At 47.7% G+C, this 71,916-nt stretch overlaps 3 protein-coding genes across 3 annotated transcripts; 2 read left to right on the top strand and 1 right to left on the bottom strand.

Annotated features, from left to right (window-relative positions):
• Window positions 1–20,497: 20,497 nt before the first annotated feature.
• LOC142002750 (olfactory receptor 52P1-like) lies at window positions 20,498–21,421 on the top strand. Its single transcript, XM_074979120.1, has one exon. It carries the CDS (start codon window positions 20,498–20,500, stop codon window positions 21,419–21,421), a length of 924 nt encoding a protein of 307 aa, XP_074835221.1.
• A 15,433-nt stretch (window positions 21,422–36,854) lies between these two features.
• On the top strand, window positions 36,855–37,826 carry LOC142007651 (olfactory receptor 52N4-like). Its single transcript, XM_074984340.1, has one exon. It carries the CDS (start codon window positions 36,855–36,857, stop codon window positions 37,824–37,826), a length of 972 nt encoding a protein of 323 aa, XP_074840441.1.
• Window positions 37,827–45,806: 7,980 nt separating this feature from the next.
• Window positions 45,807–46,781, bottom strand: LOC142002743 (olfactory receptor 52P1-like). The gene has a single exon (XM_074979111.1). It carries the CDS (start codon window positions 46,743–46,745, stop codon window positions 45,807–45,809), a length of 939 nt encoding a protein of 312 aa, XP_074835212.1. The 5' UTR covers window positions 46,746–46,781.
• Window positions 46,782–71,916: the final 25,135 nt, after the last annotated feature.

Raw genomic sequence — 71,916 nt, 5'->3', positions numbered from 1 at the left:
GTGTTCTATTTCTAATTAAGAGTGTAAGGCGGAAATGGCGGTTACCATTATTCTCTACTTTTAGAGCCTTACAATAACAAACTAATTCAACACAAAATATAGAGATAGACTATCATGACTGAATGCAATTATCATATAATACTCTTTTGTTGTTTTTCCATTGAATGTGTCCTGGATTACTGTGTGCTATTTTTAACATTGTCATTTGCCAGTGCGTGTGCGTGTGCGTGTGCGTGTGCGTGTGCATGTGCGTGTGTGTGTTAAACATCTTTGTACTCTCAGTCAGGATAAAAGCACCAGTACTGGGATTTGGATTTTGAATTTGTTTGTAATCTCATAGCTTTGCTGTTAAAGTGGACAAACTCCTGATGTGGCCTTTGACTTATATTCACAAACAAACTCAAAAACATATAGTAGGCATCTCACAAAAAGACTCCATGTGTTACTTCACATAAAGATCAATGTGCTGTTAAAAAAACAAAGAAATAATTAAAAAACACTTTATTTAAAGCAAAAGGGCTCTTCACTTACGTTTTAAGTAGGGCTGTTGAACAATAATCGCACGGTTAAACAATAAGAAGAATGCTATCCATTTAAGTATTTCTGGAATAATTGAATACATTCGTCTGTGTACTCAATATATTTGTGTCCTATTCAAACAAGTCCTTTTGTATCTCAGCCCCAGCTGTGGGTGGCACAAGACCAGGGTGGGATGGACTCAGAGGTGGGCAGAGCAGAGTTCTGTGGGACTCAGCCCTGGGATGGAGGGGTAGACCCCACCATTGGTAGTGCAGAGATCAGGAAGAGGACTCAGTGCCAGACTCAGAGGTGGTGGGAAGGTCAGTCCCAACCCCAGGAGGCAAAGAGAGTGGCTCTGGGTGATCCCTGCAAAGGGTGGATGGCTTGGGCAGCTGTCCAGGCTGCATTATTTTAAAAATGTGGTCCCCTGGAAGGGGAAAGGGATGTGCATCAGGTTCTTTACTTCCTGTTTACTTCTGTGCAGGAGCTGGAACAATGCTGCTTCATTTTCTTGTGCGCCCTCTCGTGGCCCTTTGCTTACTGCACCTTGCCAGAGACCATCTCTGGGGCAGCTAATGCAGGTTCCCACCCTCTGCGACCCCACAATGAATGCACATTCATTTTTTTAATGTGTTAATTATGTCCTGAGTTCATTGCAACCTTTAATGTGCGTTAATTGGCACCCCTAGTGTTAAATGATTTGGGGCTCTCTGAGCTATCAGTGCAGCAGAAATGGCAAGATGAGCTGAAGGCAGAGCAGCAGAAGGAACCAGAAACAGGAGGGCCTGAGAAGGAGCCCCGAAGGCAGAGCTCTGGTGCACGCAGAGCAATGGCACACACTGCAGGAGAGAGGGCTGGACCGCAGGCAGAAGAGTGGTGCTGAGGCAGAGCTGAGGAGCTGGGTCTGGCCCAGACAAGAACCAGACCTAGATCAGCATGAGCCAGCCATGCCAATGGGGAGCCAGGGATGAGCTGCAGTGGGGAGTTGTGGGGCCAGAGCCAGGGTTGTGGATGCCGGCTGTGCCAAGAGTCAAGTAACAGCCAGATACAATGTGCAACACAGAGAGAAATCACCAGACAAAAGGCTCAGAACCCCAGGCTCAGAACAGGAAGATGTGACTGCATTGAGAGGGGATATCCTGGGGATAGAGGTCCTGCTACTTAGATCCTGAGGCCATGTGGTCACTGCCAGAGCAGGTGACTTACCTGCAGTAAGACCACAGTACAGCCAAGGTCTGATAAGAGGTCCTGAGACCTATGAGATTCAAACTGTTAACTCTCATTATATCCAAGTGTGTGATGTCCCCCTGCCCTCTGAGCCGGTTTCCTTGTTTCATTAAATGTTCCTCATTTCCCTTACTTGTATAATTGCTGTTTAATAAATTATATTTGGTTTGAATTTAATGTAGTGATTACTGGGTGAAAGATGCAGCAGGTGCGAGGAACATAGAGTGGGGACACCCTATCCCTGTCCTGCATTGCCATTATGTGAATGGGATTTCCTATGACTCCCGATGATGTTGCCATTACAATGACATAGCCCCATGGGAGTGTGGAAAGGGAGTCCTTGAGATCAGGAAGGCCTCTGTGTAAAGGAAGAGGAGATGGGAACTCAGACCCTTTATCAAGTAAATTCCTCAGAAGAAGGTCAGAGAGAGGGAATCTTACAGCATTTAAACTGGGGAAGAGAGACAAAATGACTTTCCCTGACAGAGTCCTTGGGACATCTGTAGGACGTGATAGCAATCGGCTGAGGGAAAACCGCCTTACATAGGCAGAGGTTATCATAGGCTCAGGAAGGCTTAATTTTCCCTATGGTCCAATGGCTTATGGTGGCCCCACCAGATCTTTGCCCCTGTTGCCCCTTCAAGCTTCTCCCCCATTGCCCCACCTGTGCTCCAGCTCTTCCAATTCCTACTCCAACCCTCCACTGAGACTCTGGCTGCTTGTCACCGAATCCTCCCTTTCCTTCCCTAAGAAGCCTACCCCTTGCAAATCTTCTCTCTCCTCTGTCTCCGTTGCCTCTGTGGTTGACGTGACATTCACTGACCCCTCACTCCCTCCTTGCCTTCACCCCACCTTACGTGCCCTGCCGCCTGCCGCTCAAGGACACGTTCTTTTACTCCACCCACCTCTCCCATGCCCCCACCCCACCAACCCTTTGTTACCCCCTACTGGCTGCTTCTTGCCAGTGAAAAAGAGTGGCACATTTAAAAGTAGGACCTAGCCTGCTGGTCCCAAGTGTTCCAGCCCCCGTCCTACATTTTCTGGGAAAACAATAGTGCTGAGACCTGTGGAAAAAAAAGGTAAAATCTGTATATGACCGTGAGAGCGGCAGTGACACCCTTCCCCGCCCCCACCTCTACTATCAGCACCTGTGCCCTGAGATGAATTGCTTCAGCATCATCACGCACAGCAGCAGGAGGAGTTGCAGAGTTCGGCCGGGTGGAGGAGCCAGACATCAGCCAAACAGCAAGGCCCTTTTTATAACTTCACCCACGTGGAGGGAATCCCTTTGTTTTCCTGGTGTGACAGTATGACCACGACGGAGCTTTCCACATGAGCAAGTCGCCCATCCGTGCCTAATTCCACCGCACCCAGTTCCTATCTGCTGCTCTGAAAGTTCACAGTGAGGTTCTTCACATGTGGATGGTCATCACCTGAGGCCAGTCATGAGTCAAGTACTCTGATTCACTTGGCTGGTAACCCTTTCACAGTAGGTTAGCCAAGCCTCCTGAGGAGGTCTTCCTGAAGCAAACAGACAATCCCCTAACTTCAAACACAAACATCATCTCCAGATCTGAAGAAGTGGGTCTACCCCACGAAAGCTCATCACCTTATAAATGATTTTGTTAGTCTTTAAAGGGCTACTGGACGGCTGGTTTGTTTTCTTAGGACACAACCTAACACATCTGCCTCCCTGTTACAAAAATGATACACACACATGAATGGGATAACCAGAGGAGCCCAGGCTGACAGGAAGAGCCTAGCCACAAGGGTCACCATAGGGCTCTACTTTAGTCCCGTGCAGGGCTCTCTTAGCAGCTATGCCATATCAGATGGCTCCTGTATGGCTATCCCCAGGTATTCGAAAACAAACATAAAGTCCTGCCAACTCTGCTCACAGGTCAACACCAGTGACATCATCACAGGACCTAACACCAACTATGCCATCAGGGGCTCCTTTACCTGCACGTCTACTAATATAATAAATGCCATCATGTGCCAGCAATGCCCCACTGCAATTTACATTGGCCAAACTGGACAGTCTCTCCATAAAAGAATAAATGGACATAAATTAGGCATCAGGAATGGTAATGTACAGAAGCCTTGGGGGGGAACATTTCAATCTCCCCACACACTCAGTGGCAGATTTAAGGGTGACAACCTGAAACAAAAAAAAAATCAAAAATCAAATGGAGAAAGAAATCTCTGAGCTGCAACTTATTTGCAAATTTGACTCCATTAACCATGGATTAAACAGAGACTGGGAGTGGCTCGCAGCTTACAAAGGCAGTTTCTCTGCTGTGGGTATTAATATCGCCCCATTAGACTCTGACAAAGGCTCACATCCCCCTGTCTGATCTGACTTGCTTTTTCCTCTTTTGATACATCCTATTGATAATGGGCCATTTCCACCTTGCTGAATAGACCTTGTCGGCTCTGGCCTTCCCTCTTACTGGGACCCCACTCTTTAAATACCCCTCTGAAACCCCGCCCCCACACTCATGCATCTGATGAAGCGGACCTTTGCCCACGAAAACTTATGCTCCAAAATATCTGTTAGTCTATAAGGTGCCATAAGGCTTCTTGTTCTATAACATCTTTGGCAGCAGCAAGTTAACAGTGAGAAAAATTGTCCCTAAGAAACAGACCCTTTTAGGCTACGTCTACACGTGAAGCCTACATCGAAATAGCTTATTTTGATGTAGCAACATCGAAATAGGCTATTTCGATGAATAACGTCTACACGTCCTCCAGGGCTGGCAACGTCAATGTTCAACTTCGACGTTGGGCAGCACCGCATCAAAATAGGCGCTGCGAGGGAACGTCTACATGCCATAGTTGCACACATCGAAATAGGGATGCCAGGCACAGCTGCAGACAGGGTCACAGGGCGGACTAGCGCTTCCGGGGCAACAGCTAGCCGCTCCCTTAAAGGGCCCCTCCCAGACACACTCAGCCTGCACAGCACGCGGTCTGAGGAGCCATAGGCACACAGACCCTGGGCGACGCAGGCATGGACCCCCAGCAGCAGCAGCAGCAGCAGCAGCCACAGGTCCACCCAGCCCTCCCGGCAGGAGCAGGGCTCGCCCTGATCCATGCCATGCGGGAGGCAGCTGAGCACCTCCTTGCTACACCGGAGGAGGAGCTGCCCCCAGGGCAGCAGGGCTCAACCCCCAACCCTGCAGCACCCCGCCCCCCCGCCTCAATCGCCGGCGGCTGTGGAGCTACCCCACCAGCACCGACTGGTGGGAGAGGCTGGTGCTTGAGGAGTGGGACGACGACCGCTGGCTCAGGAACTTCAGGATGAGACGGCAGACATTTATGGAGCTGTGCCAGTGGCTCACCCCCGCACTCAGGCACCAGGACACCGCCATGCGGCGTGTCCTCCCTGTGGAGAAACGGGTCGGCATCGCTGTCTGGAAGCTGGCCACTCCAGACAGCTACCAGTCCGTGGGACAGCAGTTTGGTGTCGGCAAGGCCACCATCGGGGCTGTCCTCATGGACGTAAGAGGACCCACGGGGGGAGGGCAGGGGAGGGGAGGGGGGACCGGGCAGAGGAGGGCAGGGCAGGGCAGGGGAGGGCAGGGCAGGGCAGGGCCATGCTCACCCCTCATTGGTGCTCTCCCATGTGCTTTCCCTGCAGGTTGTGCATGCCATCAACACCATGCTCCTGCACAGGCTCGTGAGGCTGGGGGACCCAGATGCCACCATCGTGGGCTTTGCCACCCTGGGCTTCCCCAGTTGCTTCGGGGCTCTGGATGGGACTCACAACCCCATCCGCGCCCCGCATCACAGTGGAGGACGCTACTTCAATCTCAAGGGCTACCATTCTGTGGTCCTCCAGGCCTTGGTGGACAGCCGGGGCCGTTTCCAGGACATTTATGTGGGCTGGCCTGGCAGCACCCATGACGCCCGGGTTTTCCGGAACTCGGGCCTGTGCCGCTGGCTGGAGGTGGGGACCTACATCCCCCAGCGGGAGATCCCTGTGGGGGACACCACCATGCCCCTCTGCGTCATCGCAGATGCTGCATACCCCCTCCGGCCCTGGCTCATGCACCCGTACACGGGCCAGCTCTCCGCTAGCCAGGAGCGCTTCAACCAGAACCTGAACCATGCGCGCCAGGTGGTGGAGTGCTCATTTGGCTGCCTGAAAGGACACTGGAGATGTCTCCTGACCCACCTGGATGCGGGCCCCAACAACATCCCCCTGATTGTGGGTGCCTGCTGCGCCCTGCACAGTTTGGTGGAGAGCAAGGGGCAGGCCTTTTTCCAGGGCTGGGCTGTGGAGGCCAGCAGGGCCGACATGCAGCCACCCGCTGCCTCCAGTCGGCAGGTGGACCCCGAGGGGACTCGGGTCCGGGAGGCCCTGCGGGCCCACTTCGATGATGAGGCCGCGGGGTGAACTCTGCCAGGCCTCCCACTTCCCACCCCTTCCTCCACCACACTCCCTGCCCCAACGCCCACACCATGGAGCACCCAACCGCACCCCCCACCCCACTTTTCCTGGACAAATGACAGCACACACTTGTGGCTGAACTTAAACTGCTTTTTCTTTCAGAACTTTTTTTTTTTACTATAAATATGAAACAAGAACAAACTATATGCAACATGTGTGGAACCAAAGTAATATGTACAAATAAAACAACAGTAACAAAAAAGTTTGTTCACTAATAAAAAGAAAACCAGGGATGATAAAGGGGAGAACTATTTACATGGGGGGGACGGGGCAAACGGGGGGCACAAATTAATAAGTCACAACTATATACAAGGGGGGGCACGTCCCGGGCCCCTCGCCCCTAAAGTCCAGCACTGGGCGTGGGCGGCTGGGAGCCCCGCCGCGGCCGCAGCCCTGTCCGGGGCTGGCTGGGGGCGGGGCAGACCAGAAGATATGCCCGGCGAGTCTCAGCTGGCTCCAGGGGTCCCTCAGCGCTCTGGCCCTCGGTGGTGGGTGGCGGGGAGACGGCGGATGGGACGGCGACATGCGGAGCAGCTGGTGGTGCGGTGGGTGGAGCAGGCAGGGCGGGCGCTGCGGCGGCCAGCGTGGCATGGGGGGCCAGGTAGTCCACCAGGCGGTTGAAAGTGTCCATGAAGGCCCCCCATGCCTCTTGGCGCCAGGCCAGCGCCCGCTCCTGCAGTTCGAGGCGGCGTTGCTCCACCCGCAGGCGCTGCTCCGCGACCTCCAGCTGCCGACGGTGGATGGCCAGCAGCTGGGGGTCCGTTGCCATCGGCTGGTGGTGTCACGGGGTCTGCTGTCTAGCCCGCCGTGGGGCCGGTCGGTCCTCGGCCGAGGGGCTTGCCTGGAGCGATGGCCCCGGAGGGCTCTCCGGGACCACTGATGCCTCGCCGGCGCTCTCTTCCGGCCCTTCCGATGGTGCAGCTGCGGGACACAGGAGAGGAGGGGGGGAAGAAGAATGGAGACAAGCGTTAGTGTGGGCCCCGAGCCATGGCCTTTGTCCCCCCAGCCCTGTGCTGCAGGTTCCCCATCCCCGTCCCCGGGAGATGCTGCTGTGATGGATGGGGTTCAGGGGTCCCCCTGCACTGCACCCCGTCCCCTGGTGGGAGCGACTCTCACTTCACCCCCCAGTGTCTGACAGGAAAGGTTTCTTAGGCCACAGATGCCCAGTTTCTCCCAGGAGTGACAGCATCAGCTGTCAGAAGATACAGTCCTTCCAACCCGTCCTGGGGAGAAGACCCCAAGGGGTGCCCCTCTGGGATGCAGCTTTCCCCCTCCTCAGGCTGGCTGCCTTCCAGCTCTCCCTTTCCCTAGCCTCTACCTGAGGCCCCCGCCCCACCCCCCGACTCAAAGCCAGCTTGGCTTCTCCCTCCTCTTTGTTCAGGGCAGAGGTGTCACCTGCCAGCTGTAGCCTCACGATCCTCCTTTGCCCCTGGGAGCTATTCGGCTCTTGTTGCTCATATCTATTACCCCCACCCCTCAAGCCCAGGGGTGTACACCAGAGGGGGGTACATACCTGTCGGTCCACTCCCACGGTCCGGAGATCCCCGGGGGGCGGAGGCCCGGCTGCTGCTCCGGGATGGCAGGAGGAGGATCTGCAGCCCAGATTCTGTGGAGGAGGAGTCCACCTCCTCCTCCTCCTGCCGCGATCGCCCAGGGGTGGGCTCCGGGGGGGGGGCCCCCGGGGTGCGGGGCTTACCTCCCGGGCGGACTCCGGCTGAAGGGCCTACTGGGGCTCGTTGGCCGAAGTATCAAGGGTGGCCGGAGGGGAGGAGGTGTGCCGGGGGCCCAGGATGTCCCTGAGCTCCCTGTAAAAGGGGCAAGTGATGGGGGCGGCCCCAGATCGGCCGGCCGCATCCCGGGCCCGGGCATAACCCTGTCGCAGCTCCTTCACCTTACTCCTGACGTGATCAGGAGTGTGGGCAGGGTGACCCCGGGCAGCCAGGCCGTTGGCCAGCCGAGCGAACGCATCCGCGTTCCGCCTCTTGCTTCCCATTACCTGGAGCACCTCCTCCTCGCTCCAGAACCCCAGCAGGTCCCGCAGCTCAGCCTCCGTCCAGGAGGGGCCCCGCTGCTGCTTGCCAGCCTGGCTTCCCGCCTGGCTGGGCTGGCTGCCCTGGCTCCCCTTGCGGGGGGTGCCCTGGGGGCACTGCGGGGGCTGCCGGGCGGCCATTGAGGGTCCTGTGGCTGCTGAGGGACGTGCAGGCTGGCCGTGTATCTGAGCTGCTGCCTGCACATTCCCTCAGCTTCCTGCACAGGAAGGGAGCGGGAGGGGACCTTTAAGGGGCCGCTCCACGCGGCCACCATTGAGCTGAGGGGCTGGAGAGAGCGTCTCTCAACCCCTTAGCTGATGGCTGCCATGGAAGACCCCGCAATTTCGACGTTGCAGGACACGCAACGACTACACGGTCCCTACTTCGACGTTGAACGTCGAAGTAGGGCGCTACTCCTATCTCCTGATGAGGATAGCGGCTTCGACGTCTCGCCGCCTAACGTCGATGTTGACATCGAAATAGCGCCCAACACGTGTAGCCGTGACGGGCGCTATTTCGAAGTTAGTGCCGCTACTTCGAAGTAGCGTGCACGTGTAGACACGGCTTTAGTGACAAAGAGACCAAAGTGTTCAACACAAATTTCAGTGAGGACAGCAACAGAGGTTCCAGGAAAACACATGAGATATAATGAACTTTATTTCAAATCCATAAATCTATTTTTCCCCACACAAGAAAGTCAATTAGTTGGGACAAAAAAAAGTTCTTGAAGTGCCTAGCACTGTCCACATGAAGGATACTGAGGTCTCATAACATGCGGCCCTGTGTATTGCCAAAGCTGCTAAATCACAAACCGAAAGTAAGATGCTACCATCCCCACCTCCAAACTAGAAGTGTTGGTGATGAGCAAAACAGCAACTTAACTAGACGTGATCCCATTTTTTAATGACAGTTACACACTGTATTTTGGAGGTGGCCACTCGTGTAAAAGAGTGGTTTCTAGGAAGAATTTCTCAATATGCTGGTACTATCTGTTGCAGAAGATTTTTGGTTCTGTATCTTCTGTTTGCTAGGCTGATTGCTCAGTTTATGCTGACAATCTCAGACCTGGTCCTGGCAAATCATTTATTTAGTCCTTGGGGAATCTCTCATGATGAAGGTCTCCAGGGTCTACTTTCTGCTTCTTCCACAGTGAATTCTGGCCAAACTGCCAGTCCACAGGGGCTGCCCAGGTGAATAATAAAGGCTTTTTCCCAGATCGGTAAGTGTCTTTCATTAAATGTATATGTTGAATCTCAGGTTTGTGCCTTCCTTTGGCTGTAAGCTGTACCTTCTGGGTGGATTTCAGTGAGTTGCATGTTACTGCATGACAGTTAGTCCTAAGGGCTCAGGAAGGGTTCCAGGGATGAAATCAAGAACCATTCAAGCAGCACAGAAACTTGAGCTGCTTTACTGTTTTCGGAAACACCAGAGAATTTATCTGGTAAAATAGGATCTATATGGGAAATAGTTTAGAAAAATACTTGTTTTTAAGATCAGTCCCTTGTCTCATTGTTCTTTCTAACTGCCTCTGTACCTTGCGGGATGGTTATTTATGTATTTATTTATTTGTTTACGGTTGATTGATTTTTCTTCTCACTCACTCAAGTTTTGAAGCTCAGAATCCTCACTGCCCTGTAAGGAAGTGCAGCCACAGCCCTGGCAGTGGGTATCTGTGTTACCAGAGGTTTCCACCATGGCTATGGTTACACCGACCAGAACCACCAGCAGCAGTATGCAAATGGCCAGTCTTGAAAATACAAATGGTGCTCATCTGCATATTCACCCGTCAGACACTGCCACTGGCATAAAAAAGCTGTGAGAATGTGGCTCTGCTGGCGAAACCACCCCTTTGTTATCAGCTTCTTATGCCTGGAAAATATCAGGCATAAGAGGCTGCTGACAAAGCTGCTGCGGGTGGGGTTGGGGGGCGGGGAGGGCGCCGGCAGAACCATGTTCACACAGATGTTTTTGTGCCAGTGGCAGTATCTGCTAGTGAGTGAATATGCAAATGTGTCTCTTTGCATTTTTGAGACAGGCATACTGCTGGTGGTGGTTTGGATCAGTGTAACCCTAGCCAGTAAGAATAGCTCACACGTTAGCTACGTTCTGTACTCTGATTGTGCCTTCATGGGGTAACTCCAGATTTCCTCTCCCTGGCTCTTTTTAATCTTCATGATTTCTCACCATCCCACCCAGTCTGTCTGTCCCTCTCTGCCCTGAACAGTCCAAACAGCTGCAGCAGTTCAATTTGTCCCCCGGAAGGCAGTTCAGGAGAATCTCCCACTTTTCCATGGAGCAGGTGGACTCTGTTTAACTTAGTCTGAGTTGCTTTTTCAGTCAGCTGCAACTGGGTGGTCTGGCACCGTGCTGTGGTCCTGTGTGAGGGGCACCCTTGTGTGGCTGGGTTCAAATATCTAGGGGTGGGGCACCTAAATGAACAACCAGCCAGCGCCGGGGACTGTGTGGCAGGCAGTAGGATGTGCATGGGCGGATGGGTAACACTGAGGCTGCGGGGAGAAGCAGGGAGTTGAACACAGCGAATGAGGGATGTGGGGTCTGCCAAGGGGTGTACAAGGACAAATGATTGCTGGGCAGGCAAGGGGTGTATGAAAAGGCAGGCAGCACTTGCAGTTTTGGGGGTGCAAATAATCTTGGGTCTGAACAGGTGAGCAGAGCACAAAAACGTAGTGTTCCTTATTTTTTTCAGTGTGATTGTTGGTCCAAGACCAGCACTGAGATCTTTCCTGCTCCCAGTTGCATTTGGGTAGGTCTCAAAGTCTCTTTGCTCGAGAAAGACACAGAAAGATGGCTGAGATGTCCCAAACTTCACTCAGTTTTATTTATAATTGTTGTTATGTAACTTCAGGCATTTCACTGGTGAAAAAGAATTGTTGATTGTTGTGTGAACCTACCCCATATTCTTCCCAGGGATATCGTTATGATATGATTAGAGCACAATTATGATCCATTATGATCAAGATAGTGACGTACGATGTCATTGGAGAAGTTATGATTTGTTAAATATGATTGTCCTATTTTCTCATGTGTATCATTTTTGAATCTGAATTTATAAATATTAACTATGCATCTGTACTTCAAATGTAGCTACACCAGGGTAATGCCCACTAGGCAAGATGTTTTTGCTTTAGACAGCTGGTTAGGAAAGGCCAACTCAGAACAATGAGCTATTAGGAAAACAGTACTGGGGTGAAACTGGTCTCTCGCCAGGTGAGGCTTCTTTAGAACACTTCAGAGACCTGATCAGTAAAGCCAAGATTTAGCCATGGACATTTCAAGTAAGAGTCATGGAGTGGTCACAAACAATAAACAAAAATTCCCAGACCCATGATCTGTCCCTGACCAATTAGATGCGACAGATTAAATCTTTGGCATTCTGTGGTGGTCTGGGGGACATATGTTACTCCACAATGAAGGTCGGGGCACGTGCTGATGCTGGGGACTTTAGGAGAACAACTTGTGATGTCAGGTGGGGAGTGGCCTGGGATGGCCAGCAGTACTGCTGAAAGTGAATGCTCCCTCCTGCCATGGACCACAGCAACAAGTGTTTATACAGGGCAGCGTGGGGCCCCAGCACTGATTTTGTAGGGGCTCTGCTCTGCACCAGCTGCTGAAAGGGAGTGAGCGCTGCCAGACAGGACCATCATGCTGATGCGGGCAGGAGGCATCCGAAGGACACTGCTTCTGTTGGCTGGAGTAAACCCAGGAGGTTGACTGTGTCTCTTGTGTCTGTGTAGGGAAAGAGAATGAAATGGGCCTCAGGGCTGCCTGAGGATGTCCAGGGGCTCAGCTGGGAAATCTCAGCTCAGTTACCATCTGTGTATTAGCAATGAAGGGTCCTGTGGCACCTTATAGACTAACAGAAAGTTTTGAGCATGAGCTTTCGTGAGCACAGACTCACTTCATCAGATGCTGGTCATGGAAATCTGTAGAGCCAGGTGTAAATAAGCCAGAGCAAGGGTGGGGATAACAAGGTTAGCTCAGTCAGGAAGGATGAGGCCTACTACCAGCAGCTGATCTGGAGGTGTGAACACCAAGGGAGGGGAAGCTGTTTTTGTATTTAACCAGCCATTCACAGTCTTTGTTTAAGCCTGAGCTGAGGGTGTCGAATTTGCAGAATTGTAGCTCAGCAATTTCTCTTTGGAGTCTGGTCCTGAAATTTCTTTGCTGTAGGATAGCTATTTCTAAGTCTGCTACTGTGTGGCCTGGGAGATTGAAGTGCTCTCCTACGGGTGTTTGTATATTGCCATTTCTGATATCTAATTTGTGTGCATTTATTCTTTTATGTAGAGACTGTCCAGGTTGTGCGACGTATATAGCAGAGGGGCATTGCTGGCACATGATGGCATATATTATATTGGTAGATGTGCAGCTGAATGAACCCACGATGGTGTGGCTGATCTGGTTAGGTCCTGTAATGGTGTTGCTGGTGTAGATATGTGGGCAGAGCTGGCAACGAGGTTTGTTGCATGGATGGCTCCCTGAGTTAGAGTGACTGTGGTGAGGTGTATAGTTGCACATTTACCAGTATAATTTATGCCATCATGTGCCAGCAATGCCCCTCTGCGGTCTCAGAAAGTTTATCTACAGCCACTATTCCTGGGTCTCAGTTTTCTGTGCTATTTGTCTCTAATTTACTTCTAACTGTTTTCTAAAAGCCCAGTAAGCAGTAACTATGCCATGAAGCCACTGAGAGCTCCATGCCAGTCGCAAGCATGGATGAAGGAGGAGGGTTGGTCAGATGTGTGTCGCTGCTCTGACTGTCAAACAACAATATAAATGAAATCTGATTCCAGTACAACCAAATGTTAAAAGATGCTGCCTTGGACTTGACCCGGATAAACAAAGTCCGTCATACCAATTGAGCAATCAGGCTTGGGTCGATAAGTTGGTTACCAAAAGAAAATTACACCTAACACATATGGGCTACGTCTACACGTGCACCCAACTTCGAAATAGCTTATTTCGATGTTGCGACATCGAAATAGGCTATTTCGATGAATAACGTCTACACGTCCTCCAGGGCTGGCAACGTCGATGTTCAACTTCGACGTTGCTCAGCCCAACATCGAAATAGGCACAGCGAGGGAACGTCTACACGCCAAAGTAGCACACATCGAAATAAGGGAGCCAGGCACAGCTGCAGACAGGGTCACGGGGCGGACTCAACAGCAAGTCGCTCCCTTAAAGGGCCCCTCCCAGACACACTTTCCTTAAACAGTGCAAGATACACAGAGCCAACAACTAGTTGCAGACCCTGTATATGCAGCACGGACCCCCAGCTGCAGCAGCAGCAGCCAGAAGCCCTGGGCTAAGGGCTGCTGCCCACGGTGACCACAGAGCCCCGCAAGGGCTGGAGAGAGAGTATCTCTCAACCCCCCAGCTGATGGCTGCCATGGAGGACCCCGCTATTTCGATGTTGCGGGACGCGGATCGTCTACACGTCCCTACTTCGATGTTGAACGTCGAAGTAGGGCGCTATTCCCATCCGCTCATGGGGTTAGCGACTTCGACGTCTTGCCGCCTAACGTCGATTTCAACTTCGAAATAGCGCCCAACACGTGTAGACGTGACGGGCGCTATTTCGAAGTTACTGCCACTACTTCGAAGTAGCATGCACGTGTAGACGCAGCCCTACACGGCAAAGTAGCACACATCGAAATAAGGGAGCCAGGCACAGCTGCAGACAGGGTCACGGGGCGGACTCAACAGCAAGTCGCTCCCTTAAAGGGCCCCTCCCAGACACACTTTCATTAAACAGTGCAAGATACACAGAGCCAACAACTAGTTGCAGACCCTGTATATGCAGCACGGACCCCCAGCTGCAGCAGCAGCAGCCAGAAGCCCTGGGCTAAGGGCTGCTGCCCACGGTGACCACAGAGCCCCGCAAGGGCTGGAGAGAGAGTATCTCTCAACCCCCCAGCTGATGGCCGCCATGGAGGACCCCGCTATTTCGATGTTGCGGGACGCGGATCGTCTACACGTCCCTACTTCGATGTTGAACGTCGAAGTAGGGCGCTATTCCCATCCGCTCATGGGGTTAGCGACTTCGACGTCTCGCCGCCTAACGTCGATTTCAACTTCGAAATAGCGCCCAACACGTGTAGACGTGACGGGCGCTATTTCGAAGTTACTGCCGCTACTTCGAAGTAGCGTGCACGTGTAGACGCAGCCTACATGTCCTCCAGGGCTGGCAATGTTGATGTTCAACTTCAACGTTGCGCGGCACCACATCGAAATAGGCGCTGCGAGGGAACATCTACACACCAAAGTAGCACACATCGAAATAAGGGTGCCAGGCACAGCTGCACACAGGGTCACAGGGAGGACTCAACAGCAAGCTGCTCCCTTAAAGGGCCCCTCCCAGACACAGTTGCACTATACAACACAAGATACACAGAGCCTACAACTGGTTGCAGACCCTGTGCATGCAGCATGGATCCCCAGCTGCCGCAGCAGTAGCCAGAAGCCCTGGGCTAAGGGCTGTTGCCCACGGTGACCATAGAGCCCCGCAGGGGCTGGAGAGAGAGCATCTCTCAACCCCACAGCTGATGGCCGCCATGGAGGACCCGGCAATTTCGACGTTGCGGGACACGGATCGTCTACACGGTCCCTACTTTGACATTGAACGTCGAAGTAGGGCGCTATTCCGATCCCCTCATGAGGTTAGCGACTTCAATGTCTCGCCGCCTAATGTCGAAGTTAACTTCGAAATAGCGCCCGACGCGTGTAGCCGCGACGGGCGCTATTTCGAAGTTAGTGCCGCTACTTCGAAGTAGCGTGCACGTGTAGACACAGCTATGGAATCCATTGGAACATGGAACATCCGAACACTGTGGGCAACTGTAATATTAGAGCTGCTTCAGAAGGAAATGGGGAGATATCAATGTGATATACTTGGACTGGCAGAGATGCGTTGGACGGGATCAGGAGAGATATGCAGTTGTGAAGTCATTTGGTCAGGAAATGAAATGAAGCATGAAGCAGGAGTTGGATTTCTTCTGAGCAAAACAGCTAGAAGAGCGTTATTAGGATACAAACAGGTGAGTGCAAGAATGATGGTTGCACAATTCGAAGCAAAACCATTGAACATCTCAGTCATTCAGGTGTATACACCTACATCAGACAGTACGGAGGAAGAGACTGAGCTATTTTATAAAGACTTGACAAAGATGATGGAGGAGATATCGAAGAAAGATGTGTTGATCATCGGAGGAGATTGGAATGCGAAGGTTGGAAGAGATGATGAAGGTTGGGAGAGAGTCATCGGAGGGTTTGGATATGGAGAAAGAAATGTACAAGGTGAGACATTGTTAGAGTTTGCTACAGAGCATGAGATGGTGATTTGCAACACGAGATTCCAACAAAGAACTGTAGGAAGTGGACATGGCGATCAAATGATGGGAAGTCCAAGAACATGATAGATATGATTTTAATAAGAAGAAGATGGATAACATCAGTACAGCAGTGCTGAACATTCCAAAGAGCGGATATAGACTCCGACCACAGTCTAGTGATCGAAACATCAAGATGAAACTCAAAAGAAAATGTAAGACACAGTTTAAGAAAAGAAGAGACATGGTGAGGCTATGTGAGGAAGAAACAGGGAATGCATACACGACAGCGTTCGAAGAGAAGATTAAGAATATCACCACAGAGAAAGACCTAGATAAGATAGTTGCAGGGATAGCCATTGCTATAGAAGAGGCAATTGAGCAGACTGTTCCAGAAGAAAAGTTCAATAAGAAGTGGATTACCCAGAAGACACTGAAGTTGGTTCAGGAGAAAAGAGAGTTGAAGATCAAAAGAGATGTTTCTGAGATGGCAGAACAGCAATATAGGATGAAATGCATTGAGGTAAGGAAAGCAGCCAGAAAGGATAAGGAGAAATGGTTAGGGGAGAAATGTGAAGATTTTGAGAGGTATTACGGCGAATGTAAGACCAGAGAGGTGTATAAGACAATGCGGAATATTAATAGGAAATGGCAACAGAAGCAGATGGCGGTCAAAGATGAGAACAAAGCGTGCTCTTGAACAGGGAGAAGATTGTGCAGTGATGGACGAGATATTGCACTGATCTATACAAAGCACAGTTGGAACCAAGTGTCTCAGAGAGACTGATTGAAGAATTGAAAGAGATATCTGCCCCGAGCACGGAAAGCGCGACCGATATTTCAAAGGAGGAAGTAGAAAAAGCAGTGAAATGACTAAAGAACAACAAGACCCCTGGAAATGATAAGATCACGGGAGAGATGATCAAATATGGAGGAGAAAGCATGATTCAGAGAATACACCAACAATGTAATATATCATGGAAAGAAGGGAAGGTACCTAAGGAATGGACAAAATCTGTGCTAGTGACAAAACCCAAGAAAGGTAGTACATTGGAGTGCAAGAACTACAGAACAATTGCCCTAACGGGTCATCTAGCTAAGGTGCTGATGATGATACTGACTGAGAGATTAAGATCGCAGATGGAAGAACATATAGCAGACAAGCAAGCAGAGTTCAGAAAAGATAGAAGTACTATACAGCAGATATTGGCACTAAGACTGATAGCGGAGAAAGCTCGACGAAAGAACAAAGATGTATACACTTGCTTCATCGATTTTCAAAAGGCATTTGACAGTATAGTTCAGAAAGTAACTTGGGTGGTGTTGGAGTCATATGGAGTAGATAGCAGACTAATATGGTTGTTGAAAGATATCGGTGATAATGCAGAGGCAGCGGTGAGAACATGAGGGGAGATGGGAAGTTGGCTTAAAACTAGTAGAGGTAACTACTAAACTAAGCCACTCTGCACTGGATAGGGAAAGATGGAAGGAAATAGTGAGAGAGGCATCAGACACCAACGGGCACTGAGCCCACAGTTATTGATGATGATGATGAGTAAGCCTTGACAGTGTTGCTAATGCTGCTAGATAATATTGACCTGCAGTGGTCCAGCAAATTCTCTGGTTTAGTACCCGTAAGGCTCCAAGGGTGCCAGACAAGAGGTGTTCAACCTACATTAAGTATTGGTTCTTCCAAATAGGCATTTCCAAACTGTAATCAAGCCACCTCTGCACAATTTTTGCCGAATTGAACGAATTGACCTCTCTGAGCTCAATACTGTGCAGAAGGTTGTCTAATTTTTCACTATTCAGATTTGTCTCTGAACTCTCTTCAATGCATATATATTCTTCTTTAATTGTGGCTACCAGAACTGAGCACAGGATTCAAGCAGTCATCGCACCAGTGTCAAATGCAGAGTTCAAACAACTGCTCTAATCCTCTTTGAGATTCCCCTGATTTTCTAATCAAAAGCTGTGTCTAGACTAGCCCCCAGCTTCAAAGGGGGCAAGGTCAGGAGGGTGTTGGGAGATTACTAATGAAGTGATGCAGTGCATATTCACTGCTTCATTAGGCTAAATCCCCACCCCGGCAACTTCAAAGTGTGAAACTTCGAAGGGCTGGCTTGCGTGTAGCCGTGCGTCAGCCGTGGGTACTTTGAAGTTCCTGAACTACTCCAAAGTCACTTTATTCCTCAAAATGTTGAGGAGTAAAAGGACTTGGAAGGGGCGTGAGCACTTCAAAGTGCCCTTGGTTGACCCGCGATGACACACAAGCTGGCACTTTGAACTTGCCACAGGAGAGATTTAGCCTAATGAAGTGCTACATATGCACCACAGCACTTCATTAGCAATCTCCCGACACCCTATTTACCATGCTCCTTTTGAAGTTGGGAGCTAGTGTAGATGCAGCCAAGGTGACAGTAGTTCGTTTGGCCCCCGAGCTCCCCTGGAATGTCATGTATATCTAATCCCTTCATACTCCCAAGTCTTATTCACAGACATTGTTCTTCTCACAATAGCCCCCCAGTGTATAACTATCACATGCCTTCTGAAGAAGCTCTTCCAAGAGATTTGGAAAGGCAGAGAATAGTTCAGTGGTTGGAACATTGGGTTTGTAAATCCAGGACTATTAGTTCAATCTGGGGGTGGGGGTTGTGCTCTTAAGGGTCTGGGGCAGATTAGATTAAAAAAAAAAAAAACTGCCAGAGATGGTGATATGTCCTGCTGGTGACTGGACTCCATAACCTCTCAAGGTCCCTTCTAGCTATATGAGATAGGGTTGATCTCTTCTGAAAAACCTCCATAGAAGGAGCACATCCACACACAAAAAAGTGGGTTGAAAATATTGGACTGCGCTTTTGATAGACAGTGTCCACACAGCCTTTGTTCTTTCAAAAGAACAGACCAGGGATAACAAAATCCAGCACCACGGAGGACTGCTTTTTTGAAAAAAGTGGCCCTGGGACATCTACACACATTGTTTTCTGAAGGAATCTTTCAGAAAAAGGCACTCTTCCTCATCTGGGAGGGGAAGAGGGTTGCCGGAAAAAGTGCCCAATTCTTCCAATTTAATATCGAAAGAGAGCATTTTTTATGTAGACGCTCCATGGGATTTTTTGAAAGAGCCCTGGCTTTTTCGGAAAAAATTCACTAGTGTAGCTGTAGCCATAGTTTTTGCTTTGACAGAGCTTACCAGGCAGGTCAGTTTTCTCAAATCAATTACATGCCTATGGCTCTTTTTCATCGTGAGAGATGGCGGTTAGCAGTCGCGGAGAGGATCTGTGGGCAGTGTTTGAGTTGGCAGATTCTTTTATGGCTTAGCCATCCAATACTGGATTTGCATGGTTGATTGCAACAACCTCATGTCAATCTACTTCTGAAATCTTGAGTATGAGAGTTTTTCCTCTTTATTATGTAGGAACCCTCAGTTGTTGAGTCCTACGTAAAAAACAATATTTGGGCATGAGAAAGGTTAATAGGTGAGTTGCTGACATGTCTTTACTTGCTGTTGTCAATTAACACCCATAAAAAAAAGCAGTCCAGTATCTCTTTAAAGACTAACAAAATAATTCATTAGGTGGTGAGCTTTCATGGGATAGACCCACTTCTTCCAATCATAGCCACAGTGAGTCTGTTCTGGTATGTCTATGGTCTGAGGAAGTGGGTCTATCCCACAAATGCTCACCACCTAATGAATTATTTTGTTTGTCTTTAAAGTGATACTGGACTGCTTTTTTGTTTTGATAGTATATAGACTAACACAGCTATCTCTCTGTTACCAATTAACACCTGTAACTTAAGACTCAGACAAAGCTGAATGCTGGCAGGAAATGTCTCACCACAAGAAATGAGAGAAGGTAGGTGCTGTAGTTGTTAATAGCAAGACCCTTCTGCCCTTCACGCTCATTCTGGTGGTCAAAACGTTAGAGGCCACCATGAAAATGTCTGTTTCTAGGAAGAAAACTTGCCTCCCTTCTGACATAGGAACTGCTTCATGAATGAGACTTATGGTCCATCTAGTCCAGTGTTTTTCACTGAGAATGATGATTGCAGGTGATGTAGAAGGTTGCGTAAGAATCCAACAGTAGGTGAATGGTGGCATGAACAAACCATCCTGAGTTTGTCACCAAATTTGCTTAACAGAGACTGAAACGTGGGCATTCAGGTGTTCCAAAATAGTACCTGATTGACTGATTGATTAATTAATCCATGTAAATCTCTTACTGTTTCTTAATTATCTCAGTGACTCAACAATACGTCCCTCAGTCTATTAGGTGTTATGTGCAGAAAGTATTCCATTTTAATGCTTACTTTTCTCAGGGTCTCACCAAAGGATGTAACACCCCAGGTTTTTCATGCTCTCTAACAAGGAGAGTTCCCCTCTGGCCCTTAATGCTTCTCATTGCCCTTGTCTTAAGACTTCTAATTCAGCAATATTCCATGTGGAAAGAGATCTTAGTACTAAACAGAAGACTCCCCTTCCCACTGCTCCGTTATTTCTATTGGTACTTCCTCTGTGAGCATTTCACAGAACTGTATTCCATGATGCCCCTATCCCTGTTCTGAATTCATGAAGTTAAATTTGGAACCTACTTGTGTATTTGAGGAGATCGAGCTTTTCCCTCTAATGGGTCCATATACTGACATCAAAGTTAACATTCCATCCTACTGCTTATTCACCTGGAAGGGTTAGCTGCCCCTGAGGACTTCGCTGGACATGGGCATTGCTTACATAACCTGACGCTATCTGTAAATAATGCCACCTCACTGCTCAACCCCCTTTATACATGGTGTCAAATTTAAAATATTTACTTTTATCTTTGTTATAAGGTGTGTAACTCCCCTCACTGTGCGTCTCTCCCTTTGCAGGTACATTGAACATCTCTGAGCCCAAGCAGAACTGGGAACACCTAATGGGAGTTTTCAACCACACTCCTTCTGATCCCTTAATATTTGCCCTAATGGGCATCCCTGGCCTGGAAGCTGCCCATGTCTGGCTTTCCATCCCTTTCTCTACCTTCTACATTATTGGTCTGTTGGAAAATTTCACTATCCTGTTCATTGTAGGGAAAGAACCATCCTTGCATAAGCCCATGTACCTGCTGATCTGTATGTTGGCACTCACTGAAATAAGCACATGTACCTCCATCATACCAAAGGTACTGTGTATATTTTGGTTCAATTTAAAAGATATTACTCTGTGTGGCTGCCTCACCCAGATGTTCTTCATTCATGCAGGTACGGTGATGCACTCAGCCATCCTCGTGACAATGGCCTTTGATCGCTATGTTGCCATTTGTAACCCTCTGAGATACACCACCATCCTCACTGATGCACGAATAGCTAAACTAGTGCTAGTGAGTTTGATAAGAGCTGTTCTCTTTATTCTGCCCATACCCCTGCTCCTGAGCAGAAAGCCATTCTGTGCCAACCGTGTTATCTACCACACGCACTGTGATCACATGGCTGTGGCAAAGATATCATGCGGGGACATCACAGTCAACAGGATGTACGGCTTGGTGATAGCATTTGTAGTTATTGGGTCAGACCTGACACTCATTGCCACCTCCTACGGTCTGATCATCAGAGCTGCCCTCAGAGTCTCCTCCAAGAAAGCCCACAAGAAAGCCCTAAGCACCTGCACAGCCCACATCTGTGTGATGATGATGTCTTATCCTGCCTTCCTTTTCTCCACGCTGACATACAGGTTCGGTCAGGGTATTTCTCCTCAAATTCATGTAATCTTGTCCAATCTCTATGTTCTTCTCCTCCCTGTGCTTAACCCCATTGTTTATGGGGTCAAAACCAAAGAAATTCGTGAGAAATTGAGCAAATAAACCTGCTGCAGGTGAGATCCTGTGGCCACTGACTTTAAACCTGTCTGACAAGAGAAGAGAAGGACCTCTCCTCATGAATCAAGTGACCTCTGTCCCTCTCTGGCTGAGAACCTCCTCACACCTAACGTCTTATCACTCCATCACAAAGCACAGCTCTCTTGGTTGTTGAGTTCCCTCTCGCTTTCACCATTGCCTGATCTATTTTAGTGTCAGCTATCAGTCCCCATCACCACACAGCCGTCCCTCAGCCTTTCAGAGACTTACAGATCTCCAGAGGATACTTCAGTCTTCTGAAGCCAGGTTTTCCATGAGTATCTATGTGAACGCAGCTCATCAGCCTTTTGATAAAATGATGCTATACCTTCTGGTAATCAGACAGAAAGGCTGTGTGTACACTCCAGCTCTGTTTCGAAGGACGGCTTTTGAAAGAGAACATCAGAAGGTGGCCTTTTGAAATGCAGCATCCATACACGCAAACAGGGACCGGAGGTTTGAGCCGTTCTTTCAAAAGGTCCCCAGGGCACTTTTGAAAGAGAGTGTACACACGCCCCAGCGCACTCTTTGAGAAGAACAGTGGCAGGAAGCACCACGCTCAGAGCTGCATGGCAGATGAGCCCTTCCGGGGCCGCCACCTGCTGTCCCTTCAAAGGGCCCCCCCAACACATGCATCAGTCTGCACATGCTGAGGGCCAGCAACCCATCCCCAGCATTCACTAAGCAGGAGTAGAGGAGGCATCCCGGGCCCCCATGGACCCTGAGCAACATCCACCCTCCATCGGGCTGTCGCCAGTGGGACATGGTCATTGCCACTGTGCTCCAGCAGCTCTGGGTGGCCACCCCAATAGCCACACTGCTGGAGGCCATCCCCAGGGTGCAACATCCCCAGTCGGTCCCCTGGGTCACCCGTGCTTGTGGAGCTTCCCCACAAGTAACTGGTGGGACCAGCTGATGCTGGAGGACTGGGGGGAACCAGTGGCTACAGAACTTCAGGATGACCAAGGGGACATTCCTGGAGCTGTGCCACTGGCTTGCCACAGCCCGCCATCACTGTGACACCTGCCTAAGGCCGGTGCTCCCCTTGCAGAAAAGGGTGGCCATCGCCCTGAAGTAGCCCTGCTGGAGTTCCTTGACTTTGGAACGCTCCTGGTCTGGGGGCCGGGTGGGATGATCATGGCTGGTGAGTCCCTTAGCCAGGCACTGAAATGCCACCACATTCCAGTTCCGGACCCCCTTCTGGTGCAGGACTTCCTCATCTGCCCAGAGGGCAAGGAAGTCCTGCAGCTCTCCTCGGTCCAGGAGGGGCCCCAGTGCTTGGGTGCCTGGCTCCCCTCCTGGGAGGACTCCCCGTGGTCCCTGGGTGTCCCCTGGGGTGTGCAGGAGCCCTGGCTGCTGGCCATGGTGCTGGAGGGGGTGACACTTTGCCTCGGGCATCACGGCTGGCAGTGGGCTGAGCAGCATCATGGGCTCCCCGCTATCTGCATGCTCTCAGCTTCCTTACTGAGGGCTTCTGGGAGCCTGCATCCTTAAGCACGGCCAGACCCTGGAGCCATAGAGCTCAGTCTGTGCTGTGAGCAGTGCCACCGCCTGCCAGCTGATCTCTGCCATGGGGGTCTCCCTCTTTTAAAAAAGCGGGCTGTGGAGCATCTACACTTGCTCTCTTTCTAAATTATCTTTTGAAGGAGGGTGCTCTTCGCATCCCGGGAACGGAGGACCGACTTCAGAAGAACGGGGGGATTCTTACACAGTTATTTTCAAAAGAGCTCATGTGACTGTAGACACTCTCCAGTGTCTTTCTAAAGACCTCAATCTTCCGACCTGGATTTCAAATGTGTTTGCTAGTGTAGATGCACCCAAAGAAAGCAACTACAATGCTGAACTTTTTTATCTTAAGTACTGTTCTCCCTGAGCAGAAATTGCCTGATATTTCCTAGGCCCAATCCTTCAGAAAGAATGGACGATAAGCCAGTGTTTCAGATGGAAAGTGCTAATACATTAAATCTTCTGCTGGAATTACAGACATTCTACTACAGCTTATTCCATGGACTTAGGAAACTAGACAGTGGTATTGGGATTTGTGGAGAGTATAACCCAAAATGTGAGCAACCAATTGCTGTGCAATCAGTCACTATGAATTAATGAAATACACCAACATATAGTTAAGCTGGAAGTTTCTGCCAGTCAGAATGGGAGGAGTGGATAGGCAAGTATATAAGGGAGAATTAAGGAAGGTAAGTGTATGAAAATGTTGACTTTATACACACCTGATCATAGAAATTCACAATCAGGAAGTATTATGATTCAGTAGCATGTTTTATGTGTTCTGTAGAAGTTATAAAAGAAGTAATACAGCAAACTTTGGAGTTGTCCTCTGAAGCCATCTGAGAGATGCTTTTCCTGATGCTCTGGCTAGAGCAGATGAGCATCTGGTAACTGCAAAAACCCACTGATAATTACTCAATCCTGTTCCAGATGTGAGTGAAATATCTGTGATGTTTTAAACCTATTGCTAATGGGCGACAGAGTGTTGTCTGGGAAATACTGAGCCAGACCTGGCATATGAGATCCAACCATGACAGAGGAATAGGAGCTGGCTGAATAAGCCCAAACCTAAATGCCATATCAGAAACAGCTGTTGGCTTTATTAGCCAAGGGCTACATAAAGGCAGGCAGAAAAGAAGCCAAGGAGGAGGAAAGGGAAGAGCCAGGGAGCTAGAGGTCTCTCACCAGCTGGGTGCAGGGGCTTGCGGTCCCAGAGGGAGAAAAATTTTAGCTACAAGTTCTTTGGAACGGGTACCGTAAATAAAAAGCACCAAAGCAGAGGTCCATGGTTGGCTTTTGGGTACCGAAGCAGCAGGATATAGAGAGGTCCAGCAGCACCCTGCCACATTATGTTTGTGAGTGCGTCAGTTGAAGAAACTGCAGTGTTAGACAAGAGCATACTTACTGGCACCGAATACTTGTTCAGACGGAGTTGGTGTCTTCCCATTGATTTATTCCTAACAACCGCTGAAGTGAAATAATTCATTCGCTCTAGCTGGAGGCTTTGAAAACAATGGGGAACAGACCACTGTGTTAAATTATGACATCAACTGAAGTCCAATAACTTATTGCTTTTCATATTTGATTTTGGAGTCACTTCCGACTGGAGCTTTCAAAATACAAACGCACCATTCCTGTTATCCAAGACATCAGAAGGAGGCATCAAGATTTCATCTGGGACTTCATGAAACATATGGGACAGAGATTGTGACGAAATATTGAAGTGATTCCATCTCTTCCAGGATTAAGTCCCTCATGAACTATATTGTCTGATATCTCATTTTTCCCATAGTTCTGCTTAGGACCCAGATAGCTGAAGCAGCAGTGGACAGTTTTCCCTGTAGTTCATTGACCTCTTACTCAGAACAGCCAAGAGGAGCAGTTTTGGGTTGAAAGTCTGAAAGATATGGATGCCACTGCAGACAGAAACTTTAGAGAATGTGGCTTTTTTGCTTTCATTTCTGTTGCTACCTTACCTGAAAGGCCATTTTCTTACATGCACTTCTTTCAAATAAATATGTATAATAAGAGGCAGAAGACTCTTTTAGAAAAAGAAAAAATTCTTTGTGCTAGTGCATACGTTCCATTCCACAAAACATGTTGTGATGAGCTCGCACCAAGGAAACAAAGATATAATAACCAGCAGAGGAAACATTTTACTTCCAATGAAGACAACAAGGGTTAAATGTTGCCTTTTACAGTCTAAGAATAATAAACTAATTCAACTCAATATATGGACATTAAATTCATCATTGAATACAATCAGAAATAAACAATACCAAAATGTTATTTTTGTTACACAACATATGTTTCGGACTCTTTCGCATCTATTTTATCACTCTTATTTGCTGAGTTTTGTTTGAATCACCTGCCAACATTCAGTTCTGATACCGGTATCAGTATACGGGATTTTATATTTGGAATTTGGTTGTTATTCCATCACTTTGTTGCAATTGAGACAAAATCCACCTGGGGCTTGTAGTTTTCTTTTCTTTTCTTTTCTTTCGAAATCTGTACTAGCAATCCAACAAAAGCTTTCATTTGTTATTTTATGTATAGACTCATAGATTAATTTAAAAAAACCCTTTGTTTTAGATGAGTTTTTGGGGATGTTAATGCAGGACAAATTTGTCAAACCTGCACCTAAAGCCCAGCTGGTAGCAGGGCAGCTGTGGCCAGAAAAGTGAATTTTTGGAACAAGACCCATAAACTTTTGTTCAGAGCGATGAACATTTTAGAGTTATGAGTAACTTTCATTTCCAAGTTGTTCCTTTAATTAAGGATGACATGGCCCAGTTTGACTTTGGAGATCAATGGGGAAAAGATCCTCAAACCCAGTGTCTTACCCTCCATCACTCAGCACTTCTCCCTCTGATGGTGAGTTCAGTCTCTATGACCATCACCTGATGTTTTCCCTTGTCACCCATCAGGTGACAATTCCACACACCCTGTCACTTATTGTTTAGAGGCCTCTTAGGCTATCAGAATATATGACACCATTCTGTCTCAACCTGAGTTTCCATTTGTCCGTGTGTGAATGGGATCCTTGATCAGTTTGACAAACAGAAGCTGTACTTTCAAATAGCCAAAAAGAAACAAACTACAATTCTGAAGTTCTTTGTTCTATGTACAGTGATCCAGACAGCAAAATTTACCCGATTTTTTCTATGTCCAATCCTTCAGGAAGACTGGAGGATAACCCAAGAACTAACAGTAGTAATTGAATTCAACAATTCAAGGCAACAATAGGCACCTTTGTACATTAGCAGGTGGCACACTCATATTTTATGGAAAATACCTGTATTCCATGAGTTGTCAAGGCTAATTATTAATGACTCATGTATCTCCTCAGTCAGCTCCATGAGCATTCTAGGATGCTTTCCCAATGCTGACAGTAAATAAATTATTAGGCTGGTTTAGAGATGCAATAATTCAGTGGTTAGCATACTGCTTTTCTAGACCCATGGTTGTGAGTCCAATCCTGGAAGGGACCTGTCTAGGACAGGTTAATTTAAAACCTAATCTGTCAGGGATGGTGATAGATCCTACTGTAAGGTCAGGGAGCTGGACTCTGGGACCTCTAAAGGCCCCTTCCAGTTCTATGTGCTAAGTCTGTGCTATACCTTGCAACCAAATGCTAGAAAATATTGTTGGTGCCAGAATCCTCGGAATAGAATCATAGAATCATAGAACAATAGAGCTGGAAGAGACCCAAAAACGCCACCGAGTTCAGCCCCCTGCTCAAAGCAGGACCAAACCCATCAGATCAGCCCCACCAGGGCTTTGTCCAGGTGAGACTTAAACACCTCCAGGGATGGAGACTCCACTACTTCCCTGGGTAGACCATTCCAACGCTTCACCACCCTCCTAGTGAAAAAGTTTTTCCTAATGTTCAACCTGGACCTTTCCAACCTCAACTTGAGACCATTGTTCAGTGTTCTGCCATCCGTGACCACTGTGAACAGCCTCTCTCCAGCCTCTTTGCAGCCTCCCTTCAGTAAGTTGAAGGCTGTTGACTGTGCGCTGTGTGAAGAAGAAAATTTCCTTTTATTAGTTTTGAACCTACTACCCATCAATTTCATTTGGTGTCCCCTAGTTCTTGTATTATGGGAAAAGGTAAATAATTTTTCTATATTCACTTTCTCCACACCATTCATGATTTTATATACCTCTATCATATCGCCCCTCAGTCGCCTCTTTTCCAGACTGAAAAGTCCCAGTCTCTCTAGCCTCTCCCCATATGGGACCAGTTCCAAACCCCTAATCATCTTAGTCACCCTTTTCTGAACCTTTTCTAATGCCAATATATCTTTTTTGAGGTGAGGAGACCACATCTGCACGCAGTATTCAAGATGTAGGCGTACCATAGTTTTATATAGGGGAAGTATGATATCTTTTGTCTTATTATCTATCCCTTTTTTAATAATTCCTAACATCCTATTTGCTTGACTAACTGCCGCTGCACACTGCGTGGATGTCTTCACAGAACTATCCACTATAACTCCAAGATCCCTTTCCTGATCTGTCGTAGCTAAATTTGACCTCATCATGTTGTACGTGTAATTTGGGTTATTTTTTCCAACATGCATTACCTTACACTTACCCACATTAAATTTCATTTGGCATTTTGCTGCCCAATCACTCAGTTTGCTGAGATCTTTTTGTAGTTCTTCACAATCCCTTTTGGTTTTGACTGTCCTGAACAACTTGGTGTCATCTGCAAATTTTGCCACCTCACTGCTTACCTCATTTTCTAGATGATTGATGAACAAGTTGAACAGGATCGGTCCCAGGACTGACCCCTGGGGAACACCACTAGTTACCCCCCTCCATTGTGAAAATTTATCATTTATTCCAACCCTTTGTTTTCTGTCTTTTAACCAATTCCCGATCCATGAAAGGATCTTTCCTCCTATCCCGTGACCGCCTAATTTACATAAAAGCCTTTGGTGTGGGACCGTGTCAAAGGCTTTCTGGAAATCTAGGTATATTATGTCCACTGGGTGCCCCTTGTCCGCATGTTTATTAACCCCTTCAAAGAATTCTAATAGATTAGTTAGACACGACTTCCCTCTGCAGAAACCATGCTGACTTTTGCTCAACAATTTGTGCTCTTCTACGTGCCTTGCAATTTTATTCTTTACTATTGTTTCTACTAATTTGCCTGGTACTGATGTTAGACTTTTCAGTCTGTAATTGCCAGGGTATCCTCTGGAGCCCTTTTTAAATATTGGTGTTACATTGGCTGTCTTCCAGTCATTGGGTACCGAAGCGGATTTAAAGGATAGGTTACAAACCACTGTTAATAACTCCGCAATTTCACATTTGAGTTCTTTCAGAACCCTTGGGTGAATACCATCTGGTCCTGGAGACTTGTTACTATTCAGCTTATCAATTAACTCCAAAACCTCCTCTAATGTCACTTCAATCTGGGAGAGTTCCTCAGATTGCAACTAATGCAAAGTCTGGACTCACAAATAGGAGGGTAACATAAAGAACTCCTATCCGTTACCGAGTGACTGCCAAGAACAGAGAATGGTCAGACATCTGACTACAAGAACTTCAGTGAACTCGTCTTATTAACTGTTTAATTACTGTTGCCATCTTTCAGCCACTCTAAAGTTGAGAGATTGCTCCACAGATTAACTTCTTAAAGACAAAGCTACAAAACAAGATGCAGTAAGAACTGTTAAGAAATCATTTATGGTGGAGGTTGTAGATGAAAGAACGCAAAATCTCATCTGAACCTTTCACAGGGATGACTAAAAGCAGAAGCGTTATACTTCAGATGAAGACAGTGATGATTAAATATTGCTTTTTAGAGCCTCACAACTAGAAACTAATTCAACACAAAACACGGATATTGGGGACTAATAGTGAATCCCAATAGAAATATCTAACATAATTACATTATTCTTGTACTAAATATATCTGGGCTACTTTGAAGCTATTTTAATGAGATAAGTCACCATATTTTAAAATGTCTACCAAAGCTCAATTACAATGCAGGTGCCAGTATTGGTAGTTTGAGTGTGACTTGGATTTTCATCCCACTTTGCTGCGAATGTGGATGAATTTCTGCTGGGGCTTGTTGCTTTTAAAAAAGAATCAAATCTGTACTAAGTATCAAATAAAAGTTTTCCTTTCTTATTTGATACATAGACCCATTTCAGTAAGTACATTGGGCTACTTTGGGGTTAGTTTTCAAATGACTTTGGGCTGTTCATGCAGTAGAAATCCAGCAGCCAGAACCTGAGGACTGAATGAGTGGCACAGAAGGCTGAAGTGGGCCAGAGGCAGAGCGACAGCAGTGAGGCAGACGAAATCAGAGCTGGGCTAGAGGCCGAGCAGTGGTGCTGAAGCAGAGCTGGTCACATGCAGCTGGAGCAGACCAGGAGCTGGGGTAGCCCAAATCCTCTGCACCAACGGAAGCCAGTGTTGAATTACAGCAGGGAGCTGTGGGCCCCTAACAAGGATATGGGTTGCCAGCTGTGCTGTCAGGAAAGACAGCAGCAAGTGGGGGGGCAGCCCCCTGTGCCTGGAGAACCCCATACTTGTGTTGGACCTTCACAAAAGCTCATTAAATGATAAATAAATGAGTCAGTCTTTAAGGCACTACAGGAGAGCTTATTATTTGTGAAGCCTTCTCTATTGTCCCTTGAGAGACCCACAACTGTGCAGGAAAGGGCTTGATCTTCCCCCAGCACTCCCAGCAGGACTATGCATAGTTGAGCACCACACTGCCCAGCTGACCTGCAACCTGCTCCTGCTTCCCACACGGAGAAGTCAGACGCAGGGGGGCATGAAGGGCCACATCCCCCCTAGGTTTCTGCCAGGGTTTGCCTGCTGTGCCTCTCCTCACTGCACTTGCTGGAGCTGGGGCCCCGGAGAGGCACACCTGCAAGCAAAGCTAGGAGCGGTAGGGAGGGGCGGCTGCTTTGGCTCTGCTGGGAGAGCCAGGGAATAATAACTGCTTTCTCATGAGGGAAGAGGCAGGTTGGGCAAGGGGGAGCATGACTTGAACTTCTTGGGGGAGACCTTCAAAGGTGCCTTCCCACGATTAGCAAGTAACTGTTCTCCCAGTTCTCCTGGCTCAGAAGCCTCACTGGCTTGGTTCCACATGCCGCCTCCCCAGTCTCAGGCCATCAGGGGTACAGGAGATAAGCGGGTGTGGTATCAGCACCTCCATGGACCTCCCCTCTAGTTTGAACAGCAGTAGGAATGGGGTCCGTGGCAGGTATGGGAGAAGCTTGCTCCACTGGGCCTGGTCCCGAAAAGGTCCCCCCACATGGCAGGTTAAGCACCAAGTAGCTGGTGTCTTCCTGCCATCTGTGACCTCCTTGATACCCATCTCCCTTTCTTTCAATCCCTGAAAGCCTGTACCTACCCTCAGGCTTTCTTTTTGTCATCTTTGCACCAGGCCTTTGCTACACTGCTGGGCACAGCACTTCAAACATTGCTATTCTACAGCAAGAACAAACATACTCCTTCCTTTCCTCCTGTTTCTGACTTAATCCTCTACCTTGCAAGCCTCTTTCATCCAGTTTCAAGTGGGGTGCCCCAAGGATCAGTTCTCGGGGCAGTGCTATGCAACATCTTTATTAATGAGCTGGATGAGGGGACAGATTGCACCCTTGGCAAATTTGTTGATGACGCTAAATTAGGAGATAGATTGATATGTTGGAGGGTACAGGTAGGGTCCAGAGTGACCTAGATAAATTGGAGTATTGGGCCAAAAGAAATCTGATGAGGTTCAGCAAGGAGAAGCAGAGTCCTGCCCTGGAGACAGAAGAATCTAAAGCAATCTGGGGAACAACTGGTTAAGTAGCAGTGCAACAAAAAAGGACCTGGAGATTATGATGGATGAGAGGCTGGATATGACCCAACAGTGTGTCCTTGTCCCCAAGAAGGCTAACAGCATAGCAGTGTGCATTAGGAGGAGCATTTTCAACAGATCTAGAGAAACAATTATTCCCCTCTATTCAGCACTTGTGAAGCCTCAACTGTAATACTGTGTCCAGTTCTGGGCCCCTCCATACTAGAAAGGGTGGGATGCATTGGAGAGGGTCCAAAGGAGAGCAACTAAAATGTTGAGAAGTAAAGGGACTTCTAAGTAACCCGGGCACTTCGAGGTACTGTGAGTTAGCTGTGGCTACTCACAAGCCAGCACTTGGAAGTTTAACACTTTGAAGTTGCCACAGGGGACAATTAGCTTAATGAAGTGCTTCATATTCACAGCAGCACTTCATTGATAATCTCCCAACACCCCACTTACCATGCTCCCTTTGAAGTTGGGAGCTAGTTTTGACACAGACCCAGTCTTTTTTTTTTTTTACTGAAATGATCCCCAGGCAATATATCAGGCACACATCAAAGTCATTTTGGTCCTGGGAGTGGCGAAGGAACCACTCAGAGAGTGGAGAAGTCCCATTGCACAAGTTCCGACGTGAGACAATTTTCTGCATTGATGTCTGACAAATCAACCCATTATTGAAATGTAATACTAACCCAATGCAGAGAGAAGATACAACTACTAGAACAGTTTGAGCTGCCATTTATATATTCACTTTAGACTGCACAATGGGATAGTACCAAAAACCTTTCCTGTCAAAATATTGGGAGAAGAAAGTCTTTTTCTACACCCTTCTGTTTACATCCATACAATACCATCTTATTTGGCTCAGACAGGGTGGCAGTGACTTTTCATATGGTCAGTGATATTATAACAACTTGAGTGATATGCAGCAGTTTGCTGCTATGATGAATTGAAAAAAAATATTTTTTGTCCTGTATCTTGTGGCAATATTTTGTCACACAGAGCAGATCGCCATACATTACATATGCAAAAGAAAGCCACCCAGTTTGACCTCAATATTTAACCCACTGGCTTTGGCCAATCATTTCTTCACTCCCTTGGGAGGCTCTCAAGCTGTCGCTGTTTATAGTCCATGGAGGGAATTTTCTCTTGGTCCTGGGCAATGTGTGTCCACAGGGACTGTAAAGGGGAATCATAAATGTTGTTGCCCAGAACAGTGAGTGTCAGACATATGAGATTCACACACCGACTCATAGGCTCTGTCTTTCTGTTTCTGTACGGAGATATTTCTCTCTCTGCTCAATGGAATTGCGGTAAGTTGCTTGTTAATGTTAGTGGTCAAGACTCAGGAAGGGTTCTTGGCTTCAAGTCAAGAACCATTTGGGCAGGATTTCGCCAGGACAGTGACTTGAGCAGTTTGATATTTGTCAGAAACAGGACTGGATTTACATGCACAAATTAGAACTATAAATGGATGAGAAATACTTTGGACACATACACGTTTTAGTGATCGGTGCTTTGTCACTTCTTCTGTCCTTATCTCTTTCTCAGTCACTTCTTTTCTTTGGTCTGTGTGTTTTTTCTTCTGGGCCACTCAAGTTTTTCAATTCCACTCCTTCCTTCTCTTGGTAGGTAGCACATCCAAAACTTCTGCAGTGGGTATCTGTGTTACCAGAGGCTTCACGACTAGAAAGATTCTGCTTTCCTAGCGTGCGTTGGCTGGGCCACTCCAGATAGATACTGCCCTCCCTTAAAGCAAAATCAGGACCCTTGTGTTTGGAAGTCCTCATTTTTCATGACCTGTCTGAGAATGACACATAAGCTCAGGGTTTCCATCAGACTCTTTTAGTACCTAACAGAACAGCATTCTCTGTGGAGGGAGAATGGGTGGGAGGTGAATGAGTGTGTACCACATTGTGGTTACGCTGTACCCAATTTTCTCTGACGCAGTCCTTCATCTGGACCATCCTTCTTTCCATGGGCGATTCCACTGCAGCCTCCAAAGTCCAAATTTCTAATGGGCTGCCATGCATTTTGTGTCATTTGGAGTAGGAGGCACTTACGCTTTCTTCTTTGAGTTTCCAGACCATTTCTCCCTCCTGTGGGGTCTGTTCCTTCCTCCTTCCCTGCAAGGTCTGAGCTGCTGCTGCTGCTGCTAGAGTTATCTTCAACCTCAGAAAGGCAGTTCAGGCTGATCTCCCCCTTTATGCTCCCGGTTCCAGAAGAGACTGAGTTTATCCTAGTCTGAGGAGGTATTTCTGTGAGTTGTCACTGTGGGATCTGGCATGGGTTTTGGACCTGGGTGAGAGGTATCACTGTGAGGCAGCAGTGGGGGTAGTGTGAGGAGGGGGTATACACAGAAAGGTGAGCAGCACCGCAGGTTCAAGAAGCAAGCAGGGGGTGTAGAAGGAGAAGTGGGTTGTGAGGACAGTGAACAGGGGATAAAATTAGAACAGGTCAATGCTCCTGAAATTCATTTTTAATTTGTGACTGTTGGTATTTCAGCAGTGAAAAGAATATTGATCTTATCTCCTCAATTGACTCACTCTCCCACCATTCCAGGCCTCGTAATCTGTACTCTTCTCGCCCATCCAAGGCTGTTGTGATTCCAACAATACACTGATCACTGGCGTCTTCTCCATTATCCTCCATTATCTTTGGCTCCCACGAACACTGAGCTACCCCAGACTCTCCACAGCTCTTCCTCCTCAGGGGATGAGGTGTCTGCCATCATTCTTGTTCTGTTGCCTCATGGGTAATCCTTGAGTGCACGTCACTGGTGAGAAGTCTCCCACAATGACTGGCAAATGCAAACTCACCTGTGCCGTGGCCTTTGATGCACATGAATGCACCACTTGTTTGGGGATGGCTACTCAGGAAAAACGCACAAGCTAAGAACTATACACTTTAAATAATGACACCAGATAATGCTGGGACACGATAGAGCCTAAATAAATACAGCAGCCATTGCAGGAACCCAGAGCTTTCAGGTTTAAAGCCTCCAGCTGACAGCTGGGCACATATTAATCAAATCCGAGGCCAGAAGGGAATTGTGATTATGGAATCTGATGTTCTTATGTTCTTACCTGCTGACTTCGTGTAGAGAACTGGACAAATAATCTCCCCAGAAGTATTCCTAGATGAGATCTTTTACAGATAGATTCAACCTTGAGTTAAATCTTCTCAGTGGTGAAGAATCCACCAAGACCCTTGCGAAATGGTTGCCATGGTCCATTAGTCACACAGCATAAGAATTTGTGGCTCATTTCTGAAGAGAATTTCTTTAACTTCCACTTCCAGCTGTTGGATTGTGTTACACCTCTGCATGCTATGCTGTAAGCATATGATTAAATATTGGTTCCCCATGTTGGTACTCACAGACCGTAACCAAGTCAATCCTTGTTTAACTACATCGAGCTCTTTGAGTGTGTAACCATGACAGGTTTACTGTTCTCTGCTAATTCCTGTGCCTCTTCACTAAAGCCTCTTAAATGTATGAACATACATCTTTAATTGTGAGCACCAGAAAAAGACATGGTTTTCCAGAATCAGTCACATCAGAACCAAATAGAAAGGTAAAATAATCTCTCTACCTTTCTTTGAGAGTCCTCTTGCTTTCATCCAAGGGTCACATTGGCTTTTTTGGCCACACTGTCACAATGGGAGCTCATCAAAACAAAAAGCAGTCAAGCATCACTTTAAAGACTAGCAAAATAGTTTATTAGGTGAGCTTTCGTGGGACAGACCCACTTCTTCAGACCATAGCCAGACCAGAACAGACTCAATATTTAAGGCATAGAGAACCAAAAACAGTAAGCAAGAAGGAAAAATCAGAAAAAGATAATCAAGGTGAGCAAATCAGAGAGTGGAGGGGTGGAGGGGAAGGTCAAGAATTAGATTGAGCCAAGTATGCAGACGAGCCCCTATAGTGACTCAGAAAGTTCCCATCACGATTTAAACCATGTGTTAATGTGCCGAATTTGAATATAAAAGTCAGCTTATCCACTTCTCTTTCCAAACTATTTTGCTAAGCTTTAAAGTGCTACTTGACTGCTTTTTGTTTTGATAGTGTATAGACTAGCACGGATCCCTCTCTGTTACTATACAATGGGAACTCATGTTTACTGCAGTAATCCTTCCCACCACCAAATCATTTCAGAGTCATTGCACTTCCCATGAGAATCCTCTGTCAGGTAAGAATTGCCTACATTCTTTATTCCTAGATGTGGATATCTACATAGCTGTGTTAGAACAGATCTTGTTTCCTTCAATCCAATGAACCAGCCAGTCCTGATTGCTCTGAATCAGTAACCTGTTCTCATCACTATCCCAAAATTTTGTATCATATGTGAGATCTTTGGACATGAGTAGGGTAAAAATCTCAATTACTGACACCTGTCTCTGCTTACTCTTGTCAATTACCACTGCAACTTGTGTCTGCCACAATGCTTATTGCAGAAAAATCTCTCTCCAAAATAAACAAGGGAAATAACAGAGGTACATGCGAGTAGCTCTAAATCCCAAGTCATTTGTGTTCATTCTGTTGAGCACAAAGTCAATGCCCTGCATGATCATGCCTGCCTCGATGCCTCAGTCTCAGTATAGGATTTGCATTGTGCATGAGATCCTTGGTCAATCTATTGCAACATCTCAAAAATTGGCTGCCTCAAGTGCTGTAAAAGAAGGCGGTATGAGAATGGGAGAGCTGGCTTCACTCTCAGAATGGAATCACCCCACTGATTGTGCCCTAAAATATGTTGGCATATATATTTTCCAAAAGATCTATTTAGTGTAACTACTGTAACTGGAGGGTGTCACTATCTATGCACACGTCCAAACCCTTCCTGATGCTTGCTTACCTCATGGTCTCAGTTACCTCTTGTGTCACTGGGTTCTTCAGTCTAACCAGTCTAACTAGTCAGTTGGTGAACAACCCATTCTTTTTCATCTGTTTTGAACTTGCCACATTTCAGTTTAATTGAATGCCCTCTTGATCTTCTGTTACAACAGTGGGAGAAAACATTCTTCATCTAGTCTGTACCAGCCACTAGACTAGAGTTATCTCATGTTCCTTCAAATTCATCTTCTCTGTGAAATATCAATCAAAGGTGTGGTTTTTTTTCTCAATCAGTTACAATAAGGAAGATTCCCTGGGGACCATTCTCATTTCTCTTTCCTGAATCCCCCTACTCCTGCTATATCCTGTGTGAAAAGGGTGCCCAGGACTACACAGAGGAGAGAAGAGGAGAGCCAAACATTAACCGACTGATCTTGTGGCATTAGATTTTGTTTATAACTCCTCATCCTGTTCATCCTGGATCCTAATATTTTGTTCAGTTTCTGCCCATGCTTGTACAGTAAGCAGGAATTCACAGAGCTGTACCATGATGCCGAGGTCCATGCCCTGGTTTGTATAATTCAATTAGAACCCTGTATGGCAAGTGAGGAGTTCAAGTTTTTCCTTCCAATGGGCAAACGCGCTGCAGTTTTTGGCATTGACGTCCACCTGCTATTGTGCTGCCCATTCTCCTCGCTTGGTTAGCTCCTTCTGAGGATTTCTATGAGCGTGACCACGACCTAAATAATCTGGTGCTCTTTGTAAATGTGGACATCTTACTGCTCACACCCTTTCTGGATTCACAATAACTATATTTACTGTACAGGTTGAACCTCTCTAATCTGGCAACCTCTGTACCTGACCAGTGCAGGACAAAAGAATTTGCCAGACCATGAAGGTCAATAATGTCTAGTACATTACCAACACGTCTGTGTTTACTGAGCGCTTAGAATACATTGAGGGGTAAATTACGGTTGAATAACAACACAAAACTTTGAGTGCCAGGAGTAGTGACTGGACACAAATTTTATAGGACCACAGGAAACTAGGCCTCCGCATAAGTGATCATCTGATTTACTAATATCATGCCAGATTATGCATGTTGATGGATGAGAGAATTTCAGATTAGAGACGTTAAACCTGCACTATTTGTTATGAATGTGTTATCCCTCTTTCTGTGCTTCTGTCCCTTCACAGGCCTCTTGAGTGTTTGTAAGCCCAGTCAGTGCATCAACTGTCTCATGGCAGAATTCAACCTCACCTTCTCTGACCCTTCAACATTCATCCTGACAGGAATCCCTGGCCTGGAAACTGCTCATATTTGGATTTCCATTCCCATGTGTGTGTTCTATGTTATCACACTCTTGGGAAATTTCACAGTTCTGTTTGTCATATGCAAAGAGCAGACCCTGCACAAGCCGATGTACCTGCTGCTCTGCATGCTGGCGCTCACAGATATTGGCATATCTTCCTCTGTCATACCAAAGGCACTGTGTATTTTTTGGTTTAATATGAAAGACATTTCAGTGGATGGCTGCCTCACCCAGATGTTCTTTTTTCATGTGGTTTCTCTTATGGACTCAGCTGTCCTTGTGTCAATGGCCTTTGATCGGTATGTTGCCATATGTAACCCTCTGAGATACACCACCATCCTCACCAATGCACGGATAGTTAAGCTAGGGCTATTGTGTTTGATGAGGGCTGTTGTCTTCATTGTGCCTCTTCCCCTGCTTCTGAAAAGACTGCCTTTCTGCGCCAACCGCATTATTCCCAGTACGTACTGCGACCACATGGCTGTAGCAAAGATGTCTTGTGGAGATATCACAGTGAACAAAATATATGGTTTGATGATGGCATTTATAGTCATGGGATTCGACCTGTCACTCATTGCCCTCTCTTACAGTCTGATCATCAAGGCGGTCCTCAGAATCTCTTCCAAGAAAGCCCACCAGAAAGCGCTCAACACATGTACAGCCCACATCTGTGTGATACTGATGTCTTATCCTGTGGGACTCTTCTCTACTCTGACACACAGGTTTGGTCAGGATATTGCTCCCTATGTTCACATCATCCTAGCTAACCTCCATTTCCTTATCCCCTCAATGATGAACCCTATAATTTACGGGGTCAAAACGAAAGAGCTTCGTGAAAAAGTGGGCAAATACATCTTCAGAACATGCTTGAGTATTGTCACTGCCTTTACACTTTCATGACAAGTGTGGTTTTTCAGACGTGGATTGTGTTACACTGAATGTGCAGATTACAAAAATATGATCAAGCTAGTTGCAAACATGTTTTACACATAGCCACTATGAATTAAAAAAGAAATCTTCATGGCTAACAGCTACTGTAATTGCAAAGTGCGCGTTATTATGCAAGGTCAAAATCTCACTGGCACTTTCTGCTAATGAGAATTGGAGGAGTGTATAGAAAAAATAAGATATTTAAAGAAGTTAAATGGATGTAAAACTTTAGTGTAGATTTCTGATAAAAAAAAGAGTTCATGTGAGGTTAGGAAAATTATTATCCAGCAAGGGTCACTGTGATCAATGTGATTTGTAGATGTTATAAACAGGATGGCCGTGTCTACACTGGGCCAAAATTTTGAAAGGGCCATGCTAATGGCCAAATCAGAGAATATTAATGAGGCACTGACATGAATATTCAGCACCTCATTAGCATGCTGCTGGCACCGCTCATCTACACAGGGCCCTTTTCAAAAGGACCCCACAAACATCAAAATCCCCTTATTCCTATCAGAAAGGGCGCCGTATAGATGATCTGTGCGCAATTGAAACACGGCACTTTTGTAGTGCTGAGGCCAGCAGCATGCTAATGAGGCACTGAATATTCATCTCAGTTCCTCATTAGTATTCTCCGATTTGGCCATTAGCAGCCATTTTGAAATTTGGGCCAAGTGTAGACAAAGCCTATGTGTCTAAGTTACAACAATCTTTCAAAAGAAGTTCTTCCAGGAGATCTTTTCCAAAAATCTTCTTTTGAAAAACCACGCCCATACACAAAAAAGCAGACTGAAAGTGTGATCTGCTCTTTGAAAGGAGAGCGTCCACACAGCCCTTGCTCTTCTAAAAGAATGGGATATGGATAGAAAAATCCAGCACCTTGCGGACTCCTCTTTTGAAAAAAGGGCCTTGGGAGCGTCTGCAAAAGTTTTTTTTTTGTTTGTTTGTTTTTTTTTAAAAAGCTGCACTTCCTGATCCTTCTTCCAGAAGCAGAGCTGAACTCTTTCGATTTCAGATCAAAACAATGCATTTTGTGTGTTGACACTCCATGTGTTCTTTTGAAAGAAGGCCTGCTTTTCCAAAACAACTTGCCAGTATAGATGCAGCCCTAGGGAATACACTGTACTTTGGGGCAATCCTCTGCAGCCTTCTTGAGAAACATCTTTCCTGATACCCATTTCTCCCTACAGGTGAGCAACTAGCCACTGTGAAGCTGCTGTTAATTTTTCAATACCATTCAAGGTGTTCGGAAAATAGCTGGCATTATCTAAGCCTATGATTTATGTCTCTGACTGCTTACATTTAATAAAGTGCAGTTTGATGACACCATGCTTACTTGCATTTCATCCTTCATCATGTATTATTGTTGTTTTTCCACTAGTTTATTCCTGACACTTCCTAGAGTGAAACAGTTAATTTGCCCTGGTAGGGGTTATTGAAAATCCTTTCTGGCAAGAGACTGTTGTGTTAAACAATAACACCTCCTTGGAGTCAAGTGACTTACTGCTTTGCAGAATCGATTTTGGAGTTGCTTTCAGCTGGAACTTTCAAAGTGCACAAAAATGGTGGTTTTTAGGACATCACAAGTAGGTGTTGAGAGGTCATGATGGAGGTTGTGAAACAGAGACTGACACCAACTCTCCAGGTGATTGAATCACTTGCAGTACTAAATGTAGAGAGAAGAAAGCCTAGGATATAAGACCTTCGATCCCTGACAGAAAATCTGGAGTGGAGTCCGAAGGTGGTTCGGTGTCAACTTCTGGCACTGTCCCGGCAACTCCTGCAGCTGAGCTGGTACCAGACGTGGAGGTTATCCTCTCCTTTGGACTATATGACTAAAGCCGAGAGGGGAACACTGGTGTCTGGGCAGCCCAGAATCTCCATAATAAGTGCCCAGGCTGGCACCCAGAGAGGTACTTCTGCATCACTGAACAGCGTTGCATCAACACGGGAGGCAACAGATACCGGTTATAAGCTCTTCCTCGACTGGCGTAGAGAACGAACGCCAGGGGTTGCCTTTGATGGTGGGAGAGATCCTCGCATCTCACTGGACAGTCACCGCCTGCCTCAAGCTGGGCAGCCCCCAGCCAATAGGGTACTGTCCCGCTATAGTTCACCTGCCTCACTGGGTGCGTGAGGCTTCAGGTTCCTGAACCTGGCAAGTGACTGAAATTTGGGCACCAGGCAAACCAAAAAGAAAATTAGCAAGAAATGAGAAACAACAATTTAAGCTTGCTTGCTGGAATGTGCGGACCATGCTGACTGGCTTGACTGAAGATCTTCAGGCCATCAATGATACCCGAAAGACCGCTGTCATCAACGAGGAACTGAAGAGGCTCCAAGCTGATATCACTGCACTGCAAGAGACGCGACTTGCAGATTCGGGATCTCTAAAGGAAAAGGACTACACTTTTTTCTGGTAGGGTAAAGCCCAGGAAGAACCTAGAGAGCATGGTGTTGGCTTTGCTGTCAGAAACACACTTCTACAAATATAACAAAGACGAAGCCGTGCTAGTCTATACACTATCAAAACAAAAAGCAGTCAAATAGCACTTTAAAGACTAGCAAAATGGTTTATTAGGTGAGCATTCGTGGGACAGACCCACTTCTTCAGACCATAGCCAGACCAGAACAGACTCAATATTTCAGGCACAGAGAACCAAAAACTGTAAGCAAGGAGGACAAATCAGAAAAAGATAATCAAGATGAGCAAATAAGAGAGTGGAGGGGTGGGGGGGAAGATCAAGAATTAGATTGAGCCAAGTATGCAGATGAGCCCCTATAGTGACTCAGAAAGTTCCCATCACGATTTAAACCATGTGTTAAAGTGCCGAATTTGAATATAAAAGTCAGCTGATGGGAACTTTCTGAGTCACTATAGGGGCTCGTCTGCATACTTGGCTCAATCTAATTCTTGACCTTCGCCCCCACCCCTCCACTCTCTGATTTGCTCACCTTGATTATCTTTTTCTGATTTGTCCTCCTTGCTTATTGTTTTTGGTTCTCTGTGTCTTAAATATTGAGTCTGTTCTGGTCTGGCTATGGTCTGAAGAAGTGGGTCTGTCCCACGAAAGCTCACCTAATAAACTATTTTGCTAGTCTTTAAAGTGCTACTTGACTGCTTTTTGTTTGGTAGTGTATAGACTAACACGGCTTAGTCTCTGTTAGTACTTGGTCAAGATGTTGCTGAATCCCCATCAATCAGCATTGACAACTATACGTTAGAGGTCGTCCACTCATTCGTTTACCTCAGGTCCACCATCACTGACACCCTGTCGTTGGACACTGAGCTAAATAGGAGGATCAGAAAAGCAGCCACAACTCTGTCCAGACTCTGCAAGAGAGTGTGGAATAACAACAAGCTCTACACTCACACCAAAATGCAAGTCTACAGAGCCTGCATCCTCAGCACCCTCCTTTATGGCAGCGAGACTTGGACCCTGTATGCTCGCCAGGAAAAGAGGCTGAACGTCTTCCACTTGTGCTGCCTCAGGCACATCCTTGGAATATCATGGAAGGAGAGAGTGACCAACACCGTCGTCCTCGAGCAAGCTGGAATCCCAACCATGCACACCCTCCTCAGGCAGCGTCTGCTCCACTGGCTTGGCCACGTCCACAGTATGAATGATGGAAAGATTCCAAAAGACATCCTCTATGGTGAGCTAGCCAATGGCAAAAGACCTCCTGGATGCCCCCAGTTGCACTACAAAGATGTCTGCAAGAGAGACCTCAGAGAGGTAGACATGGAGCTGGACAACTGGGAAGAACTAGCAGACGACCGCAGCAGATGGAGGCAGGGGTTACACAAGGGCCTTCAGAAGGGCAAGATGAGGATCAGACAGCTAGCAGAGGAGAAGTGAGCGAACAGAAAGCACAATAAGGACTTGCCAGACACCCACTACATCTGCAAGAGATGCAGCAAGGACTGTCACTCTCGTGTGGGTCTTCATAGTCAGAGTAGACGCTGTAAATGAAGCCCTCAATTGAAACTATAAAGGGTGCGATCCATAGTCTATGCAGAGTGAAGGATGCCTACTACTACTACTACTATAAATCTGACAAAAAAAAGATGAATATTTCCGAACTATGTTTTCCTAAGTAGTGCTGGTGGAGCTTGGAGTGGGGTAGAAGTCACTTCATTACCCTTCTCCAGAGCCTGAAATAACCCAGTTCCCTCAGGCTACAGCTACACTGCAGCCGTATTTCAAAATAAGATATTTTGAAACAGCTATTTTAAAATACATGGCTTTGAAATAACACAACCATACACAAAATGTGTTTCAAAACAGCACCCATCTATTTCAAAATACCAGTTCCAGTTCCAAAGCGCTATTTCAAAAAAGTGCTATTGGAATTCATTCTGGATGACTTCAAAACAGCACTATTCCATGTCTTAATAGGGCCTATTCCAAAATGGCAATTTTTGAAATGGGAGGTATTTCTCTCAATTTGAGGGTTACCAATTTTGGAATAAGACACCCGGGCCGTTTCTACACAGGCAACTTTCTTCGAAAGTGGCAGGGTAATACAGGGCCCGAAATATGCTAATGAGGCACAGATGCAAATTCCACATGCCTCATTAGCATATGGTCCATGATTTGGTGTCCGGACTCCAAAATGCAGTTTAGAAGTGTGGCCCCCGGGGGGTCTTCCAGAAGGAAGTCCTTCTTCCGGAGGCCCCTTCTTCCCAAAAATTTTCACTTTATTAAAAAATTCAATGAAGAAACATTTAACAGACAAAGTTGACAACAGAATATGACAATTTTATAATGCAGAGTCATTATCTTCACATTTACTATAAACAAACCAATTAAAAAAAAAGGTAAAATATGAACGGATCAGTCCATAAAAAATACAGTAAGAAAGAGATCCCAAAAGCTTAGGTTTAGTTCACTTAACTCTCTCTCTCTTACAGTCTTTGATCACCACATCCATTTGGTTGTAGGAATCCTCAGTTGGAACCCATGCAGATTTTTCTCCACTGTGGACCACTGCTGGAAGGCCAGCGAACAGATTAACCAGTCACTCAGTTAAGTGACAAGTATGCAGATTTAAATGAAAACCTGTAATGAGAAAATACAAAAACTGAGAATAACAAAACACAAATGACTTTTTCCCCATGGTACGTTTAAAGAAAAGTTGGTCATTCAGATGAGCAGGCAAAGTTACCTAGAACTGTTTGGCTCAAATCAAAACAACAATAAAAACATATGATTAAAACAGAAGTTTTTTTTCGCTCCCAGTTTCACTTTCAAAAAGTGAGACTGTTCATGCTGCCTATTAGAGGGTGAACACCATCACTAACCTCGTGCAAATTACCTGTAAAGGAGGGACATCAGCCTGCTGCATGGTCCTTGCTCACATTCTCCCAGCAAACACAGGGCACATGGCACTCAAAAAAGCAGCTACCCGGGCTGCTTGCCCTCATGGGGGGTGGCATGGCAATTTGAGAGCTCCTGCCACAGTGCAGAGGAGGAGAGGCAAAGAAGTAAAGAGCAGCAAATACTGCCCTGCACCCCTCTAACAGCTACCAACACTTGCCCTTTCTGTGGTCAGCCCTGTTGCTCCAGAATCGAGCTGGTCAGTCATCAGCAGACTCACAAACAGGAGGGTGAGATGAAGATGCCCTGCTCGCTGTGGGGGAGGGATAACTCAGTGGTTTGAGCATTGGCCTGGTAAACCCAGGGGTGGGGGCTCCATCCTTGAAGAGGCCATTTAGGGATTAGGGCAAATAGATGTCAGGGATGGTGCTTGATCCTGCCAAGAGGGCAAGGGAGTAGACTACATGATCTCCCAAAGTCCCTTCCAGTTCTAGCTGATGTGTATCTCCAATTATTAAAACCCAGGGCTGACTGCCCTCATTGAGCCTGACTCCAGCATCAGCGACAAAATCCTGGGAGCAGGTCCCAAACTGCCCCACCCAAATCAGCAATGATCCTGCAAACCTACTCCTACTGCCTATGGGGGCTCTCGTAATGAAATAGCCCCCTGTGAGTTACATGGGTTACAGCAGTCACAGAGTACTCATGCAAACACTTTGCAACCTCAAGTGGTACCACAACATCCCGATACAGTGATGATACTGAAACATTCGACAAGGGTAGGAGGAACGCACTGTGCTCTCCCAACGGACAAGGGCAGGATGACACTACGCAAAGGACATGTTCTGAGTGAATCTGCATGTAGACGGTGATGTCAGCAGACAGAACTAACTTGCCTGTATCACAGTGTAAAAATGCATCTCTGAGTGAGTTCCATTTTCCAACCAAAGAGAGAATGGAAGGTCTTGTCCTTCACTGAACTATGACTGTTTTCAAGGCCATATATGTCTTAGAATCCTTGCTAAGTCTGTTGGCTGGTATTATCATGCTTTTATGACAATTAACCAGACCAGGTGCCTTCAGCTTGTGCTCATAGGGGTTACATCTACAATGCAGAGATCTTTCAAAAGAAACCTTCAGGAAGATCTCTTCTAAAATAACTTCTTTTGAAAGAGAGCATCCACACAACCCCTGCGCTTTCAAAAGAATGGGCCAGGGATCAAAAAATCTGGTGCCATGAGGACTGCTCTTTCGAAAGAAAGACCCTGGGGAACATCTCCATGTTTTCTTTCAAAAGAAGCTTCCAGAAGAAGTTGTTCTTCCTGAAATGGGAAAGGAAGAGTGATTTCAGAAGGAGCACTGCATTCCTTCAATTTATTTTGGAAAGAACACCTTTTGTGCACAGAAGCTCTGCAGGATCTTTCAAAAGAACCCCATTCTTTCGAAAGTTTTTTGAAAGAACTTGCTAGTGTAGAAGCAGCCTAGGTGTTTCGACCAAGGTCTGTTGTGCCAGTTGTCTGTGTGGGGCTCTGCAGCTCACCAAGGAAATACACACATGTAGCCAAACATTTGTCATCATCTGACCACTCTGACCATCTGTGAGCTATGATCACAGATCTGCTGGTGATAGAGACACCTGTACAGAGGGCAGATCAGGTACAGATTGAGGTTCTTCCCCAAAACAGCCCAATCCCAATGCTTCAGTGTGGGGAGCTGTGACCTCAGACTGTGAGAGGGAACTGGTTTCACTACCCCATCCAGCCACTGTGCTGCAGACCTACCCTCAAAAGGACCACTTCTTACACAAAGTGAGGGGACTGGCTAACCACAGTGCAGTGAAAACAACAATGTTGGGCTAAAGGGAAAGATTGCTGGGGGAGAATGGATTTCCTCTACTACAAATAAGGTGCCAAAAGGAAGTGGAAGTTTGGGGTCCTAGGAGGGAGCTGGTGGTTTATCAGAAGTAATGACACAGGCTAGTGTACTTAACCCATTATATCCCAAGCCCGCTATACTACCTGACTGGAAGAAAACAAGGAAGTTTTCAGATGATGTAAATTTGGAGTACAGCAAATAATGAAGAGGAGAGCTCACTGATTCAGAGAATTCTGGATTGGGTGTCAAGCTGGGTTAAATAAGGCAACGTGTATTCTTGTACAGCTGTGTCAATATCTACATCTAAGAAAAAGGTGGGAGGTAAAGCTTGCCTGATGGAGGACTAGCTGAGAAAGCTCAATGACTTTGCAAAAGATTTGGAGTAGTGAAGAGATAATTACCTAATCAGAGTCTCTAACATAGCCAAAGTGAAAAGCTGACTTGCTTCAGAACGCTCCAGTATATTCTGATCTCCTTAGAGTCATGGAAAGGCCAAGTGACAGGGTTTGTGGGTTTGTGGGCTCAAGGGTAACAATGAAAAAAAGTCAGGTGATAGTCGAACAGAGGGCAGTCAGCAACAGAGAGAGCAATGCTTAGTGATGGAGTAATAAGATTTTAGCAGTGAGAAACTTTTTGAACTGTGAATTTTGACGGTTCTGAGCTTAGTCACTTTGTTACAGCTCACCCTGGATTAAAGAGGAGCTATCCTTTCCCCCTCTTGTCATAAATATCTAAAGTTGGTGGAACCAGACAATCATGATTTGCAGGTGTATTTACCAATTTTGTCATGAAGCTCTTTTGTTTTAACGCCATAAATGATAGGGTTGAGCATGGGAGGGACGAGGAGATAGAGGTCAGCCAAGATGATGTGAACTTGGGGTGTGATGCCCTGACCAAACCGATGTGTTAGGTAGGAGAAGAGGCTGGGGGTGTAATACATCAGCATCACACACACATGGGCTGTGCAAGTATTCAGAGTTTTTTGGTGAGCTGCCTTGGAGGAGATCCTGAGGACAGCCCTGATGATGTGGCCATAGGACAGGGCAATGAGTGTTAAATCTACCCCATTAACTATAAACAATAGCACCAAGCCATACGTCCTGTTGGTTGAGGTATCCCCACAAGACATCTTCACCACAGCTGTGTGCTCACAATGCATGTGGGGGATAAAGCGGTTGGAACAGAATGGCTGCCTGCTCAGGAGCAGAGGGAGGGGCAGAATAAAAAGTACCGCTCTTATCAAACCTACAAGCACTATCTTAGCTATCCGCACATTGGTGACGATGGTGCTGTATCTCAGGGGATCACATATGGCAACATAGCGATCAAAGGCCATTGTCACGAGGACAGCTGAGTGCATGAGAGAAACAGCATGAAGGAAGAACATCTGGGTGAGGCAGCCACTCATGGTAATGTCTTTCAAATTGAACCAAAATATACACAGTGCCTTCGGCACAACGAAGGTAGGCGTTGCAATGTCTGTGAGCGCCAGCATGCAGAGCAGGAGGTACATCGGCTTGTGCAGGGTCTGCTCCTTGCCCACTGTGAACAGAACCAAGAAATTTCCCAACAGGCCAATAATGTAGAACATTGAGAAAGGGATGGAAATCCAGACATGGGCAGCCTCCAGGCCAGGGATGCCCATTAGGATGAATGGGGAAGCATCAGAGTGAGTGAAATTGAATGCCTCCATAAGTTGTTCAATGTGTTGATTTGGTTCAGAAGTGTTCAAGGTGCCTGTGGAGGGAGAGAAGCACATTGAGGGATATTACACGATGCGTAAGCAATAAATATGCTCGACCAAGCACTGACCATTATGAATTTATCACCCAGTGGAGCCCTACGAAAAGGTGGCCGGCAGAGTTCACACTTCTGGGAACCAAGCTGGGATTGTCTCTACAGACTTTTTTTCTAACAGACATACTGTGTTTAGATTTTAGCCTAATGTGTGTTTACTACTTAATCCTTGTCTGTCTCAGGTTTCCACACATGGGCTCGTGATCCCCTGACCTTGTGTCTAGCACTTCACCCATATTCGGTCTTTTTCCCTGTGATGTTTCTGGGATTCTTTTGGCCTGGGGAGTGCAGAGCACCAATGATGTCATTCCAGTCTAATATATATTAAGCACAGGGCAGGAACCCTTTGTTACAAATCTTAGTTTGCAGACCAATTTGTGGGAAAAGTACAGACTCCCCAGGACAGAGTGCAGAGAGATGTGGGGTCACATACGCTTGTACAGACACAGCATGACTATAGGAAGCGTTCACAGTAGTTTCACCAAAGGAGAGACAAGGCTCTCCTGAGACCTATTTTTCCCCAATGCTCTGGTTGGGCTCTTTGCAGCCAGCTATCCAAACTGCAAGCCTCTTCCCTACTTGGTGTTACCTACGTGTTATTACATTTGAGACATAGATATTCATAACTACCAATACACAAATGAAAAGTGCATCTAAATAGGACAATCACATTCAGAAAATCATAACTTTCCCAATGGCATCTTATACAACCCACCTTGCACAAATGTGGTGCTTTTTTGTGACACTACTGGCCAGTACTGAGTACCGGCACCTTGGCAGCCCTGGCCATTGGAATGGCTGGAGTAGGAGGCAGGCAGCCGGCTGACTACCGTCTCCTCTTCCTTTTTAAAAAAACAAAAAAAAAGGCTCTGGATAATTGTATCATAATTATCCTATAATTATATCATAATAATGGCACTTTGCCCTATATGGGGTGCAGCGTCACATGAAAATCAATGGTTGTTTCTGCCAGTGTGATGCCTGACATGAAATAACAAGAATATAAACAACAATTGTAACCAAACTGAATGGTTGTGACACCCTGGCTGTGGTTCTGTTGCTGGCCAAGGCCAGGAGACCCAGAGACTCCCCAGATGTTTTCAGCACCAGGAAAGGTCCCAGCAGTGGCCTTGACACAACAATCAGAAATAAAACAAAACAAAACAAAACAAAATTCAGCAGCTCCTCTTTCCTGCCCACGTACATGCTGCTCTGTGTCCCCACACCTCCTAGTACTACTCACCTCTCCTTCTACACACCATGCCTCCACTACAGCCCCGAACTCTGCCAGCCCACTCATGCACCTCCCACTCCCTGCCCCACTGCCCTCCAGTGCTGGCTTCTAGTCCATTTTAGTCCCCTACCACACAGTGATAGACCTCACCAAGCAGCAACACCAGGCGCCATTCCCCAGAGTGATCACTCAGGGATATCTCTTAAAACAGATGAAACTCTGGGTCTGCCCACATTGGGGAAAAGTGGGAGATCAGCCTGAACAGCAAGTCCTGAGGTTACAGGAAATCCAGGCCTGCTCAGCCTGTGCAAAAAAGGAGTGTGGGAAAAACCTGGAGGGAGGGATAGAGGATGTGGAGATTAAAAGGAGCCAGTGTCATGAACTCTTAATTCAAATAGCACAACACTTTGCCATTATAAACCCAGATGTCTTCCTGGAGATCCTGATCCCTACGGGCAGCTGCTGACATTGCCAGGAAACAGCACTGGGCTTGCTCATCCAGGGCATGATGATGCAGATGGGAGAAGGGGGTCAGAGGTAATTTGCTACAACATTGTCTGTTTTACGCTGCTGTCTGAGACTCCTACTGCCAGCGTCCATGTTAGCCCTCTCTGGTCTGAGCATTAAGCAGGGTGTCGATTCCCTATTTCACCAGGTTACATGTCCCCCTGTCTCTCTCACCACAACCACCACACTTCACACACACACACTCTCTCTCTCTCTCTCTGTTCAATACTGGACTTCCTCCAATGAGATTTCTAACACTGCCTCCAAGCCAGAAACATACTATTATTTCAGTGTATTTTCTTGTTTCTTGTCCTTTCCTGAAGCAGAAAAACAAGGGCATAGAGTCAAAACAAAAACGCAGTCCAGGAGCACTTTCAAGACTAACAGTTTATTAGGTGGTGAGATTTTGTGGGACAGACCCACTTCTTCAGACCACAGCCAGACCAGAACAGCCTCTATATTACCCTCAATCACATTCGCAATCATAGAGAGATCAGACCCTCTCCCCATGCAAAAAATAATGAAATAACATAAGGAAGAGGCTCATTGTATCAGTTCTTCTCTGGTCTATATGAGCTCCTCTGCCCTTGGAGGCCATGGGATGATTTCAGTTCACCTCAATGGAGGATCGTGGCTCGTGTAAGTCACAGATTTTATTTAAGTGGATGGATCCTTTCCGAGTTGGGAGTTTTGTCATTGGTCTCAATGGGGCTAGAATCATCCACAATATTTAACTTATGGCACCTTCCTGTGAAAGACCTGGCTTCATGCTCTGCTCGGGAGAGCAGCATTATCTTTGGATGCTGAATGAATCTAAAGGAAAACTCCGATGCTTGTGGTGTTTCTGACTGGAAATGAAAGTTAGAACTGCCAACCAGAGTTTGTTCTCAGGGAGGCCCAGTGACCCAGTGCCTCTGCAATGACCCAGTGAGGACAGACACACTGCAACAGCTTTGGCTGCACTTCCAAATAAGTCAGGGAAATTGCTGAACTGGAAAACTTCAACAAACCAGAGGGAAAAAATGCCACACAATCCCCTGCCCCCTGCACTCCAAAGGAGGTTCTGAGACAGGTAGAAGGACATAGTCAGTGACAAGGAACTGATCTGAACAACAAATATTTGTCTGCACTATTTCCAATACATCGGTAGTTCCAGTTTTAACCAGATACATCCCCTGTTGTTTCTGACATTACTAAACAGCGCAAGTTGTCGTGCTGGTGAATTCATGCCCGGATGGTTTTTCTCTTGAACCCTGGAACTCTTCTGAAACCCTTAGAACTCACTGTAATGCAGAAAGAGGCAACTCACCGAAATCTGACACGGGGAGAGAAGAAATCTCCTAACTCTGACAGGAAGGCAGAGGTCTGAGAATCAGTGTATGACTCTCACATATATGACACTTGGTGTACTAAACGACAACTTTTATAATTCACCTGCACAGTCTCTTTGGATTCGTAAATTGACCTGCAATCCCCGGCAATTCCCTGAGCTATGTCAGCATAGAAACAAGCAGAAAATAAACCCTGGAGATTACAGCTTGAGAGTCTTTCCAGGCAGTGAAGAAATCATTTACTGGTGCCAGAGGATCATTTTTACAGAGCAACCTGAGTCTTGCAGACCGTTCAGCCTAGCAGCTGATTGTGGGTTTTTCTTGGCAGTGCATTGTAGTGCTTTCTGCACTATGTGTGGGACTCTGCCACAACATAGGGGTCAAAAATGTTTTTCATTGTTAGATGTGTGACTTTGGGAAACACACTTTCTGCATAAGGTGAATGTAACATTAGGTCACAATATGGCTTCCCAAAGATTGGAATCATATCAAATATCATTCTTGTACTATTCTATTACGAGTTTATAACAGTAAACCTGACATTGCTTGATCTCTTGAGTGTATTTCAAAACAATGCAACCTTGATCAAGGAATTGACAACACAGTTGATCTCCAACCAGCATCAGTGATTCCTTCCCTGAAAATCAGTGTTTAGCAAAAATTAAGCACCCGCAGGAATAAGAGCACTGCTGAAAAGTACCACTCAGTTTTGTGTAACTTTAGCATTACTTTAATTAATGGCAATTTTCGGTTTTGTTTTTTTCTATTTTTCTTACTTTCTTATTTTTGGAAATGGTAAATATGGTTTCAAACCTTTTCTCACTCCCTTCAGTTCTGTCCCACACTCCTTTCCTGGGCAGGCTGATCTGCTAAAGGGTTTCCTTTTCTCCAAGTTGAGCTGTTCTCGCTGATCTCCCGCTTTTTCATCAGTGTGGGGGGACTCTAAGTTTCACCTGTCTTAGGAGATGTTCCTCAGAGATCATCTTGGGGCACCTTGGCACCTGGTGATGGTGCTGTGTGAGGTCTATGGCTGTGTGGAAGGCATGGGAGCTCAGGGATTGGGGACAATCATGGAGTACCGGCTGGCTCTGGCGGGCTGTGGGGCAGGGGGTGGGATTTGCATGAGTGGGCTGGCAGAGTTTTGGGCTGCAGTGGAAGGCAGAGTGTGTATAAGGAGAAGTGAATTGCAGTAGGTGTGGTGGGGACGCAGGGCAGCATGTGATTGTTGAGCCAAGCCAGCCCTGGGACCTTCCCTGGTGCTGAAAGACTTTGGAGAATTTTCTCTCTCTGCTTCATGGTCTCAGTTCCCAGAGACTGGCATTGCACAAACCCCTAAACTGTACTATGTTATAATTGAGTTAGAGCTACAAACCTGAAATTATCAGAGAGGTAGCTGTGTTAGTCTGTAGCTTAGAGAATAACAAGAAGTCCTGTGGAACCTTAGACTATTTGGCCTCTTGGTCATACAAGGAACTGGCCATTCAATCATTGCAACCAGCATGAATCAGTCCTTGCTCTCAAATATTGGTATTCTTCCAGAATACAGGCACCCAGAGAACGATTTCTCCTGAGTAAAAAAGCAGCATAAGCACATGAGCCTTTGGCAATAAAGAAACTAATGGAATATTTCAGTTTCAATTTTCTCCTTGTGATCCAAAGAAAGATTCTGGGGATGGTCAAAACTATTTCAAAACTGCTTCTATCCAAAGACATGGCCACACAGGAAACAGTTGCATTTCTTCCCAAAGCCCCTGACCTCCTCACTGTACTTCCAATGGAGTTTTAAGACGTTGAATGTTTTCCCACAGCTACTGCAGCAGTCCGGGAGCCTTGCTTCCCTTTGGTCCTATGACACATCTGCCCATCCTCACCTCCTTCCTACCAGTGTCTATTACTTATTGCATTAATCCTCTCCTACCTCCAAACTTTTCTTCCCCAAACCCCCTCACACTGACAAACAGAAGCACATTTCAAAGCAGTAGCCCCACCACCTGTATTTCCAGCACCTACGCCTATAACTGTGCTGCTCCAGCTTCAGTAGGCAGCTCAGCAAAAAAGGTCCCATATGTGGGGCAGGTATAGGAAGCAGACAGCAGTTAAAGAGAGAGGCCTGCAAATGCCACAGGTGAGTAAGTGAGACAAAGTCCAAAGAAGCAGAGAAAGTAAACTAAGGGTATTAGAATGAGCCAATCTGTGCCTTGGTCTTTCACAATGAAATCAGAACATCACCAGATGTGTTTAGAGTACAGTGAGAGGGCAGGTGCAGCTTTGTGCTTTTCTTGAAACACACAAACAATATTTTGAGAGTCTCTGCATCCTCCCAAAATGAGAGTATAAAACAAGAGGGAAAGTGTTTCAGGAAAATACACAATCTGCCACACACAAACACTGTCAGCTTCTTCAGCCAGTGAGAAGAAGTGGGCTCTACAGGGGCTCAGCTCTCAAATTCTTACCACGTGTCTCCATATGTAAACAGAGACTATGATGCAATAAGTATCAGAGAGGTAGCCATGTTAGTCCGTATCTTCAAAAACAACAAGTGCTGTGGCTCCAATAGACTGATAGAAAGCTTATGTTCCAAAATTTCTCTTAGTCGATAATGTGCCACAGGACTTCTTGTTGTTTATGATGCAAGAATCATCTGTGCATCTCTTTATCTGGAGAACCAAAGAACGGCACTGTGGGGTGTGATGTTATCCAAATGTTAGACATCTGATTAAGTTAGGGAACATGGCCACAAAGGGTTAACTGACCAAAAGACCCAGGGTCGACCTCTGAAGACTTCTTGGGAAGATATGTTAATGATAGTTGGCTTATTAGGTTAGAGTAGAGTAGAACCTTGACATACTAACCCGAGTGGTTAGAGCATTGGAATGGCAGATGTTAACTCAGGTCTTGTGATATGAACAAATCATTCTTGTGTGTTCATATAACCTTGATTCCAAATTGAAAGGGAAGATTAGCATTTCTGACAAAACTTGATTGAAATGATCTTATTGTGCATATGTGTCTTTGAAGGTTCTGGTGAACAGTATATCAGGAGACATTTTCAGAGGACTGTGTATTCATGGCTGCATCTACACTGCAAGTTCTTTTGGAAATAATGGGGCTGTTTCAAAATATCCAGTGGAGCGTCTACACACAAAGGCTATGTCTACACATGCCGGCTACTTCGAAGTAGCTGGCACAACGTCGAAATAGCACACGTCGCGTCTACACATCTACACACGCCGTGTGCTATTTCGACATTCAAATTTACGTTAAGCAGTGAGACGTTGAAATCGCTATTCCCATCAGAAGATGGGAAGAGTGCCCTACTTCTATGATGGACTTTGAAGTAGGGTGTGTGTAGAAGATCTGAGTCCCGCTACTTCGAAATAGCGGGGTCCGCCATGGTGGCAATCAGCTGAGGGGTTGAGATGTGCTGGCCAGTCCCTTCGGGGCTCTATGATCTCTGCACCCAGTGGTTCTTAAAGCTGCACGGACCCGGAAACCCTGTAGCAGGAAGCTGACAGCGTGCACGCAGCAGCCGTGCCACGAGGTGTCCCTGCACAGCCCAGAGGGACATCATGGCAGCCAGCCAGTCACGTGAGCGCCCCCAGAGTTCCCCCTCCGGGCCATCCCAGGGCTCCCAGGCCTCCAGCTGTTGGGGTAGGAAGCGGGGCCCCTCCTGGACTGACCCTGAGCTCCGTGACCTGCTGGGGCTCTGGGGTGAGGAAGAGGTGCTTCACATCATGGGGAGCAAGCGGCGGAACACGGAGGCATTCGCCTGGCTGGCCAAGGGCCTGGCTGCCTGGGATCACCCTGCCTGCACTCCTGACCACGTCAGGAGTAAGGTCAAGGAGTTGCGGCAGGGTTATGCCCGGGCCCGGGACTTGGCCAGCCAGTCTAGAGCTGCCCCCGCAGCTTGCCCCTATTACTGGGAGCTCAGGGCTATCCTGGGCCCCCGGGGCACCTCCTCCCCCCCAGCCACCCTTGCCACCATGGCCGACGAGCCCTAGCCAACCTCGGCGACAGGGTCGTGTCCGGAGGCCAGCCCTGCCCCCTCCCAGGCTAGAGACGGGACCCTCCACCCCAGCCACCCAGTGGTCCAGTGAGGAGCGGGAGTTCGTGCTGGACATCACATTCCACAGCTCCAGCCGAGTGTCAGCTAGATGGGCAACTCCTGATCCTGGCAATGCACCATCAGGTACGTACCCCACAGGGCACAGACCCCCTGAGCATGGGGTGGGGGCACCACTTGACCAGGGGCCCCACACATCCCCACAACACCCCAGCCTGCCATGGCCTGGGCACACCATGGCACAGGGACGGTGCCACAGCCACCAGTGCCCAGCAGCACCTCCACCCATGGACAGTGCCGTGCCCCACCCCCGGTGAGAGGGGAGGGGGCGGACAACTGGAAGTGGCCACCCACAGGATCACTGCACGCATCACTGGGGGATGGATGGGGGAGGACACAGGCCCTTGGGGGATGGGGGTGGGCCACTGGTCAAGGCTGGGTGCTCACGGCCTCCCTTCCTCCTTTCCCCCAATTTCTGCAGCCACACCATCCGTGGTCCAAGACAGCCCTCCAAGACCACCAGAACACCAAAACCCGGGGTTGTCGCCTGCATTGGGATGGGCCCACCCCCACCAGGGTCACTGCCACACCACACATGACCCCGAGGTGGCTGCAGCCCCCTGGCGCCAGGCGGAGATCATGGAGTGGAGGCTCCAATTCGAGGAGCGGGAGGCCATCTGGCGCCGGGAGGCCTGGAGGAAGTTTATGGCCACCTTCAACCGGGTGGCCGACACCTTTGAGGATCTGGTGGCCTGTCTTGCCCACCCCCATGTCCTCCGTGCTGCCCTTCCCACTGCCCCGCCTGCTGATGTCCCACCTGCTGCCCTGCCTGCTGCCCTGCCTGATGTCCCGCCTGCTTCCCCACCCGTCAGCTCCTCATGGCAGGAGCCAGCCGGGGCTGAGGACCCACCTCGGCCATACCTCCCCGTCCTCCTGGCCCCCAGCTGGCCTTGCCGGGGACCCCGGCTGAGAGGGGGACCGGACAGACGAACGCGGCGGGGCTCGCACCCTTCTACCCCTGCCCCAGAATGATGGGATGACGTGTGGCCTTTGCACGTCCCCCCCGTACATAGTTGTTCCTACCCTGTATATAGTTATTTATAGTTGACCCCCCTGTGCATCATTTATTAGAGATGTCCCCACTTGTATAGTTATTATTATTGTTATCTGAATCTGTTTTATTTGCTAATATTATTATATGCCAAAAAGAGGCAACATTTTTGTTTCTGTAAATAATAATGAGAGTTTTATTCTTCCAAAAACCTGTGTCCCATGTGCTTTTGGTGAGGGTGGGGTGTGGGTGCTGGGGTGGGGTGCAGGGGTGGCCGGGGGGGGGTCGCTCGTTAGGCCCCCTGGTCAAAGTACTCCCTTAGGGCCTCCCGGACACGGATGCCATCCTGGCGGCTCAGAGTGGTGGCTGGCTGGGGGTAAGCTGTTGCAGCCTCCTGTGCCCAGCCATGCAAGAAGGCCTCTCCCTCCTTTCCACCAGGTTGTGGAGTGTGCCTGTGAGGGTTTGTAGAGTGTGACCCCCTCACCCAGGCCCCCCTCACCCAAGCACCCCTCCCCAGGGGGTTCATCCCCAGGCCTCCTTACCTCCATGAGGACAACCCCGACTGTGGCCTTTCTCGCTCCAAACTGCTGTCCCATGGAGCGGTAGCTGTCTGGAGTGGCCAGCTTCCACACAGCTATTGCGACCCTCTTCTCAACGGGGAGGACATGTAGCATCTGGGTGTCGTGGTGCCTGAGTGAAGGGGTGAGCCACTGGCAGAGCTCCAGGAAGCTCTGCCGGCTCATGCGGAAGTTCCACAGCCACTGGTCAACATTCTATTCCCCCATAACCAGGTGCTCCCACCTCTCGGTGCTGGAGGGGTAGCTCTAGAGTCAGTGGGGCACCCAGTTGGGGGGAAGCAGGAGGGCCCAATGTTAGGGGGTGTCTCCTGGTGCTCCTGGGGAGGGCTGCCATTCCAGAAGCTGCTGGGCAGCTGCCCAGGCAGCATCTAGAAGGGCTCCTGCTCCACAGGAGTTGGCTTGTAGGGCTTCCAGCTGCTGCTGGATGTCCATGTCTGTGGGCTCAAGGTCTGCAAGGCTTGTATCACCAATGCAGGGCTGCTCATGCGGTGCAGGCCGAGTGTGTCTGGGAGGGGCCCTTTAAGGGAGCGACTTGCAGCTGCCCAAGAAGGGCTAGTGTGTTCTGTGACCCAGTCCGCAGGCTTTCCTGGCCCCTTATTTTGAAAGAGGGGGCTTGTGTGTGTGGACACTCCACGTTTCCTTCTGGGGCAACTCTTTTCGATCTTCCCCGGCACTACTTCGATGTTGAACGTCAGTGTTGCCAGCCCTGGAGGACGTGTAAACGATAATCATCGAAGTACCCTATTTCGATGTTCTTACTTTGAAATAGGCTACTTTGACGTAGTGTCCGAGTGTAGATGTAGCCAAAAGTGTAATTTCAAAAGTAAATCAAAATAATGCAGGGCTTCTTTTGAAAGCATTCTTCCATTTCTGTTTCAGGAAGAGCATCCTCTTTTGAAAGAAAACATGTGTAGATGCTCCGTGGGTCCTTTTTTTCAAAAGACCAATTCTCATCGCACCTGAATTTTTGATCCCTGGCCCATTCTTTTGAAGGAGTCAGTTCTGTGTGGGCATTCTCTTTTGAAAGATGTTCTTTTGGAAGAGATCTTCCAGAACAGCTGCTTTCAAAAGATCTCAGCAGTCTAGACATACCCATTACGTGCAGTTTGAAACTTGCTAATCCAGCTATCTCTTGTCCATCAACATCCATAACACAGTGTTATTTTAGTTGTCTGTATGAGCACTTATCATTGGTGTGGTCAAGTTCCCAGTGGTCCCATAAAGTATGTTTACAGCCACCACTCCTGGGTCTCAGTGTTCTCTGCTGTAATTTCCCTCCCCCCCGCAACCCCCAAAGGTAAAAGAATTTTGGAATCCTCAGACTGGAAGGGACCTCAGGAGATCATGGAGCCCAGTTCCCTGCCTAAGACAGGATCAACCCCATCTGAATCATCCCAGCTAGGACTTTGTCAAGCCAGGATTTAAAACCTCTAGGGATGGACTTTCCACCACATATCTAGGTATCACATTCCAGTGTTTCACCACCTTCCTGCTGAAAGAGTTTTTCCTAATATCTAACCTACATCTGCCCCACTGTAACTTGAAACCATTGCTCCTTGTTCTGCCATCCATCACTATTGAGAACAGCCTCTCTTCATCTTTTCGGAGCCCCCCTTTCAGGAAGTTGAAGACTGCTATCAAATCATCCCTCAAGCTTCTCTTCTGCATTTTTTTTGGACCTCTGTGCTATATATTTGGGTCTGGACTGGAAATTATACAGATCTGAACAAGTGGGTCTGTTAGTCTTCGAAGTGGTACATGACTACTGCTTTCTTCTGCAAAGAGAAACAAGCTCAAATCCCTCAGCCTTTTCTCGTAGTTCGTGTATGCCAACCCCCTAATCATTTTTGTTGCCCTCTGCTGGACCATCTCCAAAACATCCACATCCTTTCTATACTGGGCAGCGGGGGCAGAACTGAACACAATAATCCAGATGTGGCATCTCCAGTGCCAAAGACTTCTTGGCTACACAAGCATACTGGTGACTCCTATCCAGATTCTCATCCACTGTGATCCCTAGGTCATTTTGTGTTGCACTGCTACGTAGCCAGTCACTCTGTAGCCTATAACCATACTTGGGACTCTTCCATCCAAGTGCAGGATTCCACCCTTGTCCTTACTGAACATCATCAGATTTCTTTTGGCCCATCCTCCAGTTTATCTAGGTTACTCTGGACCCAGTTCCTACACTCCAATGTATCTACCTCTCCTGCTGGCTTAGTATTATCCACAAATTTGCCAAGGGTACAATCCATCCCCTCATCCCGGTCATTCATAAAGATGTTGAATAATATTGACCCTAGAACTGATCCATGGGGCACTCCATTTGAAACCAACCACCACCAAGACATTGAGCTGTTGATCAGCACCCCTGGGGACTGCCCATGAAGCCAGCTTTCTATCCACCTCTACAGTCCATTTATGCAGTTCATACTTCCTTATGACCCTGTATTTAGTGGCAGTGTTCCCAGACTTTGTGCAGATAGCATATGTTACACACATAGCAGAGATTCATCATTAGTTGCTAGGCTTCACAGTCCACAAGATTCAGATTGCTCTGAGACTCTTATGGCCTGGTATTGGCAAACCATTTCTTTACTTCCAGGAGAGGCTCTCAAGCTGAACTTCTCCATGCTCTGTTTTCTGCTCTTCCTCATGGGGGTGAGGAAATTGTCTGAAAAACCTGACCACCTGCAGAGTCTGCAGAGACTTTCCTGGGCAATTATAAAGGTTGCTACCCAGGGCAAGGAGTTGCAGATACGTGAGCTTCAGAAACTGAGGCCCAGGGATCTGCCTTCCCGCCACAGTAAGAAGAATTCCTCTCTCTGCTGCGTGGGATTTCGGTAAGTTGCCTGTTTCTGCATTAATGCTAATGTTAAGGTCTCAGGAAGAGTCCCATGGTTCAATTAAAAGAAAAGTAACATTTGATCAGGCTTTTACCAGCACAGTTAAATTAAATGTTTAGTATTTCAAGAACCATCAGTGAACTTATCTGGTATATGTGGAATAGCAAGTGTACTGGTAATAGAATAGACAAATATTTGTTTTTAAGAGAAGCTCTTTGTCTTTTATTGTGTCCTATCTGTCTCTGCAGCTTGCCTTTCTCGGGCAGTGTGGTTTTCCTTTGCTTCTCTCAAGAGAAACCTCATTTCCCTTTGAGGAACTGCAGCCAAGCCCCTCTATTAGGTATATCTGTTATCTCCAAGAATGATCACAGACCGGCCACATTCTGGTCTCCCATTTTGATTTCAGTGGGTAATTCCAGATTTACACTGGCTTTCCTGGTGGCAAAATGAGGACCCCTGAGTGTTGAAATCCTAATGCTTCATTTCTGGTCTCAGGACATAATATGAAAGTAGGGTTCTCTTCAGACTCTTTCTGCCTCCAGATGCAGAATCATCTGTGGAACCAGACCCAGAGCTGTGATTTTCACAGCCAAGAACCAACAGTTAAACACTGAGGATGCATAGGTGCGATAGGCTATGTCTCCATGGTGCCGGGGAACAAAATAATGTACTCAGTTTGTGCAAACTCCTTTATTCAAACTCCCTTATTCTCAACTGGATGCCCTCCAGGCAACAGCCACGTTCAGAATAAGGGGCCTATTTTAAACCTCCCATTAAACATTGTGATGAGGTTTAACAGGAATGAAATACTGTGCCAAAAATAGCCATTCTATTTCAAACCCAGCATTTAGCAATGGCTTTGCTATCTCGAGACAGACGTAGACATAGCCTTAGAGAGCAGAGAAGAATAGAATGGCTCCCAAAACAGCTAGGAGTTCACAATAAATTCACAAATAGAGACTCAGATGGAGAGGACATGAAGCAGAAAAAGGCAGTAACAATAAAATCATATTTCTGGCTTAGATGAAAAGGGCAGTGGTGTAATGAAATCTCTGCATGTGGATGTGTAGGGGCAGCATTTCAAGAGGGACTTGGAGTATCCGGGTCAGAGTGCTTTACAATCATGCAAAGGTGCGAAAGAGATAATGGACAGCCTGCCTAATACACAGACCAAAGAGTTCTGACAAGGTTCCTGCAGCAGGGGATGTCTCAGGCTATGATATAACTTGGGCAAAAATGTGTTGCAGATTCCCTCTAAAAACTTCCCCTTTTTAACCACCTCCCCTATCCCTGCCATGCGGCAACCCACTAGAACGCTGCAGCAACCCACTTGAATGCTGCGACAAGATGATCAATTGCCCACTGAAAATCGGCTTCAGACGTCTGGGTCCTTGTTTCTAAAATGCTGCAAAGCACTTGTCAGAGGAGAGACTTCTGAGAGCTGTTATTGTGACATCTGGCTTTTGCCCTCAAGGAGGGGTATCACTGTAGGGAAGGGCTGGAAGTTCTGGGCATGGCCAGGCTTAGTGAAAACCTTGCACACGGCAAACTTGTATTTTGGGGAGCTTCTTTTTCTCCCACCATCACCCCTGCTTCCTAGGGCATCCCAGCCTCTCTCTTTTCTCCCCTCAGCACCTGGACATTAACCGTAATTTCGATGGAATGTTCACAGGAATGTCCATTCCATGCAGACCAGCATCTCTCCTTATCCACTGTGAGTTACATGTCTCTTGATGAGCCACTTAATTTGATTCGGTCCTTCAAGCTGTGGTGTTTAACTGCTTTGTTGGCATTATCCCTGAACAGGCATCTGCAATACATGTCTTTATTTCATAGAGCTGGAAGGGACTGGAAGAGGTCCTCAAATCCAGTTCCTTGCCCTCACAGCAGGAGTGATCACAAACCAAGAGAGATTTTTTTTTTTTAAACCTAGCCTGCCCCAGGCCCTTGAAAGACCCCTCAGGGACTGAGCTCACAGTCCTGGGTTTACAAAGTCAATGCTCTAGCCACTGAGCTCTACTCATAACTTCAAGGACAAAAACGGTACGTGTCCAAACAGCATAATTTTGTGCAGCAGATTGCAACCTTTTTAAAGACAACTCACATGCCACATTTTGTGTGAGATTTGTTGCTTATATATAACAGCGGTTGCAATAATGATGTTCATGGCCATGTTTTAGTTACATAACGACATAACGAATAAGGGCTACCACCAGCAAACTCCTAGGCTGGGGGTTCACCACACTTAATTCTGTGCTGCTGTGCTGGCTGTGGAGCTCAGCCAGTGGCTCGAGTTCGGTTTTGAACTGTCAGATGGAAGAGGGGGTCTATGTTATCAAAGCCCATGGCCCACCTATAAGCCTTAGTTGCTCCTGGCTCCCCAGCAGCATTCTGACAAGGAATATGAAGCAGTACACCCTGTGAGGGCAAGGTGCAGTTTAATAGAGCCCCCACCGTGCAAACAAGGAAAGCGGAGAAGAAGCAAAGAGTGCAGAAACTGCTTCACAGCCCTCCAACAGCGAACAACACCTGCCCCTTCTGTGAAAAGACCTGTGGCTGCAGTATCAGGTTGGTCAACTGTCAATGGACTCCCAAATAGGAAGGTGACATGTAGACGTCCTACTCGTTATTGCATGACCACCAAGAGAGCAAGAGTGACCAAGCAATAATAACAAGAAAAGTAACATATGTTTCTGTGAGTTCGTGTGCGTGTGTGTGATGATCTGTGTTGAGGGACTGTGAGAGATATGGAGCATATGGCTGCAAGAGACAGTCTGTGTGTGAGAAACAGAACACGTGTGTGTGTGTCAGAGAGAGATGGGGGATAGAGACGGAAGAGCAATGTGTGTGTAAGAATGTCTGTGTATCGGGCGTTTGTGTGACAGTGAGTGTTGGGGACAGTGAGTCTGTAGGTGTGAGACAGTCTTTGCTGAGGGAATGAGCGAGACAGAGAGCAGGTGGGTGTGAGACACAGAGTGTGTGTGAGTGTGTCCCCATGTCTGTGTGTCACAGAAATGTGCAGACAGTGAGAAAAGCACAAGTTTAGGTCCCCCCAACCCAGACCAGGTTCCCACCACACAGCCGGAATTTTACCTTCTCCTGGGAGAGCAGCACTGGTGAGGCAGGACTCCAGTCTGCTCTGGAGTATGGTGATGGGCTGGCACACCACACTGCCAGGGACATGCACGATTCCAGATCACAGTGGTACAGAGCCCCGACACTTGGTGAAATGGGGAATGGAGAACCCACATAATGCTGGCACGAAAGAGGCATAACCAGGCCCTCGGGGACAGGAGGTGTTTCAGGCTGTAGGGTAAAGTGGACAATACTGGAGCAAGTTCTCTCGGGCCCCTTCCCATCTGGACCATCATGTCCTGCGTGAGCAAGCCCACTACCGCTTTGTGGCAATGTCAGCAATGGCCCACAGGGAACAGGCGCTTCTGGAAGGCATGTCTGGGTTTCTACCACAAAACTTTGTGCTGTTTTGAGGAAGAGTTCATGACAACGGCTCCTTTTAATCACCACAACTTCTCTTCCTGCCTCCCCCTCCCTCCAGGTCTGTCCCACACTCCTTCCCTGCATAGGAAGTGCTGTTTATGGATTTCCCTTTGCCCTCAGATTTGCTGTTCAGGCTGGACTCCCCCTCCTTCCCCAGCATGGGCAGACACAGGGTTTCACCTCTCTTTGGAGATATTCCTGAGCGATTACCATGGAGCACAATGAGGGGTAGCCTGGGGCAGTGAAGGAGAGTTCTGACACGGGGTCTGAGGATGTTGGGAGATTCAAGCAGATGAGGGACCAAGTTTTTCAGGCTCCTCCAGGGGTGTGATCTGGAACTGGGGTTCCCTGAGCTCTGCAACTCACTCGCCTGGGTCCATCCCTCAGCATGCTCCTGTGGGCAGCTGCAGACCCACTCCAGCAGCATTTACATGGTGAGGGACACTCCCAGCTGCAGTTCCATGCAGCTGCTTTGACCAGCGACTCCATGGACCCTCCTCAAAGATGCTCCAGTTAAAATCACCCCCAGCTGCCTAGACTGGGACCTCTGAGCTGTGCCATCCTACCCTAGTCCAAACACTGACCGTTATGAATTTCTGAGCCTCTTTTCCCCTCAGACGAAGTGGATGGGAGAGTGCACCCTTGTGTAACAGCACTGCAATTTTCTCTGCAGACTCTTCTCTTACATGCATACTGCGTTTAGATTAAAACAAAATGAAATTTTACGAATTACACCTTAGCTGACTCAGGCCTCCATACATGGGCTAGTAATCCCATGATCCTGTGCCTAACACATCTCCCAGTTCAGTCTTTTTCCCTGTGATGTTCCTAGGATTCCTCTTGCCTCAGCAGTGAAGCATCACCAGTGATGTCATTCCTGAATCACAGAGCTTTAGCGCAGGGCAGGAACCCTTTCTTTCACAACTTGCTTTCCAGACAAGCCATGGGGAGATACAAATTAAATGAGGAATACTCTGGAACCATTTCCTCTGTTCGATATTAACAATTGTTCATTCTCAGTGAAGAGATTGTATGTGGTCAAATCATACTTATTCTTTTTTGAGTTCTCTGTAAACTTCATAGTTACTCAGGCAGAGCTGTTGACACGGGTTCCTGGTTGCACTTTCAAGGTAAAAGCTGCAACTTCTGTCTCAGTGTTCCTCTCCATGCTTGCACTATGAGCAGGGTTTCACAAAGATGTGTACCATGATGTCAGGGTCCCTGTCCTGAGTTTATACAATTAAATTAGAGTAATGTTAGGAGTTTGGGTACTTAATTTTTTGTCCTTTCAAAGCACACATGCACTGCATTTATTGACACCTAAATTAATCTTCCGTCCTCCTGCCCATTCACCTTCCTTCCTTAGTTCCCTCTGAGGATTTCTCTGGACTTTACTATGAATCAGATAAACTGGTGACATTTGCAAATGTTGCCATCTCACCCTCTTTCTAGACTGTTGATATAAATAACATATTTATTGTTTATGCCACCTGTAATCACCCTCAATGTGTTTCTCTCCCCCCACAGGCACCTTGAGCACTTCCGAACGTAATCCACACATCCAACACATTATGGCGGCTTTCAACCTCACTCATTCTGACCCTTCACCATTCATCCTAATGGGCATTCCTGGCCTGGAGGCTGCCTATGTCTGGATTTCCATCCCTTTCTCTGTGTTCTACATTGTCAGCTTGTTGGTAAATTTCCTAGTTTTGTTCACAGTGGGCAAGGAGCAGACCCTGCACAAGCCGATGTACCTGCTGCTCTGCATGCTGGCGCTCACAGACATGGCCACGCCTACCTTTGTTGTGCCGAAGGCGCTGTGTATATTTTGGTTCAGTTTGAAAGACATTACTCTGGGTGGCTGCCTCACCCAGATGTTCTTCCTTCATGTGGTCTCTCTCATGCACTCAGCTGTTCTTGTGACAATGGCCTTTGATCGCTATGTTGCCATATGTGACCCCCTGAGATACAGCACCATACTGACCAATTGGCGAATAGCTAAGTTAGCGTTTGTAGGTTTGACAAGAGCTGTACTTTTTATTCTGCCCCTCCCTCTGCTCCTGAGCAGGCAGCCATTCTGTTCCAACCGCTTTATCCCCCACACACAATGTGAGCACGTAGCTGTGGTGAAGATGTCTTGTGGTGATGTCTCAGCCAACAGGACATATGGCTTGGTGCTATTTTTCATAGTCATTGTGTTAGATTTAACACTCATTGCTTTGTCCTATGTTCTCATCATCAGGTCTGTTCTCAAGATCTCCTCCAAGGAAGCTCACCAAAAAACCCTCAATACCTGCACAGCCCACGTATGTGTGATGCTGATGTACTATACCCCCAGCATCTTTTCCAACCTGATACATCGATTTGGTCAGAGCATCGCACCTCAAATTCAAGTCATCTTGGCTGACCTCTACCTCCTTGTTCCTCCCATGCTCAACCCTATCATTTACGGGGTTAAAACCAAAGAGCTTCGTGACAAAATGGGTAAATACACCTGCAGATTGTGATTGTCTGAGGCCACTGACATTAACCACTTACGACCAGAGGGAGAAAAGATAGCTCCTCCTTAATTGAGGGTGATCTGTCTCAGTTTGACCCAACTCAGAACCGTTGATTTTTTTTTTTTATGATTAGCCTTTAACCCCCAGCCTCACTAACCCTGTGACTTTGCCTTTCCTTCACTCTAACACAGTGGGTACATCTACACTTGTCCCCCGCTTTTGAAAGAGATATTCAAATGAGGTAAATTGAAAATGCAAATGAGGTACCATGTTGCATATTTTGGCATCTCGTTTGCATATTATAATTTCAAAAGAGCTTCTTTTGAAAGAAGAAAGCCAGTGTAGATGCTGCTCTTTCGAAAGTAAACCCATCTTCGAAAGAATCCTTCTTCCCTTTGTTTAATGGGAAGAAGGTTTCTTTCAAAGATAGGGTTTACTTTCAAAAAATCAGTGCCTACACTAGCTTTCTTCTTTTGAAGGAAGCTCTTTTGAAATTGGAATATGCAAATGAGGGGCTAAATGTGCAAATTTATATCTCATTTGCATTTTCAATTTGCCTCATTTTGCATACTTCTTTTGAAAGAGGAATGCTAGTGTAAACGCACCCTATCAGAATATACTGGAGCCTTCTGAAGCACGTTATCACTCCACTCTGGCTACTTTACAGCCCCTGTTTAGATAATTACAGCTTCAGGATTACATTTTTTTTCCAAATCATTGAACTTCCTGAAAATAACTACTAACCTGATGCACTGCCATCATGTTATCTTTACTGACCTCTTTTGTGCCTAGATGTAGATCTCTACACAGCTCTCGTAACATAAACATTGTCTACTTCTACCCAGATCTTCAACCAATCCAGCTTTTTCTGAATGAGTGACCTCACCTCTTCATTATTTATGACCCTGCAAGGTTTTTGTTGATCTTAAAAAATCATTCGTAGTCCAAAATGAGAAGGGTTGGCAGCTTAGATGTTGACACATGTCTCACACCATACTTGTAGGCCACCTGCTGTCACTTAAGGTCTGAGAGGCTATGTCTACACAGTAGCTTTACTTCAGAATAAGCTATTCCAGAAGAGATACTCTGGAATAGTTTATTTCAAAATACTACGTCAGCACAGCTCTTTTTAAATAGACCATCCACATTGATTTGATTCTGAAACCCATTTAAGGACACTCAGAACCAGTTCTGGCAGGGCTTCAAGTCAGTAGTTATTTTGTCTGGATCCTCCCCTCCCAGGTCAGTGGGTAGCCATCCCGCCCCACTGCCACGAGCACCAAACTGCCCCCAAGTCACTTGTTAGGGGGTTTTCCCACCTGGCCTCAGGTTGTTACAAGGCAACATTTCACAGCCTGTCCTTGCTTCAGGCAGGTGCTGGGGAAAATTAGCTCTCGTAAGGGCCTAGCCCGAGCTCAGGGTGGGGCTGCAAACTTTTAAGGCTGAGGGAGGGCAGTTAGAGATCCACCGGAGGCCACCACCCATCCTACCTATGAGGATCCACCCCAGCCCTCGTCAGGGACCCCATAGCTATTGCCCCCTAGAGGCTGCTCAGTGGGTCTCTGCAGGAGACCCACAAAACCCCAGGTGTTGAAGCCAACTGTTGGCTGGAGTTCGGGGTCAGGGTGTTCCTCAGCTACCTTGGTGCCTGCCCTGCTGGGCTGGCTACCCTGCTCTCCCCCATCCTTGGGCCCCAGGTGCTTGGGTTCACCAGTGTGATCCTGGGCTGCCTGCTGAACATCTGGGCCTGCATAAATGGAGTGATAACGAATCTTATCAACATCTATGCCCCCAACGTGGGCCTGCAGCAGGTGGTTTTCTTCGAGCAGGGCACCTTCTTCCTCAACACCTTGGATTCTCCCAAGTGTATGGCCCTGGGCAGCAACTTTAACACCACCCTTGTCGACCAGGATCACGCAGGATTGGTCGAATAGCCAGGTGGCCACGGGCGTCCTCAGGGAGATTGTGGAGCATCACTCCCTGGTGGATGTCTGGCACAACCACTACCCTAACGACACTGTCACCTTCACCTTTCTCTGGGTGGGGGATGATCAGTCGAACCGCTCCTAGTGGACTGAATTTATATTTCCCATTTCCATCTGGCACGGGCCCACTTCTCCAGCATTTGTCCAGCCCCATTTTCCAACGGCCACTTGGTGGTCGTGACTGCCTCTTTCAGTGTGGCGAGGCAGGGGTTGGCCAGCTGGCATTTTAATAACAGCTTTCTGGTGGACGTGGGTTTCATGGCTGCCTTCCAGGAGTTGTGGCTGACCTGGTGTGCGCAGCAGCCTGCCTTTCCCTTGGCGCGGCATTGGTGGGATCTGGGAAGGTACACATCAGGCTCTTCTGCTGCGATTACACTTAGGGAGCCAGCTGTCAGAGGGATGCAGTGATAGGGCAGCTGGACCATGAGGTCTTAGAGCTGGAGAGGCATCTGGCCACCAGTTCTGAGGATTCACCCCTCTGTGAGGTGTACCAGGAAAAACAGGAGGAGCTCTGGGCCCTGGAAGACTACTGAGCCTGGGGCATCTTTTTTCAATCCTGCATCCATCTCCTTCGGGAGATGGATCATGGCTCTTGCTTCTTCTATGCCCTGGAGAAAGAGAGAGGAGCCAAAAAGCATGTCACCTGCCTCCTGGCAGAAGACAGGTCCCCTCTGATGGATACAGAGATGTGTGAGAGGGCCAGGGACTTCTTTGCCAGCCTTTTCTCTCTAGATCCAACCGACACTGACACCTGCAGGGTGCTCTGGAACAAACTCCCTCAGCTCAGCACAGATGACTGGGACAGGCTGAAGCTAACTTTTACTCTGGCCAAGTTCTCAGAAACCCTCTGTTTCATGTCCAACAGTAAGACCCTGGGCATGGATGAGCTGAGCATGCATTTCTACTGTGAGTTCTGGGACTTCCTCAGCCTGGACCTTGCCAGCATCTGGGCCGAATCCTTTGCAAAGTGGGATCCTCCCTTTGTTTGGCAGGCAGGATGTGCTCACCTTGATGCCAATAAAGGGGACCCCCGCGACCTCTGGAACTGGCATCCTATCTTGTTCCTCAGCATGGACTGCAAAATCATCACCAAAGCCATCTCCCTCCGGCTGTGGTCCCTGCTGGTGGATATGCTCTATCCCGACCACACTTACACTGTCCCTGGGTGTTCCATCTTTGGTAACTTGTATCTGATCCAGGATCTCTTGGAGCTTGGGTGTAGGAATGGGTTGTCCTTCACCCTCCTGTCCTTGGAGCAGGAGAATACATTTGACAGGATGGACCATGGGTACCTCCTGGGAACTCTGTAGGTCTTCGTCTGTGGGCTCCCTTTTGTGTGGTTTCTTTGGGTGCTGAATGCCTCTGTGGAGAATCTGGTCAGGCTCAACTGGACCCGTACTGAGCTGGTCAGCTTAGGGTGAGGAGTACATCGAGGGTGCTCACTGATGGCACAGCTGTATGCTCTGGGGATCAAGCCATTTGTCTGCCTCCTCTGCTGGAGGGTGATGCACTTGGCGCTTTGTAAACCAGAACTGTGGTTGTCGGTGTATGCTAACAACATAGTATTCGTGGTCCAGGACCTGGGGGACCTGGCATGGGCAGAAGCCTCTTAAGCCAAGTAATCCGCAGCCTGTTCTGCCTGGGTCAACTGAGTGAAGAGCTCTGGCCTTGTGTCAGAGATGGATGGCGGGCGAGCTCCCTCCCACCCATGGGTCAGTCTATTTGGTGGAGTGCAGGTCCCCTGCTCTATCTGGATGCCTATCTCTCTTTCACGCATCACTCCCTGCTGGAGAACTGGAATGGTTTAGGGGCCAGGGTGGGTGAGCAGCTATGGAGATGGATGGAACTGCTGTGGTGCCTTTTCCTTCAGTGGAGGACATGGTGCTGAACCAGCTAGTCCTGTCCATGCTCTGGCCTTGGCTCAACCCTGAAGCCTGACTTAGAGCTCCTTGCCAGGCTCCAGAAAATGGTTCTAGAGTTCTTTTGGCCAGGACTGCACTGTCTCTCTGTGGGGTTTTAAGTCTCCCCCTGGAGCAGGTGGACAAGGGCCCGGTCTACATCCGCAGCCAGGTCCACCCCTTGCGCCTCCAGTCCCTGCAGAGACTTCATTATGGTGGACCTAGTTCAGTGTCAAGCGTCTTGGCACATGCCTTCCTCCACTGCCTCTGAGGGCTCTAGTACAACCAGCAGCTCTTTTGTCTCCACGCGAGAGGCATTCCAGGACACCTCTCAAGGCTTCTGGAGTTCTACCAGGACCTCCTCCAGACCTTGAAGCACTTTGTAGTGACCACGTCCCTTGTGGCCACTGAGGGGGTAGACCTCTTCACTGAGTCTCTGCTGCACAATCCATCTCTTCGCGTGCAGGTGGTGGAGTCTCCCTCAGTGCTCCGACGTTTGGTCCTGGCAGCAACCACTCATGTTGGAGATCTCCTGGAATATGTCAGGGGGTGCTGGGTGGATCCCGGGAAGCTTGCATGCTGCCTGGGGCTGTCCACCATTCGCACCCCCTTGTGCATACTCCAGGATATATGGGCAGCCTTGCCGAGCCCATTGCTCACCTTCCTGGAGCGAACCCTGTGAGACAGTACACCTTGCTCCCTCCCCTTACTGCAATTCCTCCGGCTCCAGTTTTGGGGCCCCAATTCCATGACCTGCTCCCCTAGACTCCCGCCCCCCCATGCTCCCAGCCCGCTGCGTCAATTGCAGCCAGTTTTAGAACTGCACCTAGAGAACATCTGTACATGCTTGTGCTCCACACCCTCCATTTTCTCACCCTCCAGGCCCACCCTCACACCAAATGGTGGGACTAACAGCCACCTAGCGAGATTGAGGTGCCCCAGTGGGCCAGCTTGCATTCCACCTTGATCCTGAGGCCCACCAGGGACATCAGTTGGTGGCTTCTCCATGGATCTGTGAGCAAGGGTGTGTACTTGGTGTGGGTGACCTCCCTCCATGAAGTCTGCCCCTTCTGTGGAATGAGGGAAAATCTGCTGCGTGACTACCTAGAATGTGCCAGGTTGAAGCCCCTCTTCTGGCTCCTTCAGAGCCTCTTATTGAGGTTCTGGCTGCACTTTTCCCCACACCTGTTACTATTTGCACACCCTATGCCTGGCCCCACAAAGTCACGAGTCCTCCTCGTCAACTTCCTCTGGGCCTCACCAAAGCGGCAATCTAGTACACCAGGAAGAGGATGGTGGATGAGAGGGTGCTCTGCAACTGTGGGCCAATTTCCTTTCCATTCCTTATCTCATGCATCCAGGCAGAGTTCTCCTATGCATCATCCGCTGGCTCCTTAGCCAGCTTCGAGAAGCAGTGGGTTCTGTCTGGGATTCTCTGTTCAGTGCCCCCTTCTTGTTTCCTCGTTTTAAACCCATGACCCTCACCACCCATCCCTAGTTTTTGATAAGTTGTCCCAAGTGTCCAGATGTGTCTGGGTCTTGTAACCTCTCCTGCTAGGCTGGGGGAAGGGCCTTCATGGATGGGCCTATGCCTGCTACTATCACAACCAGCACTCGGATAGTTTCCCACTACTGGCTGCTGGGCCTGAATGTGGATGACTAGGCTGCCAAGCCCGAAGGTGGGTGCCTAGGATGCTTAGACTGACTAGCCTTCTGGGCCTGACTGGGAGTGACAAGAACATTGAGCATGACTATGAGTGACTGGGCCACCGAGCACAAATATCCTTAGTCAGGGCAGTGCTATTAGAACCCACACACCTACCAGATGTGGTTCTCTGACCCATATAGCAGCACTTGCCTTGTCGGTGTTTGGAAGAAGAGCTAGAAACATGAACGACTGGTTCGAAGCTAACTCTGATGAGATGACTCCAGTCATTGAAAAGAAGCGCGCTGCACTCCTGGAGTACAAACGCTCACCGAGCCAGAGTACCCAGCAAGCGCTTAGAGAGTCCAGAAGAACAGTACAGCAGACAGCCAGGCACTGTGCCAACAACCACTGGCTCCAGCTATGCAGCAGCATCCAGACCTGTGCCGACTTTGGTAATCTCAGAGGAATGTACGAGGGTATGAAGAAGGCATTAGGACCCACCCAGAACAAGATGGCACCTCTGAAATCCAAGTCTGGTGAAGTCATTGCTGACAAAGCCAAACAGATGGAGCGCTGGGTTGAGCACTACTCCGAGCTGTACTCACGCAAGAACATTGTGGTTGACGCAGTCCTCAATGCCGTCGAGCTCCTACCAGTAATGGACAAACTGGATCAAGAACCGACTGTGGATGAACTGAAGAGAGCCATCGACAGCATTGCAGCAGGAAAGGCCCCTGGTCAGGATGGTATACCACCAGAGGTAATCAAATGTGCCACGGACACACTCCAGGAAACCCTACATGAGCTACTGTGCCTGTGCTGGAAAGAGGGTGAGGTTCCACAGGATATGCACGACGCTAACATTGTAAGCTTGTATAAGAACAAAGGAGACAGAAGCGACTGCAACAACTACCGTGGAATCTCCCTCCTAAGCGTCACTGGTAAACTGTTCGCTCGCGTCATCCTTGGCAGACTCCAGAAGATTGCTGAGAGGGTGTACCCCGAATCACAGTGCGGATTCCGTGCAGAGACGTCTACCGTTGACATGGTCTTCTCTCTAAGGCAGCTCCAGGAGAAGTGCAGGGAGCAGAGAAAGTGACTCTACATAGCCTTCATCGACCTGACCAAGGCCTTTGACATGGTCAGCAGGGATGGTCTGTTTAAACTGGTCCATAAGACAGGCTGTCCTCCACGGTTACTGAAGATGATCCAGTCGTTCCACGAAGACATGAGAGGAACCATCCAATATGACGGCGCATTTTCAGATGCTTTCAGAATCAGGAGAGGCGTCAAACAAGGATACGTGCTTGCTCCGACATTGTTTGGGATCTTCTTCGCACTCCTCCTGAAGCATGCCTTTGGATCTTCAACAGAGGGCATCTTGCAGCACACAAGATCTGATGGGAAACTGTTTTACCTTGTAAGGGTGAAAGCTATGTCTAAGGTGCGAGAAGTCCTCATCAGGGACATGCTGTTCACCGACGATGCTGCTGTAGTGTCTCACACAGAAGACCAGCTTCAAAAACTGCTGGATCAGTTCTCCAAAGTGTGCAAGGACTTTGGGCTTAGCATCAGCCTAAAGAAGACAAACGTACTCGGTCAGGATGTTGCTGAGTCCCCATCAATCAGCATTGACAACTATACGTTAGAGGTCATCCACGAGTTTGTTTACCTCCGGTCCACCATCACTGACACCCTGTCATTGGACACTGAGCTAAATAGGAGGATCGGAAAAGCAGCCACAACTCTGTCCAGAATCAGCAAGAGAGTGTGGAATAACAACAAGATGTACACTAACACCAAAGTGCAAGTCTACAGAGCCTGCATCCTCAGCACCATCCTTTATGGCAGCGAGACTTGGACCCTGTATGCCCGCCAGGAAAAGAGGCTGAACGTCTTCCACTTGCGCTGCCTCAGGCATATC

The sequence above is a fragment of the Carettochelys insculpta genome, chromosome 1 (assembly GCF_033958435.1).
Source record: "Carettochelys insculpta isolate YL-2023 chromosome 1, ASM3395843v1, whole genome shotgun sequence".
NCBI classification, from domain to species: Eukaryota; Metazoa; Chordata; order Testudines; family Carettochelyidae; genus Carettochelys; species Carettochelys insculpta.
This window is presented reverse-complemented; position numbering and strand designations above follow the sequence as displayed.

Bases quoted from the DNA above. Each gene is read 5' to 3' on its own strand.
- LOC142007651 (XM_074984340.1), top strand. From the start codon at position 36,855: ATGGCAGAATTCAACCTCACCTTCTCTGACCCTTCAACATTCATCCTG.
- LOC142002743 (XM_074979111.1), bottom strand. From the start codon at position 46,745: ATGGAGGCATTCAATTTCACTCACTCTGATGCTTCCCCATTCATCCTA.
- LOC142002750 (XM_074979120.1), top strand. From the start codon at position 20,498: ATGGGAGTTTTCAACCACACTCCTTCTGATCCCTTAATATTTGCCCTA.